Source organism: Pecten maximus, chromosome 11, assembly GCF_902652985.1.
Source record: "Pecten maximus chromosome 11, xPecMax1.1, whole genome shotgun sequence".
Classification (NCBI taxonomy): Eukaryota; Metazoa; Mollusca; class Bivalvia; order Pectinida; family Pectinidae; genus Pecten; species Pecten maximus.
The window spans coordinates 8,988,643-9,060,731 of NC_047025.1; the positions used below are offsets into that span (position 1 = coordinate 8,988,643).

At 38.1% G+C, this 72,089-nt stretch overlaps 2 protein-coding genes across 2 annotated transcripts; one reads left to right on the forward strand and one right to left on the reverse strand.

Moving 5' to 3' along the window:
• The first annotated feature begins 22,726 nt into the window (after window positions 1-22,726).
• On the forward strand, window positions 22,727-26,615 carry LOC117337847 (zinc finger BED domain-containing protein 1-like). Its single transcript, XM_033898972.1, has 4 exons — window positions 22,727-23,323; window positions 23,543-23,705; window positions 23,898-23,998; window positions 26,565-26,615. Exons 1-4 carry the CDS (start codon window positions 22,727-22,729, stop codon window positions 26,613-26,615), a joined length of 912 nt encoding a protein of 303 aa, XP_033754863.1.
• A 9,440-nt stretch (window positions 26,616-36,055) lies between these two features.
• LOC117337848 (uncharacterized PPE family protein PPE62-like) lies at window positions 36,056-36,928 on the reverse strand. Its single transcript, XM_033898974.1, has one exon. It carries the CDS (start codon window positions 36,926-36,928, stop codon window positions 36,056-36,058), a length of 873 nt encoding a protein of 290 aa, XP_033754865.1.
• Window positions 36,929-72,089: the final 35,161 nt, after the last annotated feature.

Genomic DNA, 72,089 nt, shown 5'->3' on the forward strand with positions numbered 1-72,089 from the left:
TGGGCCCCGCCCCTCAGGCCCCTTGGGGGTCAGAGTCACCATTTATGCAAAATCTGTTCCCCTTTACCAAAGAATGTTTCTAATTAAATTGGGTTGAAATCCATTCATAACTTTATGACTAGTAGCGATTTGAAGGAATTACCTCTATTTCTCCATTAGGCCCCGTCCCTTTGGCCCCTTGGGGGTCAGAGTCACCATTTATGCAAAATCTGTTCCCCTTTCCCCAAGAATGTTTCTGACCAAATTGGGTTCAAATCCATTCATAACTTTAAGACAAGTAGCGATTTGAAGAAATTACCTCTATTTCCCCATTAGGCCCCGCCCCTTTGGCCCCTTGGGGGTCAGAGTCACCATTTATGCAAAATCTGTTCCCCTTCCCCCAACAATGTTTCTGACCAAATTGGGTTCAAATCCATTCATAACTTTATGACTAGTAGCGATTTGAAGGAATTACCTCTATTTCCCCATTAGGCCCGCCCCTTTGGCCCCTTGGGGGTCAGAGTAACCATTTATCTAAAATCTGTTCCCCTTCCCTGGAGGATGTTTCTGACTAAATTGGGTTCAAATCCATTCATAACTTTATGACAAGTAGCGATTTTAAGGAATTGCCTCAATTTCCCCTATTGGGCCCCGCCCCTCAGGCCCCTTGGGGGTCAGAGTCACCATTTATGCAAAATCTGTTCCCCATCCCCCAAGAATGTTTCTGACCAAATTGGGTTCAAATCCATTCATAACTTTATGACTAGTAGCGATTTAAAGGAATTACTTCTATTTCCCCTATTGGGACCCGCCCCTTTGGCTCCTCGGGGGTCAGAGCCACCATTTATGCAAAATCTGTTCCCCTTCACATCAGAATGTTTCTGACCAATTTGGGTTTAAATCCATTCATAACTTTATGACTAGTAGTGATTTGAAGGAATTGCCTCAATTTCCCCTATTGGGCCCCGCCCCTCAGGCCCCTTGGGGGTCAGAGTCACCATTTATGCAAAATCTGTTCCCCATCCCCCAAGAATGTTTCTGACCAAATTGGGTTGAAATCCATTCATAACTTTATGACAAGTAGCGATTTAAAGATATTACCTCTGTTTCCCCATTAGGCCCCGCCCCTTCGGTCCTTTGGGAGTCAGAGTCATCATTTATGCAAAATCTGTGCCCCTTCACATAATGTTTCTGACCAATTTGGGTTTAAATCCATTCATAACTTTATTACTAGTAGCGATTTGAAGGAATTACCTCTTATTTCCCCATTAGGCCCCGCCCCGCCCCTTTGGCCCCTTGGGGATCAGAGTCACCATTTATGCAAAATCTGTTCCCCTTTCCCAAAGAATATTTCTTAATAAATTGTGTTAAAAACCATTCATAACTGTATGACTAGTAGCGATTTAAAGGAAATACCTCTGTTTCCCCATTAGGCCCCGCCCCTTTGGTCCTTTGGGAGTCGGAGTCATCATTTATGCAAAATCTGTTCCCCTTCCCCCAAGAATGTTTCTGACCAAATTGGGTTGAAATCCATTCATAACTTTATGACTAGTAGCGATTTGAAGGAATTACCCCTATTTCCCCATTAGGCCCGCCCCTTTGGCCCCTTGGGGGTCAGAGTAACCATTTATCCAAAATCTGTTCCCCTTCCCTGGAGGATGTTTCTGACTAAATTGGGTTCAAATCCATTCATAACTTTATGACAAGTAGCGATTTTAAGGAATTGTCTCAATTTCCCTTATTGGGCCCCGCCCCTCAGGCCCCTTGGGGGTCAGAGTCACCATTTATGCAAAATCTGTTCCCCATCCCCCAAGAATGTTTCTGACCAAATTGGGTTCAAATCCATTCATAACTTTATGACTAGTAGCGATTTAAAGGAATTACTTCTATTTCCCCTATTGGGACCCGCCCCTTTGGCTCCTCGGGGGTCAGAGCCACCATTTATGCAAAATCTGTTCCCCTTCACATAAGAATGTTTCTGACCAATTTGGGTTTAAATCCATTCATAACTTTATGACTAGTAGTGATTTGAAGGAATTATCTCTATTTCCCCATTAGGCCCCGCCCCTTTGGCCCCTTGGGGGTCAGAGTAACCATTTATGCAAAATCTGTTCCCCTTCACTGAAGGATGTTTCTGACCAAATTGGGTTCAAATCCATTCATAACTTTATGACAAGTAGCGATTTTAAGGAATTGCCTCAATTTCCCCTATTGGGCCCCGCCCCTCAGGCCCCTTGGGGGTCAGAGTCACCATTTATGCAAAATCTGTTCCCCTTTCCCAAAGAATGTATCTGATTAAATTGGGTTGAAATCCATTCATAACTTTATGACTAGTAGCGATTTGAAGGAATTACCTCTATTTCCCCATTAGGCCCCGCACCTTTGGCCCCTTGGGGGTCAGAGTCACCATTTATGCAAAATCTGTTCCCCTTTCCCCAAGAATGTTTCTGACCAAATTGGGTTCAAATCCATTCATAACTTTAAGACAAGTAGCGATTTGAAGAAATTACCTCTATTTCCCCATTAGGCCTCACCCCTTTGGCCCCTTGGGGGTCAGAGTCACCATTTATGCAAAATCTGTTCCCCTTCCCCCAAAAATGTTTCTGACCAAATTGGGTTCAAATCCATTCATAACTTTATGACTAGTAGCGATTTGAAGGAATTACCTCTATTTCTCCATTAGGCCCGCCCCTTTGGCCCCTTGGGGGTCAGAGTAACCATTTATCCAAAATCTGTTCCCCTTCCCTGGAGGATGTTTCTGACTAAATTGGGTTCAAATCCATTCATAACTTTATGACAAGTAGCGATTTTAAGGAATTGCCTCAATTTCCCCTATTGGGCCCCGCCCCTCAGGCCCCTTGGGGTTCAGAGTCACCATTTATGCAAAATCTGTTCCCAATCCCCCAAGAATGTTTCTGACCAAATTGGGTTCAAATCCATTCATAACTTTATGACTAGTAGCGATTTAAAGGAATTACTTCTATTTCCCCTATTGGGACCCGCCCCTTTGGCTCCTCGGGGGTCAGAGCCGCCATTTATGCAAAATCTGTTCCCCTTCACATAAGAATGTTTCTGACCAATTTGGGTTTAAATCCATTCATAACTTTATGACTAGTAGCGATTTGAAGAAATTACCTCTATTTCCCCATTAGGCCCCGCCCCTTTGGCCCCTTGGGGGTCAGAGTCACCATTTATGCAAAATCTGTTCCCCTTCCCCCAAGAATGTTTCTGACCAAATTGGGTTCAAATCCATTCATAACTTTATGACTAGTAGCGATTTAAAGGAATTGCCTCAATTTCCCCTATTGGGCCCCGCCCCCAGGCCCCTTGGGGGTCAGAGTCACCATTTATGCAAAATCTGATCCCCTTCTGCCAAGGATGTTTCTGACTAAATTTGGTCAAAATCCAATAAGAACTTTTTGACTAGTAGCGATTTGAAGCAAATGTTGACGGACGACGGACGACGGATGACAGACAACGGACGACAGACGACGGACGCCGCGCCATGTCATAAGCTCACCGGACCTTCGGTCCAGGTGAGCTAATAACAATGATGCCCAGGGACTTGATATTGGGCCTGTACCATGCTGGGGTGAAGGGCTACCACGTTTTTTCAAATAAATGACCTTGACCTTCTTTTCTGCAGGTAGGGCGTAAGAATTGTACCTGCTGCCCCCATTGCATGATCGTAAGAGGCGACTAAATTTGGGATCTTATCTTTTCTATTCTTTCTGAACAACTTTCTTCTTCCTAATGTCTCCCTTGACAATGCCTCACTTTTGGCCTTTAGTTGAGCGTTCCCCCCTGTGAGGAAGGCTTTGGGTTCTGTCCCCTTGCCGAGACATACCAGAGTCGGTAGTTGCTACTCCTGCTTAGCGCTCAGCATATTGGGAGTGGGACGACTGGTTGGCCCGTTGTCAGTATAATGTGACCGGGTGGGGTGTTCTGCTGGGTGTCTTCGGCAGTATGCTTCAGTGAGGTAGCACTATAAATCGGCAAAAGTTCCGGCCTATCACAAGGAGACTTAACACGAACATACCGCAGCCTCCCAAAACACACATACGCACTCACCACAAACATGCATATCGCACGCACGGGAGGCCGTCCTTAAATGACCTTAGCTGTTAATAGGACGTTAAACAAAATAAACCAAACCAAACCAAACCGTCCTTAAATGACCTTAGCTGTTAATAGGACGTTAAACAAAATAAACCAAACCAAATTCATTCAAGGTCACATGGATCAAATAGGCTATAATCTTCAACCGACTTCTCAATAACTAAGAGGCCCAGGGACTTGATATGGGGTATTATGCTGGGGTGAAGGGCTACCAAGTTTTTTCAAATAAATGACTTCTGATATTTGAATAAAGACGTTAAAAGTATAGTATCTGTAGAAATGACCTCAATCAACTTCAAAGTTGCTGTAGAGCCAGGTGAGCGATACAGGCCCATTGGGCATCTTGTTTGATAAAATATTATCCTGATGAGAGTTGTCTCCCTTGAAAAATGTAGACCGGTATAAATTGTCTAATGCGAGCATTTTCACATTGTTTTTTTTTATTTCAGTTTCACTCCGAGAAAGGTTAGTGTAACTCCAGAGGGACTCTTTTACAAATATCTGTACCCTATTACAATCATAAAGTGATCTGTTAATAGCTTTCAACATTTGCACAAAAATTTTAAAAAATCGGGTGTTTTCCCCTAAAACAATATTTCAGTTTAACTCTGGCAAGGGATAGTTTCACTCCCACAAGAAACTGAATACCATGTATTAATATGTCTTTCAACACTCGCAACATACACGAAGTCCAAAAAATCTGGGTTTTCCCAAAACAATCAAAAAAAAAAAAAGTTTAACTTCTGCAGGGGTAGTTTAACCCCTACAGGGATAATATTACCATAAATTACTATGCCTTTCATTACTTGCACCAAAAACTTAACATTTGAAAAACCAACGCCGACACAGACGCCAGAGTGACAACATAAGCTCTCACACTTCATCGAAGAGACGAGCTAAAAAGTTAATGTTTGGTTTGGTTTGGTTTATTTTGTTTAACGTCCTATTAACAGCCAAGGTCATTTAAGGATGGCCTCCCGTGCGTGCGACATGCATGCGTGTGGCGAGTGCATGTGTTTTGGAAGGCTGCGGTATGTTCGTGTTGAGTCTCCTTGTGATAGGCCGGAATTTTTGCCGATTTATAGTGCTACCTCACTGAAGCATACTGCCGAAGACACCCAGCAGGACACCCCACCCGGTCACATTATACTGACAACGGGCGAACCAGTCGTCCAACACCTTGTATACTAAGCAGAAGCAGCAACTACCACTATTTAACCCGCTCTAAAACTGCTCATCCATCATTCGATTGGCTGGCTTGTATATTAAATTAGTTTATTTGTTCAATTGCCATTTTTGTTTTTTATTTTATTTTGTAGTGTTCGATCTGTTAAAATCACATGTTGATGACTACGTCGTTAGGCGTTGTCCCTAGCATTTACGAAGTAATCAACAGTGCCTAACACGCAATGACCACGTCACGAACAGATGCATTTATCATGATTGGTTTATTATCCGATATTGTGTATTGGTTCGTTTTAACATTTGTCTTAAGAGTAAAGTGGGAAAGTGTACCGTCTTTGTCGATACATAACCTTGAAGTGTTGGTGCGATTTAAAGCATTAATCAAAACCGATGGCATACAATAAATCAATTACATCCCCAGTAGAAATCGTTAGAATACTGAATATTGGCAAGGCTCATTTTGCAGCTTTATTTTCGATTTGTATACAAAAAGAAGAGATCTTCATCCAGTGTTTGACGCATTCCCCGAGTAACCTAGTAAGTCTAATAATATTCACATTTGTTTATACAGTTTAGTTGTAAGCTCTCCAAAGTTTGGTTTGGTTTATTTTGTTTAACGTCCTATTAACAGCTAAGGTCATTTAAGGACGGCCTCCCGTGCGTGCGATATGCATGTTTGTGGTGAGTGCGTATGTGTGTTTTGGGAGGCTGCGGTATGTTCATGTTAAGTGTCCCTGTGATAGGCCGGAACTTTTGCCGATTTATAGTGCTACCTCACTGAAGCATACTGCCGAAGAAGACACCCAGCAGCACACCCCACCCGGTCACGTTATACTGACAACGGGCGAACCAGTCGTCCCACTCCTTGTATGCTGAGCGCTAAGCAGGAGCAGCAACTGCCATTTTTAAAGACTCTGGTATGTCTCGGCCAGGGGACAGAACCCAAAGCCTTCCTCACAGGGGCGAACGCTCAACTAAAGACCAAAAGTGAGGCAGTGTCAAGGGAGACATTTGGAAGAAGAAAGTTGTTCATATATATAGACATCAGTTTATATGTCACTTTGGCCTAAATATAGACAGATTTTTTTATGTCACTTTCGCCTATATATAGACATCAGCTTATTTGTCACTTTGGCGAAGCGAACGATAAACTCGTTTTTCATGAAAGGTTCACAAAACTGCAGTTCAAATTGTATAATTACAAGTAATGATTAACACATTATACATATTTACACCAGTTTTGTGTCGGCGTTTTTTTTTTTTTTTTTAAATTAGAAGTCAAGGGGACGAGTGATTCTAGTTCAGGGACGAATGGTTCTCATTTGTTTTTCTCATCCTATGTGTATTATTTTTCTAGCGTCTTAATCTGAATCTGATGCTTAAACTTTATAATAGGTGACTTTTGATTGAAATTTTTAAAAAATATCAAAAATCCCATGTCAGATTTAATAGTATTTGATCTGTATAATCATTCGAGTTTGAAATCGATAGTTTGTAACATGATATTTTAATACCCGCTGGTATAGCCCTAATCTGGTTTCGCATAGAGAAACACATAAAACAGAACCGTGAGAAATTGATTAACTCTGATATAATCACGACAAAATGACGTTATTTGAATAAGAGTCAATATGAAGTACATTATAGTGTAAATTGTATTAACACCGAACTACTCATTGATGTATGGCGTGTTATCGTTTGTAGTGGTCTCAATTTGTTGCATTCAATGTTTCTACACTGTTTGCTGTAGCAGCGTGAACCAACCATTAATAAATGAACTTTAAAAAATCAATTTCTGTGTTTTTAAAGATGTAATTGTTTTAACGTTTTCCACTACCTAACTTAATGTAATTTGATAATTTGATACCGAACCTTTCGTTTATTGTTAACATTACTCTCGACAGCAAGCCCTTCGGTAAGTATGGCTAAAAGGAAGTTCAGAAGAGATATGTTCTCTTGGTATAGCTAACAAAATCAAATCTCGAATTGTACAAGTTGTGTACTGACAATCGTTTATGATTTACTTGGTCATAGAGGGTATATTGTCTCACTCTCGACCTCCAGAATTGATTCAAGTGTCTATCAAACTTTGTTATTTCGATCTTTGATGACACAAAAACCCTGCGTAGCCTAAAGTAAGAATTCAGTTCCGACATTTCTCGAAGTCCTTTCGTGACGCCACACTGACGTCGATATAACGAGCGATGTTCGATTGCATTTAACGCCTTTGTTGGTTCGGTATATTTCATATTTTATTTGGTGTGCTCTGTAGATTATTGTCATACTCATTTGAATGAAGTTGCCTGCAGAATTCAGAATCAGTGAATTGTTAACTCGCCGGGATGAAGTTCAGTGGAGCCATCGCTATGCCTCAAGCGTCGACAGCTAGATTTTGTAACGTTCCTTTAAGACAGTGTTGTGTCAATACTAATGAGGCTACAGATTAGGTTTTTGACATGTATTGTGACAAGGCCTGTCCATTGGTATTACTTCCGACCTGCTTACCTTGACCATGACCTTTGGCCAACGTTTGAAGAAAAAAATTGCTAAAGCATGCTAACCGTACGAGATAGGGCTTTCATATTTTACATGTTTGTTTATTGTGACGAGACCTTTCCATTTGTTCTACATTTTGCGGACAACTTGTTGATCTCCACCTATTTTAAAACTGAATTTTAACAGGCTCACCTTGATTTTCAGACAACTCTTGTTCTGTCTTATGTTAAGTGAATATTGCAAATGCCAAAATTGATCTACTACCCCTATAAGAATCCTTTCAGCGTTTTCTTTCCATCTGTTGGTACAAGTTCTCATATCACCTTGGATATTGCGAAGGTGTGAAAACCCATACAAACAAACATGATGTGGATTTCCTTTTTGTCATTAGTTCATTTATTCTGTGAAATCGATTTGTTTTCCTTATGAATCATCAAAGAATAATATAATATTTCTTACATTTGTTTTACATGTACTATAATGTATAATTAGGGGTTTCGTATCGACAAATTAAAAACCTACTGATAAGTTTATTGATCGAGTTACATAATATTTCGTCCAAATGATAAATTTACAAAACTTTGTATCGAAGTCAACAAAAAAAACAACAACACGAGGCCCATCGGCCTTAACGGCCATCTGAGACACACAATTACAGCAGCGACATCCCTTCAACCAGCATAATTACCATAAATTGTCTATACGCGGCCAGTTATGTTCGAGTTCAAATTTGTTTTTTTTTATCCATTTTGGCTTAAAGGAGGAGGAGAAGCATCTTAAAGCAAAATTTCAGTCAAGTTCCCATTTTTGGGCCATGCCCCTCCTTCCCCAATGATGTATCATACTAAATATGGTTTTAATCAATTACGGCATTAAGGAGGAGTTAGTGTTTAAAAGCAATATTTAACCCAAGTGCTCCTTTTGGGGACCCCATCCTTCTTTCCTCAGGGGACGGACCTGTCTCATTTATATAAATAATTATGATTGTCATCCCCCTAGGATGTTTCAAACCATATATGGTTGTAATCCATTAAGGCATTAAGGAGTAGTATTTTAAAGCAAAATTTGGCTGTAGGCAAAGTTAGATTTCCGCTGTAAATATGAAACCTGTATATACTGCTTCATAATGAATATTCGAATTATAGTATACATTTATTTATTTATTCATTTTTAAGCATTTCATAATACAGGGGTAACTTGCTTAAAAACACACCTATTGCCAGGCAGCCCTACTGTAGTGTGCTACCATAACATCCAATTTATGAATCGGAATGGACGCCAAAAAGGACAAAGTAAGGAGGAACTTCTATGATTGACAAAACGTTATCCTGGTACTATTATTTTGAAGGGGTATAGAAACATACCATCACAAAAAGGAGCACGTTTTATTAGCGATAAATGTGCATGTGTGTTGTACTAAAGAGATTTAATGTTCTTGCAACAGCAAGTGTTATACGAGTATGGGTGTCTGTTGGTTGCATCAATAAGCCGAGATTTGTTACTTTAAAAGTAATATCGATAAATATGGTTTCTTATTGTTTAACGTCCAATCAACTGCTTTTGTCATTAAAGGACGCAGCCTCCCGTACATGCGATATTCATGCGTGTTGTGACTGCGTATGTGTTTTGGAGGCTGCAGTAAGTTTGTATTAAGTCTTCTAGTGATAGTCCGGAACGTTTGCCAATTTATAGCGCTGCCTTACTGAAACATACTGCCGATAACGCCCAGCAGGACATCCCCTTCCGGTCACATACTGACAACGGGCAAAGCAGGGTCCCACTCACAAAATGCTGGGCGCTGAACAGGAGTAGCAAATACCTTTATACTAAAGACTCCCAGGGGATATAACACAAAAGCTTTCCTCACAGGGAATTATGTTCAGAAATAACTCTATGGAATTGGGCTCCATTGTCCTTTATCCATGTATTTAGCTGGTTCAAGAACCTCAAAACCCGGAAGTAAATATGATACATTTTCTTTTGTACAAATAGATTGGAAGTCGACCGCTGTAAAGAATGACACATTACTGCTTGGTGTATTGACGTTTCTGGTAAAAATAAAGTGGGATATTAGAAACAAATTGCAATCTTTCTTCGGATTGATTGTTATAGCGATAACCATTCGATTTAAAGTTCTGCTTAACACAAACTTGTTGGGAGTGGCACGGCTATCAAGCCGTCATTAATTCTGCTTTATGACAAGGAGACTTGTACTAAACTATACAGCAGCCTTCAAAAACGCAAATACCCACAGCCCGTCCTTATCATAGCTGCTGATAGCAGGTTTAACAAGGTTAAACCAAACCTTTATCTCATTTCCTACCAGGACTGTGTCTACAGGAGGCAACTAAACATTAGTATTACAAAAATGGTTCAACAAGCAGAACCAGTTGACTTTCTGCATTAGTTTTTTGAGACCTAAAGAGAATCAGCTGACACGCTGAATTAGTTGTGGGAGTCCAATATGGAAACAGCTGACTCGCTAATTTAGTTGCGGGAAACCAATCTAATTAATATCTAGATGGTCATTCACACTACGTTACATGAACATCTAACAATATCCCATGAGGAGTCACGTTCTGATGACCTTTGAGATGTGTGTATTTCATTTTCAGGGCAAACGATTTCGCCACAGCATGCATCTGAAGCAAACTATTTCGGCACATGTATATAGCTATATGCTATGTAGGACGAAATGGCTTGAAAGGAAATTGACAGATAATTTAATATATGCACTCTAGTCATGCTAATTCGCACATATAAAATTCACCTCCAAGATTCTGGAAGTAGTCATTTGATTGGCTAATCCAAAAGGTCACCTCGGCGTGACCCCTCATGGGATGTTGTTGGATGTTAATGTAACGTAGGGTGAATGACCATCTAGATTTTTATTAGATTGCTGCACGTAGGGCGTACGAATTGTACCTGCTGCCCCCATTGCATGATCATGAGACGACTAAATTTGGGATCTTATCTTTTCTCTTCTTTCTGAATAACTTTCTTCTTCCTAATGTCTCCCCCCTGACAATGCCTCACTTTTGGTCTTCAGTTGAGCGTTCGCCCCTGTGAGGAAGGCTTTGGGTTCTGTCCCCTGGCCGAGACATACCAGAGTCTTTAAAAATGGTAGTTGCTGCTCCTGCTAAGCGCTCAGAATACAAGGAGTGAGACGACTGGTTCGCCCGTTGTCAGTATAATGTGACCGGGTGGGGTGTGCTGCTGGGTGTCTTCGGCAGTATGCTTCAGTGAGTAGCACTATAAATCGGCAAAAGTTCCGGCCTATCACAAGGAGAATTAACAAAAACATACTGCACCCTCCCAAAACAAGGTTATCACAGAGGTTATCACAAAGGTAATCACAGAGGTTATTATCACAGAGGTTATTAGAGGTAATAACAGAAGTTTTCACAAGGGTTATCACAGGTTATTACAGAAGTGATCACAGAGGTTATCACAGAGGCTATCACAAAGGTAATCACAGAGGTTATCACAGAGGTATAACAAAGGTAATCACAGACGTTATCAAAGAGGTTATCACTGAAGTTACCACAGAGGTCATCACAGAGGTTATTACAGAGGCTATCACAGAAGTTATCACAGAGGTTATTACAGAAGTTATCAGAGGTTATCACAGGTTATCACAGAAGTTATCACAGGTTATCACAAATGTAATCACAGACGTTTTCAAAGAGGTTATCACCGAAGTTATCACATAGGTTATTACAGAGGCTATCACAGAGGTTATCACAAAGGTAATCACAGAGGTTATTACAGAGGTATAACAAAGGTAATCACAGACGTTATCAAAGAGGTTATCACAGAAGTTACCACAGAAATCATCACAGAGGTTATTACAGAGGCTATCACAGAAGTTATCACAGAGGTTATTACAGAAGATATCAGAGGTTATCACAGAAGTTATCACAGGTTATCACAGAAGTTATCACAGGTTATCACAGAGGCTATCACAAATTTAATCACAGACGTTATCAAAGAGGTTATCGAAGTTATCACATAGGTTATTACAGAGGCTATCACAGAAGTTATCACAGAGGCTATCACAGGCTATCACAAAGGTAATCACAGGTTTTAACAGAGGCATAACAAAGGTAATCACAGACGTTATCAAAGAGGTTATCACAGAAGTTATCACAGAGGTTATTACAGAAGTTATCACAGAGGCTATCACAGAGGTTATCACAGAGGTTATTACAGAAGTTATCACAGAGGCTATCACAGAGGTTATTACAGCGACTATCATAGAAGCTATCACAGAGGTTATTACAGCGACTATCATAGAGGCTATCACAGAGGCTATCACATAATTTATCACATAAGTTATCACAGAAGTTATCACAGAGGTTATCACAGATAGAGGTTACTACAGAGATTATCACATAAGTTATCACAGTAGTTAACATAAAGGTTTTTTACAGAGATAATCACATAAGTTATCACAGAGGTTATCACATATGTTAACACAGAAAATACCAAAGAAGTAACCACACATGTTGCCACAAAGGTTATCGCAGAAGTTATCGCATGTTTTTACCAGCAATCTCAAGGAATTTTACAAAGGACACACTGGTAGATAGTGACTTTAAATATAAATTAAACAAATTAAGATTTGGTGAATAATGCTTATGAAACTGCACTATATGTTTTGGTTCGAAATTGATGTTTGTCAGAAACAATAAGGTCATTTTGGAACTGTCCTTGAATGTCGGGGCTCCTTATGGACGTTTTTATAGTGCTATCACACTGAAGTGTCATACCTGTCACGAATTGGTACCTTGTAACAACTAAGCTAAAGATCAGGAAACTAGTTTTACATGTTTCGGGTTGTATCGGCAAAGCCACAGGCCCCATAATGTTTCTTTGTTGTCTGACAGTGCCAAGGAAGAAGAAAAAGGGATAAAATTCAAAAATAATTTTCCTCTTACAAATCATAACATGTGGGCTGCAGGTACAAATCGAACGCCATGCCCTACGAGGAATCGTCAGTTACGCCAAGGACTACACAGTTTTCAACATATATGGTCGCAGGAAGTAAAACCTAACCTATTTAATTGCGTTTTTTTCCAGCAGTATAGGTGATATGTGTACAAAGGACGTATGGAATTTCATTCATTTGATTTTTTTTTTTAATTTCAACCGTGCATTTTGTTCCGCTTAAATCACAGTTCCTATTAAATTATCGCCGCAATCCATATTTAAATCAAAGCGATTGTGTAAAATCATAATACCTGATCATATTACCTCAGGGAAAGATTTACGTATAACTTTTGTAATTAGATAGAGTTTCCCCTTTTCAAATTAGTGATTTATGCTCTACGACTGGTTGTCTTTGCTGAATTTTAATTTATTGATGTGCCTGTATTGAGATCACCAATAAGTTACTGTGTTAACGATAATAGATAACTCCCAAGGTATCTATTAAAGTGTATTTAGGTTCAGATATTACCTAATTAGGTCTCCTGGATTACTTTAAATTCACATAATCACTACATCAGTCCCCCGGCAGTCTGAACTGCCCGTGTAAATAAAATATGGACTTTTAGCTGCAATAAAATCTTCCAATTGAACGTTGTTTCAACAAAAAAATAAGATAACGAAATTAGGTTGATATGTTTATATATCTTATTATTTTTAATACTAAAATGGATGTGCAGTTTGTTTCTAACTAATCACGGTAACGAAACAAATCCTTTTCCTGACAGTATCTGGTTGATCATGAATATTTTGTTTTCAGGGCATATTATTTCTATATAACGCTTTCTTTTTATATTTCAATCTTACCTATTTGCATTCTCGTTCAGTTACTTCACAATATGGCGGGCGCGTGTATTAACCACATTTTTTTACGCAAATTGAAATTGTAGTAAGAAAAGCGAAAGCAATCGAAAACTCCTATTTTGATTTATTTAACGTCCTATTAACAGCTTTGGTCATTTAAGGAAGGCCTCCCGTAGCGTGCGATATGCATGCGTGTGGTATGTGTGTTTTTGGAGGCTGTGGTATGTTTGTGTTAAGTCTCCTTGTGATAGGCCGGAACCTTTGCCGATTTATAGTGCTACCTCACTGAAGCATACTGCCGAAGACATCCAGCAGCACACCCCAACCGGTCACATTATACTGACAACGGGTGAACTAGTCGTCCCACTCCAAACATGGTGAGCGCTAAACAGGGGCAGCAACTACCATTTTTAGGTCACCTGAGACAAAGTCTCAAGTGACCTATTCTAATCCCCTTTTGTCCGTCGTCGTGCGTCGTGCGTCGTGCGTCGTCCGTCCGTAAACAATTTACATTTTCGACTTCTTCTCCAAAACCCCTAAACCAAATTCCATGATATTTGGCAGGAAGCTTCTATGGCTAAAGGTCAACCAAAATTGTAAATTATATGGTCCCCCACCCCCCAGGGGCCTGAGGGGCGGGGCTAAAAAGGGTCAAATTGACTAAAACTTCAAAAATCTTCTTCTCTACTCTCAGATATGGTGGAATCAAACACTCTTCATAGATGGAAGGGTCTTAAGGTGCTTTACCAAAATTGTAAATTTCATGACCCAGGGGTCTCACGTTTGCCCCTGGGGAGGGGGTAAACTTTACTATAGTTTATATAGGGAAATCACATTTTTGACTTTTATTTGTTTGATTTGTATTGGAATTCATTCTAATTTGGTAAACATTGTCAGCATGGGATGACAGTTTGATGGCATGCACATGTTGGCCCTGACTGACCCCCAGGGGCTAATGGGCAGGGCTAAAAAGGGCCAAATTGACTGAAATTTCAAAAATCTTCTTCTCAAGACCAAAATTAGGTGGAATCAAATACTCTTTATAGTTGGAAGGGTCTTAAGGTGCTTTACTAAAAGTGTGAATTTCATGACCCTGGGGTCTCAAGCTTGCCCCTGGGGAGGGGGGAAACTTTACTTAAGTTTATATAGGGAAATCACATTTTTTATTATAATTTGTTTGAATTCTATAGAATTCATTCTAACTTGGTTAACATTATCACCTTGTGAAGGCAGTTTGATGGTATACACATGTTTGCCCAGACTGACCCCCAGGGGCTAGTGGGCGGGGCTAAATAGGGCCAAATTGACTGAAATTTCAAAAATCTTCTTCTCAAGACGGAAATAAGTTGGAATCAAATACTCTTTGTAGTTAGAAGCATCTTAAAGTGCTTTACTAAAATTTTGAATTTCATGACCCTGGGGTCTCAAGTTTGCCCCTGGGGAGGGGGTAAACGTTACTATATTTTATATAGGGAAATCACATTTTTGACTATAATATGTTTGATTTCTATTGGAATTCATTCTAATTTGGTTAACATTATCAGCTTGGGATGGCAGTTTGAGGGTATGCACATGTTGGCCCTGACTGACCCCTAGGGGCTAATGGGTGGGGCTAAAAAGGGTCAAATTGACTGAAATTTCAAAAATCTTCTTTTCAGACCGAAATAAGATAGAATCAACTACTGTTTATAGATGGAAGGGTCTTAAGACGCTTTACTAAAATTGTGAATTTCATGGCCCTGGGGTCACACATTTACCCCTTGGGAGGGGGTAAATTTTACTATAGTTTATATAGGGAAATCATGTTTTTGAATGATTTGTTTGATTTCTATTGCAATTCATTCTAACTTGGTAAACATTTTCAGCATGGGATGAAAGTTTGATAATATGCAAATGTTGGCCCTGACTGACCCCTAGGGGCTTATGGGCGGGGCCAAAAATGGTCAATTTAATTAACTGAAATATTTCAAATCTCAGGTGACCGTTAAGGCCCATGGGCCTCTTGTTAAAAGTATGTATCGGCCAGGGGACAGAACCAAAAGCCTTCCTCACGGAATTGTACCTGCTGCCCCCATTGCATGATCGTAAGAGGCGACTAAACTTGGGATCTTATCTTTTCTCTTCTTTCTTAACAACTTTCTTCTTCCTAATGTCTCCCTTGACAATGCCTCACTGTTGGCCTTTAGTTGAGCGTTCGCCCCTGTGTGGAAGGCTTTGGGTTCTGTCCCCTGGCCGAGACATACCAGAGTCTTTAAAAATGGTAGTTGCTGCTCCTGCTTAGCGCTCAGCAAATTAGGAGTGGGACGACTGGTTCGCTCGTTGTCAGTATAATGTGACCGGGTGGGGTGTGCTGCTGGGTGTCTTCGGCAGTATGCTTCAGTGAGGTAGCACTCTAAATCGGCAAAAGTTCCGGCCTATCACAAGGAGACTTAACACAAACATACCGCAGCCTCCCAAAACACACATACGCACTCATCACACGCATGCATGTCGCACGCACGGGAGGCCGTCCTTAAATGACCTTAGCTGTTAATAGGACGTTAAACAAAATAAACCAAACCAAACCAATGAGGCATTATCAAGGGAGACATTAGGAAGACGAAAAGGGTCAGAAAGAAGAGAAAAAGATAAGACCCCAAATTTAGTCGCCTCTTACGGTCATGCAGTGGGGGCAGCAGTTACAATTCTTACGCCCTTACCTGCGAGGTAGCAGATGGGAATGAGATTATGGAGTTAGCCGGGAATACTTTCTTGGACAACATTTTCATTTGCTGTTGTTTATCGCCAATTAAGGACCGAGTCCATGAATGATGAGGACACCAACACGCGTTTACATAGAACCTCGTACCAAGCTCGATACCACACAATATTATATTATACTGACAACGTGATAAATGGTACTTATCGCCTAGTTTAAAATCAGGTAGAGACCAACAAGCACCAATTATATAAACATTGGTCTGACGTCCTCACAGCAGCTAGGGACAAATTAGTGTGGATGTCAGAAACCACCAAGAGGGGAAGCAGATCAGTGTCATACTAGAAGGGGGGGCTTTACGTTTTCGGCTTATATATATTAACATCTTGAGAAAGCACCTGACGGCACATCTATTAGTGAAGATTATTTAAATATGGTTGTCATGATGTGAAAAAGTCATACTGGTTAGTGGTTATTCCCCTCGACCCCTGGGTTGGAGTAATTTCTAAGTGAAAATAACCAAAAAGTACCTGAAAGTTTTATCTTTATATATAAAAACAAATATTGTCATCTCCTCCCATGCGGCGTTACCCCATCCCTTGGAACTCTGGGGAGTTATGACCAACATATCGGGTCATGGGTTTTTAAAAAGGAAAATATAAACTGTTTCCAGACGCATGACGTACAAGAGTGGTCATAATCAATCACTTTAGACTCAATATACGTTGACCTCGTGTTGATACGGCAAACAAATTGTTATGAATTAAAACCTTTTGTTGACGTCAGTGTTCCTCTCCCCCTTCTCTGTGTAGACTTCAAATAGCGGATCAAGATAAATCTTTCGAAAGATTTCACATACCTTAGCCATTTTGTTAAGTTAACTTACACATGTGGAAATAAGTTGATGTGCCGCCTTGCGCTGAAAGGTCGTTAAGAATGTAATTATCATAGCATCACTGGTGTAAAACAAAACATATGTGTTATACTAGTATTTATAATCCGGTAAATTTTTGGATATAATTTTTTTCAGAATATTTTATTGCTACAATCTTAGGATTAGGATTGGGACAGTGGAAAGCAACATCCCCCACCCCAAACACACACACACACACACACACACACACACACACACACACACATACAATTCGTTGATCATCAATCACTAATAATACCTATAAATGATATAATAGTTGCAAAATATAATGTGTATATCAGTTAATTTCTCAATCTATGTGGAGAGCACCGAAAAATATTCATACGCTGTTCTGTGCTGTCGTCATATGAGTTTAAGACAGAAAGACTCATTGTTGTTATTTCTATACATTAATGTAAATATACTGTCCTAGTTAGATACAGTTAAACAGAAACGTCTAGAGTACAATATATATAAAATACCTCTCGGAGGATAGAAATATTGATGTCGGTATTAAGTAGTATCATTCAGGGCAGAGACGGAATTCATCTGAAGTAATCTTGGTTAATGTAGCGAGGGAAATGGAAGCAGAACTGATCGCAATCTTCCGACAGGAGAACCCCACGACCAAGCAGACAGGACTATCCATCCCTTAGCTAGGAAACTGAGTTTAAAATATCTCCGTAATTTCTTACTTGACATAGGTTAATACTTATCTTTCTGTATTCAAATATATTTAAACAAATATTTTCAAAAAACGACTCGGGGATTAAATACTATCATCTACTGCTCAGATATATGTCGTTACCGTTATTTTTTAATGAATTGAGTCTTAATCATGAGAGGTGTTTTTATCAACAATTTTAAACAAAGTATGATATTGATGCAGTTATCTAATTTTACTAAGAGTTTAAGTAACAGTTTATTCGGATAAAACAGCATGACACGTTTTGATATATGAGCAGCTTCTATCTTCATCGACTTTAAGACGACGTTGCAATATATCCGTGTGAAGATGGCTCAAATTATGTTCGTATATACTAGTGTTGGTAGGATACATTATCTCGAGGGATTTTTTGTCAATTTTATGTATTTAAACATCCTAAGAATAGCAATTCTTTGTCAGGAAAAACTTTTTGCATAGATATGATTGATATGTTTACACCGACTTACACGACTGTTCAAAAGCAACCCCATATGCATGTGAATGGTAACATAGATAATTAAAAGTATTAAGTAAATCATTAAAGTTATAGATACATAGGTATAGATTCAATATGAAATACAGATGTATCTCTCGTATAAGTTATAACATTATACAAATATAATCATGGGCGTCTGCAAAAGTCCAGAATATTTGACATGAGGTAATCGACCGATGTTTTAATGCGCGAGGCGGCCGAGTGCAATAGAACATCGGTCGATTCCCAGTAGAAAGGGTGAAATATTCTGGACTATCGAACAGACACCTATGATATACCTGTTTTATTACATGATCGCTTAAACACTTAGAATCACTGAAATCTACTTTCATGTAGGCCTAGAAGTCGCCATGACTGTCGTCTGGCAATATTGACATCAGAGTGAGTAAGACGCTTGAAAGCGTAGGACTAAATTCGAAAAGTTCACGGGTGTTCAAAAGTTTGCACGTGACCGTGCAATAGTTCAAAATATAGCTTTATACGTATAGTTAAGGAAAATCAAATGCATTATGGAATTCCAAAGAAATACAAAGAGTTCCTTCGAAACGTGGACAGGAAAGCGTTTCATAAACAAAGTGTATCTTGCACCTTAGTGTATCAAGTTACGAGTACGTAAGTCCCCGTTCGTAGCTTATGTATGTACCGATTCACAAAACTGGGTGTTAATATGTTCGTACGCTACGTGTAAGTAACAGGAGTACCTGAATATTATGCATGTAAGCGTCTCCTTTCCTACCAAGGTACAGGCCTGGCGGCAGAAGGTAAGGCACATGTTGGCACATATCGATACAGCGCTCACCGACAGTCAACAAGTCAAATGTTTATAATGAATAGGGCTGTAACGATATATCGATACTACGATAAATGTCATCGTACATAACCGCGATACGATACACGCTACGTAAATTTAGTATCGCGATACCTTAATTACCTGAGTTAACGAGTTGTCGCCCTTTGCGCGCTCTCATTTCAGCCCATTTGCTCGTTTTGTAATAAAAAAGAAAAATCATTCATTCTACAAACTCTTTCATACAGTATAATTATTTATATGCGTTTATATACATACTTTTTCAACAAAGCAATATGGGAGCTACATTTGCACACATTCATGCTAAGAGCTACATTGATTGATATATTATTTTAAAATTCAACGATAAGTATAATTTCCAAAAACTCTCCAAAATAACGTATAACCATGTATGTGTGCAAATGATGTATCACCAATAGGAAACCTTAATAGAAATAGACGACATATTTACTTTACAAAGAAGAAATAATGAAAAAGAACAAACATTGAAAAGGGAAATTTGAGTATCTATACTTATCTAATACTCAAATATCGCAATATATATAAAGTATCCCCCATATTTAGCACACAAACTGTGTCAAAGCACCAAATAATTGTTTTTTGTTCACAGAATAAAGGAACATAGTTAACTAAGGTGAATACAGCATATACACTGTCAAACCTACATTAAAAAAAAAAAAAAAAAAAAAAAACAAATCACACATCACAAAGAGAAAAGAAAAGGAAAAGACAAAAAGAAAAAGGAAAAAAAAACAAAAACAAATTAAACAAAAATATAAACAAACAGACGTGTGGCATATGTGTAATTTGAACAAGGTACATTTATGCATAAACTCTGTCAATACATGTACACCTTTTTTTACAAATGCATTCAATCAACCTAACACATTCATTCACACGTGCACTCTTATACATACTTGCATGCATTAATATTCGTATATGATACATAAAATGTACAGCACAGAAACAAACATGACCCAAAAAAAGTCCACTGTGTTACCACAAGGGTCAGTTGGGACTGGCATCATTTTATATAAATATATTTGACTTAATTTTGAATTGCACAATCTTACACCCAAAACATATACCCACCCACTGATACACACACACACACACACACATATAAATGCACAATGATTTATCCTCATAAACAAAAATTATATATATATTACCTTCTGATAGATAAAGGTGTTTATATATCATGAAATTCCAAATCTCACCTATGCCACATGCACTGGGTTACAAATATAACATTAAAAACACCTGTTATCAAGGAAGGAACAATGAAATGGTAGACCTTGAAAAAAAATAACCTAACAAAAACAGCAAAAAAGAAAAGAAAAATCAATTGTTAAGGGGGAACCATTTCTGGTTAAAATTATCTATAGTATTGTTTTCTGAAGCCAAGATTCTCTCTACTTGCTTTATTTTTAGAAATTGTTTCTTACTACCATCACAAGTTGGTAGGGTCTTTCTGAATCGACAGTTATAAATATAATATTTAATTATCAGTATTAGATAGTTTGTTATTGGCGGTCCATTGTCACAAATAAATAGTATGTCTTTGATCCCCATCTGAGCTGTTATTCTAGAATTATTTAGGTTTATATTATTCAACCAATTTCTCAATTCAATCCATATTCTATCTACTTTCCTACAATAAAAAAATAAGTGTTCAATAGTTTCAGGGGAATCCCTACAGAAGGTACATAAACTATCATCAATTGCATTAATTTGATATAGAAAAGTATTTGTACTTAAGATCCTATGGAGAATTTTAAAATGTAAATTTTGAAACTTTGTTTCCATAGTAACCTTAAAGCTTATGGTATAGATTTTATTCCAATCAAGTTCCTCATTTCGATTTATATTAATTTTTCTAATCCATTTCTCTTGCTTTTCTATAGGGTATTGTTTATAACTTTTCATAAGAGATTGATAGACATATTTTAGATCTTTCATTTCAATAACTTTTTAAACAAATCTGTACTTCTTCCTGTAACATTTTCTCTTCTCACATGATTTAATTGTTCTTTTTGTATCTTTTTTACTACTGAAAAATATTGTAAAAAATTGAGATTATCACATTTTATTTTTACCATATTGAAAGGTAGAAATTCCAGGTTATTATCTAAAAAAATCTTTAACTGTTTTAATTCCATTTTCTTCATGCAAAAGAAACTGTCTAAAGAGAGTAAGTGGTACATAATTTAAGATATCCTCCTCGAGGACAGATGATAGGTCGTCGTCTTAATACTCTGCCCATGCTAAAATAACATCTTTCCAAAAAGGATTAGTTAAGGTGTTTGCTATTTCTTTTAGTTTTAATTTACCCACGCTCCACATCCTTTCCCCTCCAAATTTAATAAAGTTTGTCTTTACTAAGGATTGCCAGTCACCGGCTTCATTATATAGTCTTTTAATCCATTTAATTTTTAAATATTTCATAAAACTGTCAATATGTATCATCTTTAATCCACCCTCTTCATAATCAAGAATCATAGTATTTCGTTTAATTTTATCCGGTTTATATCCCCATATGAACCTGTAGAAAATTGAGTTTATTTCATTAATCCATTTTTTATCAGGGTTTGGAAGAGAATAAAGTAAATGTGTTATAAGAGGCAGTGCAAGTGTTTTAATGACAGTAATTTTCAACCTACTAGAAAAAGCAACATGGCCGAGAGGAGGAAGCTTGCCTCGCCACCTGCAACATTGAAGTCGGCCGTTTGGCGACAATTTGGATTTCCATACGAAACGGTTGACGGGAAAGAAACAGTAAACAAACACGTTGTAGTTTGTAGGCTCTGTGATTACATGACAAAGTACACGGGAGCCACAACAAACACGAATACCCATCTGAAACGGCATCATCCTGATGTAATCTTGCCGGAGACCGGCAGTTCAGCTAAACGAAAAACTGACGACGCATCGGGTTTAACACGGGAATCGAAACAACTTAAGATAAGTGATGTTTGATCAAAGCCATTACGATTCAATATTGACAGAGCAGCAGCAATTACGAAGTCAATCGGGAAATTCATTGCCGTTGATATGAGGCCATATTCGATTGTAGAAAATGTAGGTTTCCAAGCGATGGTTAACACTCTGGAACCAAAGTATAAGATTCCGTCCAGACCATATTTCAGTGAAAAACTCATTCCTCAGTTGTATGAGGAAACAAAACTGGATGTACTGAATGAACTTGCAAATACTAGTTACGTAGCTATAACAACTGATGGGTGGACGTCATGGGCAGTGGAGAGTTACATAACAATAACGGCTCATTACCTAAATAAAAATTGAATGCTCTGTAGTCGTGTTCTACAAACTACAGCTGTCAATGTAGGCGCAGTTCTCTCTGGTGCTATTGTTGAGTGGGGTTTGACAAGATTAAATGGACAGGTACCTGTTGTTACTGACAATGCAAGCAACATGGATGGAGCTGTTAAAGCTGCTGGACTAGGCCCCAACATCAAATGTTTTGCCCACACAGTTAACCTTGCTACAAAAGGGGCTTGGGTGTAGCATACATGAAGACTCTTTTAAGTAGGGTGAAAAGGATTGTAGCATTCTTTCATCGAAGTTCAGTGGCTAACAGTTTGCTAAAAACCAAACAAGATCTCTTGAAACTTCCACATCACAAACTTATTATTGATGTTGCTACGCGCTGGAACAGTAGCTATGACATGATGGTTAGATATCTGGAACGACAGCCTGCTATAACTGCTACTTTAATGAGTGGGGATGTAAGGAAAAATATCAAGGATCTTGACACACTAAGAGAAGAGGACATTACAAATCTTGAGGATGCTGTTTCTATTCTGAAAGACATGAAAGACATTACAACAGTGCTATGTGATGAAAAACAGCCAACAGTCTCCCTGATTTATCCCATGAAGTACAAGATTTTTAAATCCATGGAATTGGTTGGCACAGAGTCTTCTCTTATCCGACAGCTGAAAGTGGCTATACAACAAGACATGATGTCCAGGTATAAGGATCCTGAAATTGAACAGTTTCTGCTCATTAGTTCAGCAGTCGACCCTAGGTTCAAATCACTCCCTCAGCTGGATGGCATTCACAGACAGGAACTACATGATGTGATCATTCAGAAGGTGTTAACTCAAGTTGGTATTCAATTAAATATTAATTATTTAAATTCAAATCAACCTTCTTCGACATTTGGTCAGAATACAAAACAATTTAATTTTTGCACAAGTTTTGACAAAGATGATTTTATTGAATTTACATTAATGACACATGAACACACAATATAATGAATATATACAGTGATACACATGTATATAAACTTTTCATTACACAATTTATCTAACTTCTACTTTTAGGGTCATGTCCAGCAACATATTAAAACTGAGCCAGTTGATGATGACCCAGAGCCTGGTCCAAGTCTTGAGACACAGCCCCAACTGCCAACTCTAGATCAGCTGCCACCTACAGCTGAGACTACAAGTACTTCACAGTCATCTTCATCCAAGGAGTCTGGAACAGGTTCAACATCAAAAACTTGTTTGGTGATGTTTTTATTACTGGAACTGAGCCAGCAAATGAAACCCTTTAGATATTGCCAATGCTGAAGTGCGGGGTTATTTCAGTGAACCCATTCCTCCACTTGACTGCAATCCCTTGAAATGGTGGTGTCAAAATGGTTATAGATACCCTATGCTGTCCAATATTATTCAGTATTATCTGACAGTCACTGGAATAATGTTCCAAGTGAACGTGTGTTCTCCACAGCTGAAGACATAGTGACCAGTCAACGCAGCTGCCTTGCTCCCGAAGATGTAGACAAATTGAATAAAAAAAAATATGCATGTTTAAAGATCTAAACAAATTAAAACATTAAAATCTGGAAAGCAAAAAGTGTCTTATTGTTTTGTAATTTTGTGAAATCATTTGATGTATCGAGATACATATCGTATCGTGGGTCCTGTATCGAAATGCGTATCGTATCGCGAGGGAAAGTATCGTTACAGCCCTATAATTAAGCTACTACACAAGATATCCCAGAGGGATCTTGGCGCCCACCATTGAATGATCTTTATAGGTTCCATGTCAGATTGATCTTTTCTCTACTTTTCCCTTCCTCTAAGTCTTACTAATCTGTGTAAATTCAGAAACAGCCCTCTAGTACTTTTCAAACAAGGGGAACCTATATACAAAATGTATAAAAATTAAGATTTAGCGATTATGGCTGTCTGTCGGCCATGTTGTTTTCGAATTGGTCCCAACATGCAACACCAGGGACCACGGGGAACCTACATATGAAATTTGAGAAAGATCCCTTCAGTATACCTTCTGTAAAATAGTGATAACAAACTTCAATCGTCAAAATACAAGATGGCTGCCTGTCGGCCAGGTTGTTTTCTGACTGGTCTCAAAATTCAATATGCATAACTAGGCACAGAGGGCAACCTACAATGAAATTTCAGAAGGATCCATTCAGCAATTTCTGATAAATAGCGATAACAAACTTCAATTTTCAAAATCCAAGATGGCTGCCTGTCGGCCATGTTGTTTTCTTATTGGTCCCAAGATGCAATATGCAGAACTACAGACCAAGGGGAACTTACAAAAAAGTTTGAGAAAGATCCCTTCAGTACTTTCTGAAAAATAGCGATAACAAACTTCAATTGTCAAAATACAAGATGGTTGCCTGTCGGCCATGTTATTTTCCGATTGGTCTCAAAATGCAATATGCATAACTAGGCACCAAGAGGAACCTACATATGAAATTTGAGAAAGATCCCTTCAGTGCTTTCTGAGAAACAGCGATAACAAACTTCAATTGTCAAAATCCATGATGGCTGCCTGTCGGCCATGTTGTTTTCCGATTGGTCTCAAAATGCAATATCCATAACTAGGAACCAAGGGGAACCTATATATGAAATTTGAGAAAGATCCCTTCAGTGCTTTCTGAGAAATAGCGATAACAAACTTCAATTGTCAAAATCCAAGATGGCTGCCTGTCGGCCATGTTGTTTTCCGATTGGTCTCAAAATGCAATATGCATAACTAGGAACCAAGGGGAACCTATATATGAAATTTGAGAAAGATCCCTTCAGTGCTTTCTGAGAAATAGCGATAACAAACTTCAATGGTCAAAATCGAAGATGGCTGCCTGTCGGCCATGTTGTTTTCCGATTGGTCTCAAAATGCAATATGTATAACTAGGCACCAAGAGGAACCTACATATGAAATTTGAGAAAGATCCCTTCAGTACTTTTTCAGAAATAGCGATAACAAACTTCAATTCTCAAAATCCAAGATGGCTGCCTGTCGGCCATGTTGTTTTCCGATTGGTCTCAAAATGCAATATGCATAACTAGGCACCAAGGGAAACCTACATATGAAATTTGAGAAAGATCCCTTCAGTACTTTCTGAGAAATAGCGATAACAAGAATTGTTTACGGACGGAGGGATGGACGGACGGACGGACCACGGACCACGGACGCAGGGCGATTTGAATAGCCCACCATCTGATGATGGTGAGCTAATAAAATGGAAAGCTAAAGAATAATCAATAAATAAAAGTTCGAGAGCTAGTTATGACAATGTTTTTTTCGTTGCAAGCTCTAACAATGAGGTGCCTGGAGACCGAGTGTTATGATTTGAGTGTAGATACTAGTGATCGATTTCTGCATCTGCAAATTGGGAAGACATGATTGTCATCATATGCATTATACTGATTTTAGATACGACATCGCATGTCAAGAACGATAGACGGTAGACAGTGAAGAAAAGGAGTCCCACACAAAAATAAAGGTTATATGTTTACACGTATATATGTATATAATTCAAACACTGATGTCGGTATTTTGTCAATATTGGGAGATATCACTTATTTTATTACAGTACAGATATATTTGGTGATATTATTGTAATAAAACCTCAAAAAGTGTTTTGAATCTTGTGTTTGTATTTCTTTACAAACAATCAAGAAAGAAAGATTTTCTCATCTTTTGCCTATGAACAGGTCATAAACACGGACGATTATTTCTATATCTCTGTTAAGTTTCCATTGCGAATTTTAGAATACTGTCAAGGTAAACTACTCTGACATGTCAGTTCTGGATATTGGGGAAGTTGTGACGTAGCCGAGCTATGAATTTTGATAGTTTTCATGCGTGAGGACTTGTTTTGTTTACCTGCATCTTTCAACGACATCTTGGATATTTGATGCACGGAATCCATTCATGCAGACATACATATGCTAGTCAGCGGAAGGGACACTGATTTGATCAAAAGTGATATCGATGACACCGACAACATGCAGGATACGAGCAATGGAATAGAACGTCTATTTTAAAATATATCACATCAAGTTTAAAACTTGTGTTCTTTTTCAGGTGATGGGCGATTCCATCAGTCACATGCTTTGTGATGTGAGGGACAGATGATCCTAAGTAGGTTTGGTTTGGTTTGGTTTATTTTGTTTAACGTCCTATTACGAGCCAGGGTCATTTAAGAACGTCCCAGGTTTTGGAGGTGGAGGAAAGCCGGAGTGCCCGGAGAAAAACCACCGACCGACTTTCAGTACCTGGCAACTGCCCCACGTAGGTTTCGAAACGCAACCAGAGGTAGTCTAGAGGCTAATGATAAAGTGTCGAGATACCTTAACCACTCGTCCACCGCGGCCCCCTATGTAGATCCGCGGTTTCTGAAAAGAATCCACCTTACGCATAATACTAAGGGTCAATGGTGTGGGAACGGTTAGTGATGATGAGTAAATCCTCTTTAATAATAACAAATATGTTCAATCGCGCTTCGTTGCACACGGTAGCGCTCAATCATATTCTTATCGTTCGTAGCTAGATAAGTCTTTCTCTCTATATATACTCTCTCCTCATTTTCTCTTTTATCAATACCATTTCATTCACCGTTTGGGATTCGCACAATCTAATTAAAATCTAGATGGTCATTCACACTACGTTACATGAACATCTAACAACATCCCATGTGGGGTCATGTTCTGATGACGTTGTCAGTATAATGTGACCGGGTGGGGGGGTGTCCTGCTGGGTGTCTTCGGCAATATGCTTCAGTGAGATAGCACTATAAATCGGCAAAAGTTCCGACCTATCACAAGGAGACTTTTTAACACGAACATACCGCGGCCTCCCAAAACACACATGCGCACTCACCACACGATGCATGTCTTACGCACGGGAGACCGTCCTTAAATGACCTTAGCTGTTAATAGGACGTTAAACAAAATAAACCAAACCAAACCAAACCTTTGAGATGTGTGAATTTCACTTTCAGGGCAACTTGTCAATTTGTCGATGTCTTGGAAGCAAACGATTTCGCCACAGCATGCATCTGAAGCAAACCATTTCGGGACATGTATATAGCTATATGCTATGTAGGACGAAATGACTTGAAACAAAGTGACATATAATTTAATATATGCACTCTAGTCATGCTAATTCGGACATATAAAATTCACTTCCAAGATTCTGGAAGTAGTCATTTGATTAGCTAATCCAAAAGGTCACCTCGACGTAACCCCTATGGGATGTTGTTAGATGTTCATGTAACGTAGTGTGAATGGATTGGTATACGCAATGATGGGTGCAATGATACATACAGCTCGACACTACCTCTAAGGGTCGTTAAGTTTCACCTTGCTTGTGGGATAACCGTCAAACCACTCGTAAGTTACACATTGGTTTGGTTTGATTTGTTTAACGTCCTACTAACAGCTAAGGTCATTTAAGGACAGCCTTTCGTGCGTGCGATATGCATGCGTGAAGTGAGTGCGTATGTGTGTGTAACATACTTTGTGAAACGGATCGTAACTTTTAAGTACGGCTAACATACAGATATAACCCTTGAAATTTTTAATCTTTCATTTTTTCCTCACCGCTCTATCTTTCTGTTCCTTGTTGTTTCCTTTATATGGCTATCTCTTTGACAGCCGTCCTCATATGAGCGGCCGCGGTGGTTAAGGTGTCCCGACACTTTGTCACTAGCCCTCAACCTCTGGGTTGCGAGTTCGAGACCTTCGAGGGGCAGTTGCCAGGTACTGACCGTAGGCCGGTGGGTTTTCTCCGGGTACTCCGTCTTTCCTCCACCTCCAAAACCTGTCGGCACATCCTTAAATGACCCTGGTGGGTGTCTTCGGCAGTATGCTGCAGTGAGGTAGCACTATAAATCGGCAAAAGTTCCGGCCTATCACAAGGAGACTTAACACGAACATATCGCAGCCTCCCAAAACACACATACGCACTCACCACACGCATGCATGTCGCACGCACGGGAGACCGTCCTTAAATGACCTTAGCTGTTAATAGGACGTTAAATAAACCAAACCAAAACCGTCCTTATATGAGCATAGCTGTTGCGAGAACGTTAAATCAATAAAAAAACACAAATAATCTCTGGATATACCAAACACGACGAAATGGTTCCCTGAACATTTAACATGGCCACATATAGGAGCATGTCGAAAACGTCTAATGATATGTCAACAGATACAAGAATAATTATGGCAGCCTGTTATACTCTCGAAGGCATCAGCACATGAGAACGATCGAAGTCTTCATAAGCGTATGTAGACAAAACACAATGAAACCAAAATGTCTTTGTGTAATGTATTTTTCACAGTCGTTCAAGAAAGGCGATTAGTTAAGAATTGGCGAAAAAATATTAAGGTTAATTCCGTATTGGCCCAGAATAATCTCCGATAGTAAAAGAGATTATTATCCAGTGGAGTATAGTCTTTAACAGGATTGTTGAAGAAATATCAATATAACTTAAGCTCAATTCTTCCGGTTAAAAACACCCACAAAAGTTTTACGTTAGATTATAGACCAAAACACAAATTAAATGTGGTTCTCTTGTGATTACAATACCATGTAGTAGTTATCGCCTGGTTAGGTTGAACATTTATCGACAATTCAGGACTTAATGAAGACGGATCACTTGATGTCATTCCTAAATTTGGATTGCGTAATTGTATTATGGAATCATTATTAATTTGTATGAGATCTGTGCTACAGATCGACTTCCAAATTTGACCTCGTGTTTAAAGGTGCGTTTCGGCATAACTTGGGAATGGAAGTGCCAAAAGAAAGCATTCTTTCTATTGTAACCTTTGATCGTGAAATCAATTATGTTAAACATCATCGTGAAATCAATTATGTTGTTAAACAAGAGGACTAGCACAGGCTAACTATATATTTCAGTGTTCATGGCGGAATACTCATTTCAGTTATCAGTGAGTAAATGTTTGTTTATCCACTTGGTTTAATCAAGGTGCTGTAGAACATACTTGATCATAATCACCTTATTCATACTGTAGGAGGACTATCAAATAATCCTATTTGTCATATGTGATACTTCCCTCCCGCTCTTGGAGAGTTGCTGCTCCTTGCTTAGCGCTCAGCATATTAGAAGTGGGACGACTGGTTCGCCCGTTGTCAGTATAATGTGACCGGGTGGGGTGTGCTGCTGGGTGTCTTCGGCAGTATGCTTCAGTGAGGTAGCACTTTAAATCGGCAAAAGTTCCGGCCTATCACAAGGAGACTTTACACGAACTTACCGCAGCCTCCCAAAACACACATACGCAATCACCACACACATGCATGTCGCACGCACGGGAGGCCGTCCTTAAATGACCTTAGATGTTAATAGGACGTTAAACAAAATAAACCAAACCAAACCAAACCCTTCGATCGTATAGCGGCTTGACCAAATACAACCATCAAGTCTTACAGAAACATGAATCTAACTGATTTATCTCTAATTCCATTTCTGGCCCCGAATTCTACACCTTCGTTTATAGAACTTTGAATGATGCAGACTAAATCTAATTTAAACCCAAACAACAATTCACAACACGTAGCGACTAGGATAAAATGATGACGAATGCGCTGTCATGGCATAAGCTCACCGGCCTAATAACTTGACCTGCTGTCCCCATTGCCTGATTCGTAAATACTTTTCGGTGTCTACCTAAATGAAGCCAACTTAAAGGTTACTTTATAGTATAGTGAGATTCCGTGCGACGCCATGTCGCTTGCACCTTGTAGGACAAATTTCCTGTTCCATTTTTCAAATAATCCTACAATGGACCAGCTATATATTACCCTGTTAGTGTCTATTCAGTGATGAATGCGTGGAGTGTAAGTTCCATTCTTAATTGTGTAACATTATGTCTGAAACAGAAAACAAATGTACAAGTGCAAATGCTGAAATGACCGCCAAAGTGAGATATAAGCATGATAGAACAATAACCACATATTAGTCGCCTCCTATGAATATTGTGATTGGGGCAGCTCAACCTTGAACACTGAAGGTGCCTTTGAAAATGTATGACATGGACATTAGGCTTTGAAAAGTCCCTTACCTAAAACATTAAGGATGTTTGACAAATCCAATAAATCGTAAATGAAGTATATTAACGCAGAATGTAATTACAAAGTAGAAAAATGGATATTTGATCGATTTTTATGCAAGAGTCGCCGCATAACCATTCCATCTATTTCATTCCATTAGCTAATGCATACAAGGTACACGAAAGGTACCAAGATGGTGCTGATTGTGGCAATTGCGATTCCAGCTATAAATAATGAGATATCATTTGATCAGAATCTAAAAACACAGCAAACATGAACGCCAACATAATAATGATATTATGAGATAGAACGAATCTCTATATTTGGTCAAGCTTCCTTACTTAGTGGTTTGTGTATTGATTGTACAATCCACTTGTCTGGGAATCATACACTTACTTATTACCTCTGGTCATATCGTGGAGTATTTGTTACAACATTGGTGTCAGAAGTAAACTGATATTTATAGATAATGGAGACATAAAATAGCGAGTGTGTTCATTGAGAAGTATCTATTGATAGCGCACGTTGGTGTGATAGCTTCCGGTCGATACTAGATTAACAGTGTTACTAACGTAATGCTATCTTAAAAATATTAGCTGTGTTCATATCGGATTTAAATATGGAGGCCGATGTAGTTAATGGGCTTTTAGGACTTAACGTTTTAGCTCAAGCAGGGTTGATGAATTAATTTCGAAGCTTGGCCGTGCTAATAAAGAGGCATGTGTTAGATTGGTAGACATGTTTTCATGAAGATGTTTGGCATCCTATCTAAACAGTTACAAAAATAGAAAAAAAATACTTAAATAATGTTTCGGGTTCTGTCCCCTAGCCGAGACATACCAGAGTCTTTAAAGATGATAGTTGCTACTCCTTCTTAGCATATAGCACGCACGGAGGGCCGTCCTTAAAAAACCTTAGCTGTTGAAAGGACGTTAAACACATTAAACCAAACTAAACTATCTATACCAAGTTTGCTTATAGTTCGTACCAAATACACTATCAGTCTAAAACTAGTGCACTACTAGTATGTACGTAGTACACTACTAGTCTATACGTAGTACACTACTAGTCTATACCTAGTACACTACTAGTCTATACATAGTACACTACTAGTCTATACCTATAGTACACTACTAGTCTATACCTAGTACACTACTGGTCTATACCTAGTACACTAATAGTCTATACCTAGTACACTACTAGTCTATACCTAGTACACTACTGGTTTATACCTAGTACACCACTAGTCTATACCTATAGTACACTACTAGTCTATACCTAGTACACTACTAGTCTATACCTAGTACACTACTAGTCTATACCTAGTACACTAATAGTCTATACCTAGTACACTACTAGTCTATACCTATAGTACACTACTAGTCTATACCTAGTACACTACTGGTCTATACCTAGTACACTAATAGTCTATACCTAGTACACTACTAGTCTATACCTATAGTACACTACTAGTCTATACCTAGTACACTACTAGTCTATACCTAGTACACTAATAGTCTATACCTAGTACACTACTAGTCTATACCTAGTACACTATCAGTCTAAAACTAGTGCACTACTAGTATGTACGTAGTACTCTACTAGTCTATACGCAGTACACTACTAGTCTATACCTAGTACACTACTAGTCTATACCTAGTACACTACTAGTCTATACCTATAGTACACTACTAGTCTATACCTAGTACACTACTGGTCTATACCTAGTACACTACTAGTCTATACGCAGTACACTACTAGTCTATACCTAGTACACTACTAGTCTATACCTAGTACACCACTAGTCTATACCTATAGTACACTACTAGTCTATACCTAGTACACTACTAGTCTATACCTAGTGCACTAAATGTCTTTACCTATAGTTTGGTTTGGTTTGGTTTATCTTGTTTAACGTCCTATTAACAGCTAAGGTCATTTAAGGACGGCCTCCCGTGCGTGCGACATGTATGCGTGTGATGAGTGCGTGTGTGTGTTTTGGGAGGCTGCGGTATGTTTGTGTTAAGTCTCCTTGTGATAGGCCGGATCTTTTGCCGATTTAGAGTGCTACCTCACTGAAGCATACTGCCGAAGACACCCAGCAGCACACCACACCCGGTCACATTATACTGACAACGGGCGAACCAGTCGTCCCACTCCAAATATGCTGAGCGCTAAGCAGGAGTAGCAACTACCATTTTTAAAGACTCTGGTATGTCTCGGCTAGGGGACAGAACCCAAAGCCTTCCTCACAGGGGCGAACGCTCAACTAAAGGCCAAAAGTGAGGCATTGTCAAGGGAGACATTAGGAAGAAGAAAGTTGTTCAGAAAGAAGAGAAAAGATAAGATCCCACATTTAGTCGCCTCTTACGATCATGCAATGGGGGGCAGCAGGTACAATTCTTACGCCCTACCTGCAGGGCAGATACCTATAGTACACTACTAGTCTATACATATTACTCTACTAGTCTAACCCTAGTACACTACTAGTGTTACCTAGTAACTACTAGTCTATACCTAGTGCATTACTAGTCTATATACCTATTACACCACTAGTCTATACCTACCACACTACTAGTCTATACCTAGTACACTAATAGTCTATACCTAGTGCACTAATAGTATATACCTAGTACACTAATAGTCTTTACCTAGTATACTACCAGTCTATACCTAGTACACTACTAGTCTATACCTAGTACACTACTAGTCTATACCTAGTACACTAATAGTCTATACCTAGTACACTAATAGTCTATACCTAGAGCGTAAGAATTGTACCTGCTGCCCCCATTGCATGATCGTAAGAGGCGACTACATTTGGGATCTTATCTTTTCTCTTCGTTCTTAACAACTTTCTTCTTCCTAACGTCTCCCTTGACACTGCCTCACTTTTGGCCTTTAGTTGAGCGTTCGCCCCTGTGAGGAAGGCTTTGGGTTCTGTCCCCTGGCCGAGTCTTAAAACATGGTAGTTGCTGCTTCTGCTTAGCGCTCAGCATACAAGGAGTGGGACGACTGGTTCGCCCGTTGTCAGTATAATGTGACCGGGTGGGGTGTGCTGCTGGGTGTCTTCGGCAGTATGCTGACACGAACATACCGCAGCCTCCCAAAACACACATACGCACTCACCACACGCATGCATGTCGCACGCACGGGAGGCCGTCCTTAAATGACCTTAGATGTTAATAGAACGTTAAACAAAATAAACCAAACCAAACCAATTGTAAACACGTTGCCGGTGCCGATACATTTGTGTATGAATTATTTGCCGCAGGTTTCGTATATTGGTTTTTTATGATGTTTTACAATAATATAATTTATGCACCACGATATAAATGATTTAAATATATATTAAAGTGCTGAGATTGTGTGGTAATCTTCTCGTCTTTCAGTCGCTTAGAAATGTCGGACACGACTCCCAACCACAGGTATACACGCTTACTGGATTTCAACACTGTACGACAGGATTGCATGATATATCATTTTTTTATTAGAAATATCGTTTTAAGTATAAATAAGAAATACGATTTTGTTATGATTATTATTTTAAATCAAATAGTCGTGTTTCTGTTAAGGATTTTTTTTAAAAGATATATATATATATATATCTTCTAATACTTCTACTTTGCAACTCGGTTAACTCGAAGACGATCTCGATAACTTCGAGTTAACGAGGTTTGACTGTATATCCGTGCATTCGAAACCAGTTAGCTAGGCCAGATGAAGAATACTTGTCTCCCACATCGCTTCGACTTAAATTATTCAAGTATGCATGCGCGACCAGCTTTTTCAAACATAGACGATCTTTTTTAACTTAAAACGCTTGCGGCACAATTAAGATCATGATTATTATTTTAAAATACACATTTAACGTTATGTTGTAACAATATAAGGATGTAGGAAGATGATACAGACAACAGAACTACAATTGTTTAAAGGTTTTTATGACACGGTGAAAAAAAAAGAACAAAAAACCCTTTAGGGGAGGCAAGTTATTTACACTACATAACCTTCAAAATTGAGTAATTATTACACTACACGTCATAACCTAAGTGTTTTCCACTTCCTTTATTAGTCCTCCTTGTGTAGTACCAATTTTTGCGAGGACGTTGAACTCAATAAAAAATTATATTAACAAAAAGATTGGTTTTAATAGTTTAAGTTGTATGCTATTTAAAACGTTTTGTGACTATGTATGTTTTTACCAAGGAGCTTAAACAAGATTGTCTCTACGTTTATTTCAAGTTGAGTGCAGTTAAAGATATAGAGGGAAGGACTGATATTAGGCATCGGAGAGTCCATCTAAGAGAAATGCCCAGGAATAAATGACATTTAAAGGATAGGCTTGTATTGGGTCCAACAAAATATTTGAGTAGGAAAATGGAAGTTTAATGACGTCATACGTCGGTTTAATGCCCTGCAGGTATAACGTAAGTATTGTATCTGCTGTCCTGCATGATTCGAAAAAGCTCTGTCTCTCCGGGGCAGCGTCCTCATGTTGATCCAATGGCGTCCATGTAGATGTAGTATGCTAAGGTGCTTCTACGATAATACGGAAGCATCTCCATTCGACGCGTTGGAGACGCCTAGAACGCCATTTGACGTACTGGAGTCGCCTAGAACGCCATTCGACGTGTTGGAGTCGCCTAGAACGCTATTTGACGCGTTGGAGTCGCCTTGAACGCCATTTGGCGCGTTGTAGTCGCCTAGAACGCCATTTGACGTGTTGGAGTCGCCTTGAATGCCATTTGACGTGTTGGAGTCGCCTAGAACGCTATTTGGCGTGTTGGAGTCGCCTAGAAAGCCATTTGACGTGTTGGAGTCGCCTAGAACGCCATTTGACGTGCTGCAGTCGCCTAGAACGCCATTTGACGCGTTGGAGTCGCCAAGAACGCCATTTGACGTGTTGGAGACGCCTAGAACGCCATTTGACGCGTTGGAGTCGCCTAGAACGCCATTTGACGCGTTGGCGTCGCCAAGAACGCCATTTGACTCGTTGGAGTCACCTAGAACGCCATTTGGCGCGTAATTCGAGTCGCCAAGAACGCCATTTGACGCGTTGGAGTCGCCTAGAACGCCATTTGACGCGTTGGAATCGCCTAGAACGCCATTTGACGCGTTGGAGTCGCCTAAAACGCCGTTTGACGTGTTGGAGTCGCCTAAAACCCCATGCGACGTGTTGGAGTCGCCTGGAACGCCATTTGACGTGTTGGATTCTCCTAGAATGCCATGCATTATGTTGGAGACGCCAATAACGCCATTTGACGCGTTAGAGTCGCCTACAACGCCATGAAACGTGTTGAAGTCGCCTAGAACGCCATGCGATGCAGCACACTTTAAGCAGGCACAAAGTTCTGCGTTCTGATATGGCAGCAGTAAATTTTCCTGTCCAGAAGTAAAACGTGTCCTGCATGATTCGAAAAAGCTCTGTCTCTCCGGGGCAGCGTCCTCATGTTGATCCAATGGCGTCCATGTAGATGTAGTATGCTAAGGTGCTTCTACGATAATACGGAAGCATCTCCATTTGACGCGTTGGAGACGCCTAGAACGCCATTTGACGTACTGGAGTCGCCTAGAACGCCATTCGACGTGTTGGAGTCGCCTAGAACGCTATTTGACGCGTTGGAGTCGCCTTGAACGCCATTTGGCGCGTTGTAGTCGCCTAGAACGCCATTTGACGTGTTGGAGTCGCCTTGAATGCCATTTGACGTGTTGGAGTCGCCTAGAACGCTATTTGGCGTGTTGGAGTCGCCTAGAAAGCCATTTGACGTGTTGGAGTCGCCTAGAACGCCATTTGACGTGCTGCAGTCGCCTAGAACGCCATTTGACGCGTTGGAGTCGCCAAGAACGCCATTTGACGCGTTGGAGACGCCTAGAACGCCATTTGACGCGTTGGAGTCGCCTAGATCGCCATTTGACGTGTTGGAGTCGCCTAGAACGCCATTTGACGTGTTGGAGTCGCCAAAAACGCCATTTGGCGCGTAATTCGAGTCGCCAAGAACGCCATTTGACGCGTTGGAGTCGCCTAGAACGCCATTTGACGCGTTGGAATCGCCTAGAACGCCATTTGACGCGTTGGAGTCGCCTAAAACGCCATTTGACGCATTGGAGTCGCCTAGATCGCCATTTGACGTGTTGGAGTCGCCTAGAACGCCATTTGACGTGTTGGAGTCGCCAAAAACGCCATTTGACGCGTTTGACTCGCGTAGAACGCCTTGCGTTGTGTTGGAGTCGCCTAGAACGCCATTTGACGTATTGGAGTCGCCTAAAACGCCGTTTGACGTGTTGGAGTCGCCTAAAACCCCATGCGACGTGTTGGAGTCGCCTGGAACGCCATTTGACGTGTTGGATTCTCCTAGAATGCCATGCATTATGTTGGAGACGCCAATAACGCCATTTGACGCGTTAGAGTCGCCTACAACGCCATGAAACGTGTTGAAGTCGCCTAGAACGCCATGCGATGCAGCACACTTTAAGCAGGCACAAAGTTCTGCGTTCTGATATGGCAGCAGTAAATTTTCCTGTCCAGAAGTAAAACGATTTTCTTCGAAATCAATTATGATATGTAAAATTTCAATGTCATATCTTTTTGAATGGAATTATATATTGTTTGATGCCATTGATCGTAATTACGACATAAGTCTCTACTACTTATATTGTTGGCTAAATATATTTATATACAATCTAATTGAAATATACATGGTCATTCTTACTGCGTTCATGTTACTTGGTGAGAATGGCCATCTATATTTTAATTAGATTGATTTAGATTGAGATAAATATATGTGAAATTTCCTGTTCTGGAGCGTTCGTTTATAACGAACGATGTTATTACTTTTCAGATACGCTGATAATTAATGTGGGGATCTGTATGAAACACATATAATAACGTGTCGGAGTGTTTCACGGTGTCTGCCTTACAGTGAATACAATATATGACGTTAACAAAACCGTTTCGGACCTCTAAACAATGGCAACTACAGTTTATCTCCGAGCTTTGCCATTGGCGATGTTATTACGTGTCTATGATTCCAGGAAATGATTGGGAGAAGAAAAAAAAAACAAGAAAAATTACCTGAATTTTGCTGTTAGGTGACATGTATTAATATGTTCTACTGCTTAGAATACTGTACTTTACTTGAAATTAGTGAGATTGAACATACGACAATGATGATGTATGCAATGGCCTAGAGTAAAATTAGGCAACTGCCGTCATGATAATAACGTCACAATGTTAGAATCGATTTACCTGCATCGGGATATAGCTTCGATTATAAGTTTGATTATTGTATATGCTTACATTTAATACTAGCACTCAAGGTTATTTGTATTGAGTAATTTTTAATGTACTTTTTTTAATATCAAAGGACATAACCATCAAGTTATATTAGGAGTGGGACGACTGGTTGGTCCGTTGTCAGTATAATGTGACCGGGTGGGGTGTCCTGCTGGGTGTCTTCGGCAGTATGCTTCAGTGAGGTAGCACTATAAATCGGCAAAAGTTCCGGCCTATCACAAGGAGACTTAACACAAACATACCGCAGCCCCCAAAACACACATACGCAAGCACCACACGCATGCATATCGCACGCACGGGAGGCCGTCCTTAAATGGCCTTAGCTGTTGATAGTACGTTAAACAAATAAAACCAAACCAAACCCATCAAGGTAATGATTAACCTGGCATATTGTTTTGGGTTATCAGTTCATCCCTTACCATCGTAAATATGGCACTCCAAGTGGATTTATTTAACTCTGCAAAAAAAAGAGAGTATCTAATATTCCGATTCAATACAAAGTAAGTTAATTTCACAATTATGTTTATATGCGGATTATTCAAAGACAGGATAATGTAACCGCAGCATGCATTGCTGGCAGTATGTTATCTTCCTGTCTCTTTGAACTAATAATGACGCTGTTTTACAGGTGAAAAAACTTCTATTTAAACTCAGATTCCATCGGAAACAAAACATTACAAAAGCAGAAATCTGTTCAAATTCATAGTCCATACTTCTCGGAATGAAAAATCGAATTTCTGATAACGCGGTCATAGAAAAACAACTTCTTTCGCATCCGAAGGTTTTTAATGACATGCCATTTAATTTTGTTTGGATTCCGCGTCATGTTGGAATTATCAGAAATTGGAAAGTCGATAAGGCTTCTCACTCTGGCAAACCTTACCTCACAAGAAAGTCATGTGAGCCATCTGACTCGAAAACCTTTATAGCAAGACCAGCATCGCCAGTCTTTAACAGGGAATAAACTAATTGCGAAATCTAACAAGAATGTCACGAAGTACTAATTGGGAAAAAGTCGTCAGAAGAAAATTTACTTTTCAAATATTCGCGTTGAGCATGCATGTATCATTCATAGCTATAAACATGTAATAAGGAACGAACAACAACCTTTTACATTCATGAAATTTATAATTGTATGCTCCCCTTATTTCACACAAGCGGCGATATTTTTTAACGTTATCACATTGGAAATGTTATTTAATGTACAATGTATCACATATTTTCAAATGTACAATGTATGTTAAACCTTCACCATAGTAAATACTAAATTAAAATCAACGACGGTGCTAATGATAGACGATAGTGTAGTGAAATAGTATGAAAAGCTATACCAAGACCCGTAGTGGGACACTCAATCTGATCAAATCATATTGAAAACCTGCGAAGTTATCGTCATCTTAATGGTTTGGCATAATGCAGAGACCAGCAAGAATAACTCCGGCGTTATACACTGAGTTGTGTCTTCAGTAGGACACCGTTAAAGGTTTAAGACTTTTCTCATAAGACCTTTCTCATAGGAACGAACGCTCGCGATCGGTTAAAGACCAATACATGAGACAGCGGCTACCAGTGCATTATGAATATAGTTCGGTTTTTGATACCACGATAATGTTTTGTAATTGTTACCTTAAGCTTATGTGTGGCCTTTCACCATAATCAAAATAAAGTTATATTCTCTTAATGATGCCTTTGATTTCACAGCTAAAGCAGTGGTAAATTTGTTTTTCGCTTATACTGAAAGCATCATTTCTTTGAGGAAATAACCTGATCAGACACATTACCAGCATCTTAACTTAAAACAAATTGTAATCGCCAACAAAACAAAAACAAAGAAAGCACGCCGGTTAAAACAATTTGGAGCATTTTCTATTTTAGTGATATTTCACTTAACTTTCAATTGGATTCCTAATTACATCTGTTGTATGTTGAAATTATTGCAAACGGTAAAGTCGATAAGGCTGCTAGGGCAATGCTTTCCAACAGCAAAACCTTTTGAAATTGTCCTACATTGATCAGAAATCATTAATAGCAACTATATAATAGTAACTACTGGTCTCAAACAATAAGCAAATTATGTGATATCTAACCTAATGCTGTGTGTACATATGCTTCAGGTAAATTCAATAAGGGAGAGGAAGTCGTTTGTTGCTGCGTTTGTGCTTTTGCCTTCACACACAATAGTTATTTCATAAAAGGGTGACCAACCCTTCACACCCAGACATTAAAAACTGAATGATATTTTGCTTTTATTTCATTGGTTACCAGGTCTAAAACAGACAAAATCAGTTTACTTGTCTTTCAGAGCTGTATTAAAATTACAAATGTTGTATAGATTACAAATATATATATTTTTTCATAGGCAATTTGTAGGAATGTTTACATTTTTATGTAGTACAGTTGGGAGCAAACTAAACTTGGTACCAAGTGCACTTCGTAGTGCACACGTAGTGAACAACGTAGTGCACTAGACTAAACATTGTAGTGCACTTGAGTTCACTACGATGTTAACTCCAGTGCACTACAATGTTAACTCCAGTGCACTACGATGTTAACTCCAGTGCACTACAATGTTAACCCAAGTGCACTATAATGTGCACTTCAGTTCTTGGGTAAATGTTGTTATGAGCTATATGATTTGATGTGTTGTATATTATGTGTGCAAGTCAAGTTTTGAAGGTATAGCTACCCATGTTTGTGAATGTAGCACAATTAAACCTTCTGACTCAGTACTAATTTAGACTTGCTGATAGAGAGATTTCTTATTTAGACTTAAATAGAATATATTCTGTCAAAATGTCAGTCTTAACATATAAAGACCAGAGGAATTCAATCCATGCCAGATGCAGGAAATGTGTATTTTTAATACTATGCTAAAACAATATGAAATATTAAATTCCATCTTCATGCAGATATTCTAGTGGTTTGATTTTATATTTATTTCATGTTTGTAAATGATGTATTAATGAAACCTGACTACAGGTACATTCATCTTGTCAATTAGTAACTTAAATATTATGAGAGGATACATATAGTTAGATAAGGTATCAATTCAATTTTTTCAAAAAAAGAATTGAATTGAATAGATAAGGTATCGGTATAATGCCTGCTATAAATGGAACCCCTTGGAGTTAATTGGGGAAACCGGCCTGATCAAGTGTGACCCACACCACACAGGGTAATTAATATGTAACAGGTATGAATGGCAGTGGTCTAGGGGCCCCAAGGGCACTGGACTGGTATCAGTCTTGCAGTTAAGATTTTATTATGATTTAGTGGCACTATGTAATTCATTGCGTGTAAAAGTATGTAGCTTCCCCTCAACTTATGTTAATTATTTGTTTTATATTGAATAGGCAAAAAAAATTATATATTTTCCTGAAAGCTTCACATACAATGTTATAATTAAAGTTATATTCATGATATATAAATGATTAATTGATTAGGGAGTATACCTATAATTATGTATACATATTAAGTAATCTCCATTGGAAGTCATTAATAACTTGTTTGATATTAGATAAACAAACAAATTTATTTATTTTCCTGAAAGCTTCACATACAATGTTATAATTATAGTTATATTCATGAAATATAAATCATTAATTAATTAAGGAGTACCTATTAAATATATATAAGTAATCTCCATTGAAAGCCATGTTTGTTATAAAATGAGAAATCCTTTTAGATTTCACCCATATACTAATTAGCAATACAGCATTTTGATACAATACAATACAATACACAATACATGTATTGTATTGTATTGTATTGTATTGTGAAAAAAGTTCAAACTGAGGAACAAGTTAATCTCCCTGTGGCTTCTCGGTTGTACCTTGTTGTGCTCATCTCCCCCACCAAAAAAGAAAGTCAAAGTGAATAATCCAACTTTAAATGTAAGTATTAATACATTTGCATTCTTATTGATCAATATACGACACCCAGTGTTTACCAGGTAAGTCATTCTGAACTACGATACAGGTAAAGTATTTTCTTGACTACAGGTGTGAGAGTAGAACAATAGGGGATAATTACAGGTAAGGTCTAACCAATGGATCAATTTTCACACCTTGGTCTTGTATGGTCATACCTGAGTGACCACCAGGTAAATTCCATGTAAAAGTTGTCAGTCAAATGCAACATTTTGTAATCAATCATTTCAGCAAAATCATAATGATAAGTATTTAACCTCCTTATAGACATTTGAAAAAAAATTCATTTGTTTATAATCTTATCAATATAATAATGTAATAAGTAATGAAAAAAGTAATCAAATTATAAACATATTTGTTTTACCTATTATTTTTAAGATCTAGTCGATGCAGACATTTGGTCTAGCATGACTGTAACTATAATTTTTGTCACTTGGATTTGACCCATACTCTAATACACACAGCTTGGTGACACTTTTCAAAACGACCGGTAAACTCACAAGTTTTTGTTTGGATTTTAAAAACCTTTATAATATTATCTCGAAAGTCTTATTATAAAATTATATAAACTTGCAAACCAGTATTTTTATTTCTCAATAATAATCAATAATTTTAACGGGGAAACTTATTTATACACTTATTAGATACATACGATAAAAATTAGAATGGGGATGCTTATATATAATTACATGAGTGTTTAGGGGAGGGGCCATGCATGACTAGTACAGTACCTGTACAGGTAAACCCTTAATTAAGCTTAATGCCCTTTGGCCATGCCCAGAACAGCTGGACTCCTTGTGCCAGATTCCTTGGCTGTGTTTTCACACCTTTCAACAAAATAACAATCATAATCCCATTTTGTGTGATTTACCTGGTCTGGAAAGACTATATACCTGACGGTATACAAACTATAACATTTATGTTGCATGTACAATATATGTACAATGTATCAATGAAGGCAGAATCAATATTGCTTGTTGTTGATCGATTTAATTTTAATTTCAAAACTGGTATTTTCCATGCTTCCTTAATCATAATTAATCTTAATTTAGTGTAAATGCATGGATGTAATGGGTGGAATTAATGGGTGGAATTAATGTAACATGATACCTGTATATTGTCAGTTTTTGTGTATATTCTATTTACCAATACGTGACATGTATTGTACTTATATACATGTAATAAACATATCTGAAATAAAAGTAAAATGTACACACCATCATGAACACATACAACATACATGGACTAGTCCCGTATATATATTTTTTATATGTTCAAGAGATTATGCATTGTATATCAAATACTTCGTATGTATTGACTCTAGTGCACTACGATGTTAACTCCAGTGCACTACGATGTTAACTCTAGTGCACTACGATGCTAACTCTAGTGCACTACGATGTGAACTCAAGTGCACTACGATGTTAACTCAGGTGCACTACGATGTTAACTGGAGTTAACTTTTGTAGTGCACTGAAGTGCACTAGACTACCAAGTTTAGTTTGCTCCCAACTGTATATATGCCTTATTTTTCAGAATTGGGCATTTTTATTGTACACTGCTACATTAGTATTCTTGTAAAATTTCAGGGTGATCTGACCTCTCTCTGATATACCATCTATGGGACGAGTTGGTCAGAAGAATAAGATGAAAGCCGAACCCTCCAATCAACGTTTCTCATTTGCTGTGGCACTGGATGAGAAATTTAACCATTTACCAATGAATCAATACCAATGTAACGGAGTAGGTGTTGGAGTTGTGTCCCTTTGTTACAAATCTGTATTTTTGCATATATGGAAGTATAAAGAAATAATTGATGTCCTTTGCGTGTATTTGTGACCAGAATGCAGGATATATGTAGCATGGATCTCTTTATCTAGTTCATATACTGCAATTGTGATTTGATGCTAATATACAATCAACATTGTGAAAGTATGCTGGGGAAGGTAGTTTTATGACAGTGTAGAAGCCATTAGCTGGCACGTTATTTAAAGGCTGTTGAATTATACTTTGTATGTATGTAGTGTCGAAGTTGATTTTACCCTGTGCAGCTATATATGCTGTGGTTGTGTACTGGCATTGAACACAGTAAATCTTGATTAAAATTCAATTCTTTGTTTGGTGATATTCAATTTAAATTAAGTGGTATGACTACGCCACCTATAAGTTTGTCAGCCAGTTGGCTGTTGTCAGGGTAAATCCTGGTTAAGGGGCCGCGGTGGCCGAGTGGTTAAGGTGTCCAGACACTTTAACACTAGCCCTCCACCTCTGGGTTGCGAGTTCGAAACCTACGTGGGGCAGTTGCCAGGTACTGACCGTAGGCCGGTGGTTTTTCTCCGGGTACTCAGGCTTTCCTACACCTCCAAAACCTGGCACGTCCTTAAATGACCCTGGCTGTTAATAGGACGTTAAACAAAAACAAACCAAACCAAAATCCTGGGTAAATGATGTTAAGACCGAGTTATATAGGACTTCTGTAAATACGAGTACTCAAACAATGAATCAGTTTGTGCATAAGGAGCCTTTGCCATTTGATAAGGTTGTAGACATATGTGACTTTCGTGTACATTTTGGTCAAGTGTCTGGAATACTTGGAGTCGTAGAGGGATGGCTATCCAGTTAACAATGTCATTAATAGGAAATACTAGGCACACACTCCATGATGTAGAAACTCATCAGGTAAATTACTTTGACCTTCTTTTTGACATGCTTAAGTAACGGTTTGAACCTGAAGGTCTTGAATGGACATTTTACTAAAGTCTGATTTACAGGCAGTATCTAGTCTGAAAGTTTAGCAGAATATGATATCACTGTAGTCACCTGCAAAGAAGGCATATAAGAGTTATTTTTTCACATACACGATATACTTTAGTTTCATTGGATTAATTTTATTTTCAGAACTGTCCCGTCCACTCGACTTTATAACTACAATCAGTCAGTGGATCATTCCTATCCCACAAAGATGGACGAAGCAGGTCTTGGAGGTGGAGGGATTGTTGTAGATCATGGTTATATTTCCATCCCCATTAATATATAACGATGGCACGTTTCCTATGCTTCCCCAGTGGGTAATTGAAACCAATATTTTAACAATTCAACACATTGTGATAAATTGGATGGAACAGGAGGCATACTTTTTTCTTCTTCTTCTTCTCTGTCGTCTAATGAGGGGACATTGAAGGTACATGCAGATATCTGCTGTTCTCATTACCACTACTTGGATGTCTGTCTGTGTGTTATATGAAATTATTACAGAAATAAAAATATCCGCAATGGTATTTCCGCTAGCCAAGGCTTCTGATTGCGTTATATTTCACGAACCCTTGCCAGATATTGTCTTCGGCTCTTGTCATCTAGCGGAGATTGCCGCCCTTTCAACATGGAATTTTCTACTAATATAAACGTGCGTTACAGACGTACTTCATCGGTGATTTTTACAAACACACTTGGAGAAATGTTCCATTTCGATGAAATGTGTTTTCAATAATATCTATCAATTGATCGAGCAGTCTGATTGTTTTCCCAATTATTCTACGTCCCTGTTTTTAGGTAAAATTTCTTCACTAGAAATATTTGTCATTACGGCAGAAGCCGTTTTTCCTAATAATATTAGTTCTATGCAAAAATATGTAATTGGTCAGGTAGTAATAACGACTGTACCGACAATTAAATTGCCTATTTTTCTAGGCAATCTGCCCCTATATAAAGACACAGGTAAATTACAAACGATCACTTATAGATATAGAACATGTTACACAAGTTTAGTAGATAAATAACGACATCTATAGTTATGTTTGTGTTAATGAACGTTGATTAATTCGCCGAAGGCCTATTGTAATTAATGGGCAAACATTTAAGGTGGTTTACAGCTAGTATAAATCAATAAAAAATATTAGGTTTAAAAATAAAAGGTCAAGCAAACAACACTTATAAAGATAAATGAATTTCCCGGAGCGTTCGTCTATGAAGACCTATATCATCACTCATATGTTGATTAGGAGTGCGGGGATCTCCATGAAGCAGATATAATAACGTGTCGGAGACAACACATCATCTGCTTCCTTACAATGACCACTATGGTTTATCTCTGGGCTTTGCTGGTGGCGTTGTTATTACAGCAAATAACACCAGAATTCTGCTGTTAGGTGACATTGTTGATATGTTCTAGTGATTAGAATACTTAAACTTAAAATTGGTAAGATTAAATGCACGCTAAGAACATACAATTGCCTAGATTAGAATGAGGTAACTGTCCTCATGAACTAATTGTTCAAGCTATAATTTGAGAATATATTCACTTGTATTTCCCCCTGTATGTAGCTTTGATTATTAATTTGATGACTTTGTGCTCTTTATCCTTTTACTTAAGGTCACTTGTGTTTAGTATCAATTGAATAGTTTTTGTTTGTTTTGTTCTGTTCTTTTTAAAGAAGGACATATTTTTCAAGGTAATGAACAACCTACCATATTGTTGTGCTATTGTTTTATGCTTAACATTGTAAGCATGGCACTTGAAATTAATTTTTTCATTTTTGCAAAATAAAGATATAATGAATAACACTTCGTGTCAAATACAAAGTGTTTTTCTAACTTGAATTATGTTTTATACACGGATAATTAAAAGGCTGGGAAATGTGACCACAACATGCGTTACTGACAGTTTTGTCATCCTAGTACATGTATATCTACAGATGATACACTTGCAAATTTATTTTGCTTCAGATACAATCGAAAACAAAAATTACAAAATAAGGAATCTGTTCAAATTCATAGTCTATACTTCTCGCAATCAAAGATTCGAACTTTTGATATTGCGGTCATAGATAAAAGCTTTTTTCCCGCATCCATAGGTTATTAATGACTTGCCATTTAATCTTGTTTGGATTCCTGGTCATGGTGGAATTATCAGAAATTGGAAAGTCGATAAGGCTTCTCACTCTGGCGAATCTTACCTCACAAGAAAGTCATATGAATCATCCGACTCGAAAACCTTTATAGCAAGACCAGCATCGTCAGTCTTTAACAGGGAATAAACTACTTGCGAAATCTAACAAGGATGTCACGTAGTACTACCGTACTTGAGGATATTTTGGATGTGGTTATATTTTGGTTTATTTGGCGCCTGGGATGAATCAGCAAAAATTAAACACACCAAAATTTCACGAAATAAATTGTCGGAACAATATTCGGATGATAACAACCGTCTTTCCGTTCATTTACTACATATCCATTAGTAGCTTCCGCGATATGTGATTTTGATAAAAACGCATCAATAAAGGTATGTTTTCATCTAAATGTGTCAAATTTCATGTGTTCAAGGACAAATCGCGTCTCGGTCGATAGATTATTTTTGTGTAACTTACAAAGCGAAGATTGTTTTCCGGTGCAACCAGGCGAGACGAAATACAAAAGGCTTATACTGATGTGTTCTCAGAAAATATATATTCAAGCAAAGGCTATATCTCAGGTAGGTGATCGAATCCTGTCACTTAGCCACAGAGCGTTTAATTCTTTTGTACGTGTCAACGCCACATGGCATCTAAATATGTAGACTTTGGTAGCGTAATGAACAAATATATCAATTACATAACCACAGGTAAGTGCCAAAATCTTACACACATGATGGTAAACGCCAAAATTTTACGTATCAATATTTAACCACCCTTTTTTGAGCAAAAAAAAGCCAAAATTTTGGCGACGCCAAAATATCCCAAAGTACGGTAATTGGAAAAATCGCCAGAAGAAAGTTCCCTTATCACATTTACGCACATGTATCGTTCATAGCTATATACATATAATACGGAACGAACATCAATGTTTAACATTGATGGAAGTTATGATTTCATGTTCTTACTTCACACAAGCGGTAATATTTTCTAATGATCTGTCTTTGGGAATTTCAGTTAATGTGTCGCATATATTTTCAAATGTACGTTTAACATTTGCCATATAAAATATTAAAATAAAATAAGTTAAGGTGCTAATAATAGATTCATGAGTAGTAATATCGTATGATATGTATATCTAGACACGGTAGTGTGTCAGTCATCCTGATCACATCATATTGAAAACACGTGAAGTTATTCTCATCTTAAAGGCTTGGTGTAATTCAGAGACCAGCTAGAATAGCGCCGATTTTATAGGCTGCGGTGTGTCTCTGGCAAGGCATTGCATCTTAACTTTCATCACAGGACAAAACGTTCAATTGAAGACAAAGAATGGGACTCGGTCTATATGTGCACTAGGAATATGGATGATGCTTTCTTTGATACCACGATAACATTTTGCTGTTGTTACTGTTGCCTAAAGTTTGGTGTGCCCTTCCGTCAAAATCAAAATCAAGTTTTGATTTGTTTTGATCCTAACAAATTAGGGATTCTCCTCTGTATCTTTTATATAAGGGACCTTGGATAGACCAAAATCGATTTTCTCCCTCCTTTGAGACACTTGTGTTTTTAAATCTTGTCTTTCTGTCCTCACTGCTCAACAATTTTGGAGTGAGACGACTTGTTTGCCCGTTGTCAGTAAAATGAGAACATGTGGGGGTCCTGCTGCTGGGTGTCTGCGGCAGTATGCTTCAGTGAGGTAGCACTATAAATCGGCAAAAGTTCCGGACAATCAGAAGGAGACTTAACACAAACATACCACAGCCTCCCAAAACACGCATTCGCATTCACCACACGCATGCATAACGCACGCACGGGAGGCCGTCCTTAAATGACCTTAGCTGTTAATAGGACTTTAAAGAAATACAACCAAACCAAACCAAACCAAACCTCACTGTCCTGTCTTTCTGTGCTTTGTTTTCTTCTATAGATGTCTCTTGACATCCGTTCTTATGACCTTGGCTGTTTTGTTGGTTTTTTGTTTTTTTGAGCGACGTTTAACACTGTTATTAATCTATCCTAAGTGACTATGAATTTCTAGAGGCAGTAAAAACTACATGCAATGTTAAAACGCCCAATCTTAAAAAGTATCCATTTTTTTGTGATTGTTTTTTTCGTTCAAAAATATTTTAGAGCGGACATGATTAACTTTTGCATCTGATTCAAGATTCATTTAAAAAGTAATCAGAATATAAAGTTGTTTTCTGGTAAGCAAATAACTTTAACCTTTAAAAATTCTCGAGTCGTGGAGGTTTTTTTTTTTTTGTCGTCATTTTTTTTCTTTCAAACCACAAATGTTAGTTATGCTCTTTTTAATGTCCTTTAACCCATTTAACATTGTTGAAACTATATGGCTCGCAAAGGAGACATAGTACAGTAGAATGACTTAAACAAATTTTGTCTGTAAAGGGTCAAAACTAGATCACGTTATACACCGCAGTTGATTCAAAGCCTTAAAAATGTTTGTCAGCCTCAGCAAATCATCAGAATGGCTCCACGTTTGATGATACCATATTTAAGAAATTGAAAGATGTGCTATACTTTTTATTTTGATTCCAGGCTATAGAAATGTTTCATCGATAACAACCTTTTTTTCAAATATATCTGTATCAAACTGATTTGGTGATGCCCTTTCTACAAGTACTAAAGTAGTTGTTCTTCGTCTTATATATTTCCCTTGCCATAAGAAAGGCGCTCACAATAATTTTGGAAGTGTTAGCTAATTAAAAAATCTGATAGATTTATCCGAGGACCTCTATCTTGTAAGACAAAAGAGAAGGACTGGACACAGTATTTGATAGTGTTATGATCAGCCCAGAAAGTTATTCTTTTTGAAAGGGGTACTCTTGGATCAACCTGTGTTACGGGGCTGCTAAACGTACATTGGCGACAGAGTGATACCTTCTATAAAACCTTACACCTTTTGTATTTGCCAATTTCCTATTGTGTTTTCCCCCTTTTCAGTATACATTTAAACACAATCAATTGATGTCGCCAGATTCGGTAACAAATCCCAATGCTTTGAAGAGCAGCAAATAGTTGACCATTAACAAACTAACGATCAGTATTTTGAAGTCCGCGATCTATATGGTTAGTTTTAGTGGACTATTGCTGTTCCTTCTCCATATTTGTAAATGGCAATTTATTTCGTATTTCACTTTTTTTTCGCTTAAAAGTAAAATGGCCATTAGTGTTGATGAGACAAATAGAAAAACCAAACATTATTATATTACAAAAGACAATATATACCGGGGTAGGGTCATCTTTGCCCACCTTTTCTTGCATATCAAAACGGTGGCGTATGTATTTAGTGATTTTTTTCTGGATAAAGCTATCGAGGGAGGTCCTTTCCGTATTTCCGTCCCTGTAGCTGGTCTGTTGAATTGAGTGGATAATGTTTATGTTTCGTAACAATCAAGTGATATATAAGCTTTACCGAAACAATGGGATTTTATATTGACCTGGGGTATTTCCATTAATGTGAATTTTTAACCATAGGAACGATAAATTTGATTTTATTTGGTCTTAATATTCTTTTAATACTTGCAAAATGTAGACTATCCGTTAGCTGTCGTTCGTTTAATGAAATTATTCATAGCATCGTATATAACGCGAATCAATTTTATCATGAGCTGGGGACCAACATAAAGTAGAATACCGCAATTTTCACTTCGGGCGAAAATATCAAACCAATTTCTCATTGTGGGAATAATTAAAAGGTAACGACTGGTATTTTAGCATTACATCTCTCCTAGTCTTAAATCCTCACACCGCATTGGGCGGGTAAAGTTTTTTCTCTTCTTTTTTTTTTATTATAATTTTCTTATTTTAGCGCCGAACAGGAAAACATCATAAATACCGATTGACGTCACGCCCTAAAAACAGAACTCAATTGATGTAATTCATCATTTGGGCATATTGCTAACGTCAATTACCGAATGAACATTACATGTAAACCCAAATACTTTAATTGTCAATTGCAATCTAATACCCAGCGAAATTTATATAGTTTTCACCTATGAAACATAGCCATACAGCTTCGACATTTTGAAGCACAAAATATGGCATTAATTCCCTGTGCTTTTATTAGGTCATCTGACCAAAAGGATCAGGATGACCTATAGCCATCGTGCTTCGTCCGTCGTCGTGCGCTGTGCGCCGTGCGTCGTGCGCCGTGCGTCGTGCGCCGTCCGTAAACTTTTCTTTCAAAACGCTACTCCTCCTTAACGCTTGGGTGGATTACTTCCAAATTTGGTTTGAAGCATCATCGGGGGAGGGCAATCATGTTTTATATAAATGAGGCTGGTCTAACCCCTGGGGCCAGAGGGGTGGGGCCCCAAAAAGGGAACTTAGGTGAATATTTGCTATAAAATCCTACTCCTCCTTTACCCTTGGGTGGATTACAACTAAATTTGGTGTGAAATATCATTGGGGGAGGGCGGTCATATTTTATATAAATGAGGTTGGTGTGACCCCTGGGTCCTGAGGGGCTGGGCCCATAAAGGGGAACTTTGATGAAATTTTGCTATAAAATCCTACTCCTTCTTAACCCTTTGGAGGATTTCAACCAGATATTGTGTGAAACATCATTTGGGGAGGGTGATCATATTTTATATAAATGAGGCTGGTGTGACCCCTAGGGCCTGAGGGGCGGGGCCCCAAATGGGGAATTTTGATGAAATTTTGCTATAAAATCCTACTCCTCCTTAACCCTTTAGTGGATTTCAACCAGATATGTTGTGAAACATCATTGGGGGAGAGCAGTCATATTTTATATAAATGAGGCTAGTGTGACCACTGGGGCCAGAGGTGCGGGGCCCCAAAAGGGAACTTTGATGAAATTTTGCTTTAAAATACTACTCCTCCAAAACCCAAAAGTAGATTATTACAAAATTTGGTGTGGAACATCGTTGGAGGAGGACAATCATATTTTAAATAAACGAGGCTGGTCTGACCCCTGGGGCCAGAGGGGCCGGGCCCCAAATAGGGAACTTTGGTGGATATTTGCTATAAAATCCTACTCCTCCTTTACCCTTGGGTGGATTACGATTAAATTTGGTGTGAAACATCATTGGGGGAGGGTGGTCATATTTTATATAAATGAGGCTGGTGTGAGCCCTGGGGCCAGAGGGGCGGGGCCCCAAAAAGGGAACTTTGATGAAATTTTGCTATAAAATCCTACTCGTCCTTAACCCTTTGGAGGATTTCAACCAGATATTGTGTGAAACATCATTTGGGGAGGGTGATCATATTTTATATAAATGAGGCTGGTGCGACCCCTAGGGCCTGAGGGGCGGGGCCCCAAAAGGGGAACTTTGATGAAATTTTGCTTTAAAATACTTCTCCTCCAAAACCCAAAAGTAGATTATCACAAAATTTGGTGTGGAACATCGTTGGAGGAGGACAATCATATTTTAAATAAACGAGGCTGGTCTGACCCCTGGGGCCAGAGGGGCCGGGCCCCAAATAGGGAACTTTGGTGGATATTTGCTATAAAATCCTACTCCTCCTTTACCCTTGGGTGGATTACGATTAAATTTGGTGTGAGACATCATTGGGGGAGGGTGGTCATATTTTATATAAATGAGGCTGGTGTGAGCCCTGGGGCCAGAGGGGCGGGGCCCCAAAAAGGGAACTTTGATGAAATTTTGCTTTAAAATCCTACTCGTCCTTAACCCTTTGGAGGATTTCAACCAGATAGTGTGCGAAACATCATTTGGGGAGGGTGATCATATTTTATATAAATGTGGCTGGTGTGACCCCTAGGGCCTGAGGGGCGGGGCCCCAAAAGGGGAACTTTGATGAAATTTTGCTTTAAAATACTACTCCTCCAAAACCCAAAAGTAGATTATTACAAAATTTGGTGTGGAACATCGTTAGAGGAGGACAATCATATTTTAAATAAACGAGGCTGGTCTGACCCCTGGGGCCAGAGGGGCCGGGTCCCAAATAGGGAACTTTGGTGGATATTTGCTATAAAATCCTACTCTTCCTTTACCCTTTGGTGGATTACAGCTAAATTTGGTGTGAAACATCATTGGGGGAGGGTGGTCATATTTTATATAAATGAGGCTGGTGTGAGCCCTGGGGCCAGAGGGGCGGGGCCCCAAAAAGGGAACTTTGATGAAATTTTGCTATAAAATCCTACTCCTCCTTAACCCTTTGGTGGATTTCAACCAGATATTGTGTGAAACATCATTTGGGGAGGGTGATCATATTTTATATAAATGAGGCTGGTGTGACCCCTAGAGCCTGAGGGGCGGGGCCCCAAAAAGGGAACTTTGATGAAATTTTGCTTTAAAATACTACTCCTCCAAAACCCAAAAGTAGATTATTACAAAATTTGGTGTGGAACATCGTTAGAGGAGGACAATCATATTTTAAATAAACGAGGCTGGTCTGACCCCTGGGGCCAGGTCCCAAATAGGGAACTTTGGTGGATATTTGCTATAAAATCCTACTCTTCCTTTACCCTTTGGTGGATTACAGCTAAATTTGGTGTGAAACATCATTGGGGGAGGGTGGTCATATTTTATATAAATGAGGCTGGTGTGAGCCCTGGGGCCAGAGGGGCGGGGCCCCAAAAAGGGAACTTTGATGAAATTTTGCTATAAAATCCTACTCCTCCTTAACCCTTTGGTGGATTTCAACCAGATATTGTGTGAAACATCATTTGGGGAGGGTGATCATATTTTATATAAATGAGGCTGGTGTGACCCCTAGGGCCTGAGGGGCGGGGCCCCAAAAAGGGAACTTTGATGAAATTTTGCTATAAAATCCTACTCGTCTTTAACCCTTTGGTGGATTTCAACCAGATATGGTGTGAAACATCATTGGGGAGGGTGGTCATATTTTATATAAATTAGGCTGGTGTGGCCCCTGGGGCCAGAAGGGCGGGGCCCCAAAAGGGGAACTTTGATGAAATTTTGCTTTAAAATACTACTCCTCCTAACCCCCATTGTGAATTATTACCAAATTTGGTGTGAAACATCATTGGAGGAGGACAATCATATTTTATATAAATGAGGCTGGTGTGGCCCCTGGGGCCAGAGGGGCGGGGCCCCAAAAGGGGAACTTTGATGAAATTTTGCTATAAAATCCTACTCCTTCTTACCCTTTGGTGGATTTCAACCAGATATGGTGTGAAACATCATTGGGGGAGGGTTGTCATATTTTATATAAATTAAGCTTGTGTGACCCCTGGGGTCAGAAGGGCGGGGCCCCAACAGGGGAACTTTGATGAAATTTTGCTTTAAAATCCTACTCCTCCTTAACCCTTTGGTGGATTCATTCGGCGAGGGCGATCATATTTTATATAAATGAGGCTAGTGTGGCCCCTGGGGCCAGAGGGGCGGGGCCCCAAAAGGGGAACTTTGATGAAATTTTGCTTTAAAATACTACTCCTCCTAACCCTCATTGTGAATTATTACCAAATTTGGTGTGAAACATCATTGGAGGAGGACAATCATATTTTATATAAATGAGGCTGGTGTGGCCCCTGGGGCCAGAGGGCCGGGGCCCCAAAAGGGGAACTTTGATGAAATTTTGCTATAAAATCCTACTCCTACTTAACACTTTGGTGGATTTCAACCAGATATGGTGTGAAACATCATTGGGGAAGGGTTGTCATATTTTATATAAATTAAGCTGGTGTGACCCCTGGGGCCAGAAGGGCGGGGCCCCAAAAGGGGAACTTTGATGAAATTTTGCTTTAAATACTACTCCTCCTAACCCCCATTGTGAATTATTACCAAATTTGGTGTGAAACATCATTGGAGGAGGACAATTATATTTTAGTTAAATGAGGCTAGTCTGACCCCTAAAGCCAGAGGGGCGGGGCCCCAACAGGGGAACTTTGGTGAATTTTTGCTATAAATCCTACTTCTCTCTAACCCTTGGGTGGATTAATACGAAATATGGTGTGAAACATCCTTTAAGAAGGGTGGTCATATTTTATATAAATGAGGCTGGTGTGACCCCTGGGGCCTGAGGGGCAGGGCCCCAAAAGGGGAGCTTTGGTGAATATTAGCTGTTAAATCCTAATCCTCCCGTAACCTTTTGGTGGATTACAACCAAATTTGATGTGAAACATAAGGTGACGGCAATCATATTTTTTAATGAGACAGGTCTGACCCCTGGGGAAAAAAAGATGGGGCTAAAGGAGCGCTTAGGTTAAACATTTCTTAAAAATGCAATTCCTCCTTAATGCCTTAATTGATTACAACCATATTTAGTATGAAACATCATTGGGGAAAGACAATCCTAATTAATATAAATGAGTCTTGTCTGACCCATTGGGACAGAGGGGCATGCCCCAAAAATGGGAACTTGGCTAAAATTTTGCTTTAAGATGCTGCTCTTCCTGGACAAGCTTAATGGATAAAAACCAAATTTGATCTAAAACATAACTGGCTGCGATAAATAATTTATGGTAATAATGCTGGATTGAGGGGTGTGTCCCTGCTGTAAGTGTTTGTCAGATGACCGTTAAGGCCCATGGGCCTCTTGTTATGAACATCGAGGATTCTTCCATTCACATCGGCTTTTGTATATTTCCAAGAAATTTGTCAATAGCCCATCCCAAATTGTAACAACAAACACTAATAGGCTTTTCATAACGCACCGGCCTGAACATCCGACCAGTGCGATGCCTTCAATTGACAGTTTGGTTTGGTTTGGTTTACTTTGTTTAACGTCCTATTAACAGCTAAGGTCATTTAAGGACGGCATCCCGTGCGTGCGACATGCATGCGTGTGGTGAGTGGATATGTGTGTTTTTGGAGGCTGCGGTATGTTCGTGTTAAGTCTCCTTGTGATAGGCCGGAACTTTTGCCGATTTATAGTGCTACCTCACTGAAGCATACTGCCGAAGACAGCTCATGAGCCGCACGTGCATGTCATGCAACTACAGGTGTGCCACCTAATGGGCGAACCATTAGAGACATTAATTGCGCGCTAATTCCTTGTAGTCAACTATGCAAAATATCACTTCTTTTTTATATTAAAAAAAACGTTTGTTTTCCTTAAGCAGCATTTTATTAGACTTTATATTTTCCTCATTCCTGGATTTTAATTTGACTGATTATTTATGCGTAGCCGTGTTTGATGTATGGCATATGAAAAAAAAACAAGTTCGGCATTCCTTTGGAAACCTTAAAAATATTGCTGCCATCAGCCTCGCACCTCCTAACGATATTTCTTTTGGTATATATCTACGACCCTAATCTTAATAACTGTTTTATCTCTCCGATGTCACTTTATCTTCACTAAAACATGTAGATAACGGTACCACCATGTACACTTTATTCCAAGGTTTCGTTCTGTTTACTCCTAACTTTAATTTAGTATCAAATACTCATTTCTCCCATTGGGAGCAATAATCTTTTCTGATCTTCCATAAGAGCAGTGAAAAAGGAATTTCAAAGAAACACGAGATGGTATCAATCTGGATCGGAGCTAAAAATGTTTGCTTTGCAATTTCCTGAAGGAGCAAGGAATGGCAACATAACTATCACCGAGGGGAAATTATGATGTGTTTGTTTCAGACTATATCCATGGCAACCTAAAGTAAATAAGAACAACATACATAGAACAAACTAATAAAGCAACATTTAAAAAAAGTCCAGTGCCGGCATACAAATAAAACCGCAATATAACTCAAAGTGGCAATCTACTTGGAAAAAGCAGGAGAAAATATAAATTGGTAATATAAGTATGAAAAGGTAATATCATTAGTGCCACGCTTGCATCAAAAGCATTATATTCTTGCCTACTCAATATGTTTTCTTCCTTTCAGATTCCTAAACGTCACAAGAATTGTCTCATTGTTGACTCGACCCGTTGCTCAAATAAGTTATGTTCCCCTTCGTTCCTCATACGTACATAAATTATTTAATTCCTAAACATTTTAATTGAAATAAGAATACAAGACTGATTGATTGATTATTGGTTATTGAATAAAAATTGCATAAAAATCATATTAACTTTCCATTTCTAAATTCATCGACTGGATTCAATTATATCCGTTATGGGTTACGCGTCATTAAGACGATCAGATTGTATAATATATATGTAAGAGACAGGTCAAACGAGCAAAAATGCAGTTAATAAATATACGATGACGGCAACGATGACGACGACAACGACGACGATGATGATATATTACGTTCATATAGACATGAATATTGTTTTAAACTATGAAATTAACTAGTCAATTGTTAACATTAGTTTGAAGTTCAAACGACCATAATACATCATTCTACTGTAGTATTTAGAATACATTCATCACGATCCAAAATTGTTGGTGCTGAATTGTCCACGTGAATATCTACAGTCACAACCTTATCGAACGACAATGGAACTGTACCCTAGTGGCGAGATTTATTCGTTAGTATCTAGTGATAACTGTGCTCTTGTTACTGTCCCAGATAGGTACTAGATTTCTTATATAGATTCAGCACTTGATGACATGGTGTCACATACCTGTGTTTTGTTTCTGACAGATATAATCATCTTCCTTTGTGAACTAACTGCACGTTCTGGCAACCAAACAATATATTTTTTGTACAATGACGTAAGATGTGTTCATCAAACCGTAGATAGTGTACATGTCTGAGTAGGTCATTGCGGCTAATGTTACCGTTGGCAACGACCAATGTTCTCTAAATAACTATATTCTTAATTAGACCGACAACTATTGATATTCTTAAATATTACTCCTGGTATTTGACACGTGACCGGAGGAAGAACAAACTAGCGCAATGGTAATTATAACGTTCTTCCTACAAGATATCTAGGTGATTTTGTTTTTTGGATAAAGTTCATAGTCTTAACGAAAATATGATGAAAGCTAGTGCGTGATACAAGCAAAAAGAAATAACCTTTTACGAGATGTGAGTTTGATATCATTTATTAGACGACTGTTATTTATTTGTTAATCTGATTGTGGCTACATTAGGTTGGATTAAACAGAAAACAGAATATACATAGTCAGACGAAGTGCCGACTATATCGGTCCCATTTCAAGGCAATCTAAATAAAATATAGATGCTCATTCTCACTATGTTTTATTTGCATCTGAAGCTAACTATTTCTAGTACAGCACGTATATGGCTATATACAAAATTCACTTCAAATATAGAATTTAACTAGATTCACCTCAAGGTTCTTCAAGATAGAAGAACGGTTAGAAATTGTATCAGCAAAATATCGCAACGCTGACAAAGTTACACAGAATGACATGTCACTTTTTAGCCCACCATAATCAGATGGTGGGCTATTCAAATCGCCCTGCGTCCGTGGTCCGTGGTCCGTCCGTCCGTCCGTTCCTCCATCCGTAAACAATTCTTGTTATCGCTATTTCTCAGAAAGTACTGAAGAGATCTTTCCTTTCTCAAATTTCATATTTAGGTTCCCCTTGGTGCCTTGTTATGCATATTGCATTTTGAGACCAATCTGAAAACAATATGGCCGACAGGCAGCCATCTTGGATTTTGACAATTGAAGTTTGTTATCGCCATTTCTCAGAAACTAATGAGGGGATCTTTCTGAAATTTCAAATGTAGGTTCCCCTTGGTGCCTAGTTATGCATATTGCATTTTGAGACCAATCGGAAAAAAACATGGCCGACAGGCAGCCATCTTGGATTTTGACAATTGAAGTTTGTTATCGCTATTTCTCAGAAACTAATAAGGGGATCTTTCTGAAATTTCATATGTAGGTCCCCCTCAGTGCTTAGTGGTGCATATTGAATTTTGGGACTAATCGGAAAACAACATGACCGACGGGCAGCCATCTTGGATTTTGACAATTGAAGTTTGTTATCACTATTTCTCAGAAACTTATGAAAGGGTCTTTCTGAAATTTCATATAAAGGTTCCTCTTGGTGCCTAGTTATGCATATTGCATTTTGAGACCAATCTGAAAACAACATGGCCGACATGCAGCCATCTTGGATTTTGACAATTGAAGTTTGTTATCGCTATTTCTCAAAAACTTATGAAGGGATCTTTCTGAAATTTCATATGTAGGTTTCCCTCGGTGCCTAGTTATGCATATTGCATTTTGAGACTAATCTGAAAACAACATGGCCGACAGGCAGCCATCTTGGATTTTGAAAATTGAAGTTTGTTATCGCTATTTCTCAGAAAATACTGAAGGGATCTTTCTGAAATTTCATATGTAGGTTCCCCTCTGTGCCTAGTTATGCATATTGCATTTTGAGACTATTCGTCAAACAACATGGCCGACAGGCAGTCATATTAGATTTTGACAATTGAAGTTTGTTATCGCTATTTCTCAGAAAGTACTGAAGGGATCTTTCTGAAATTTCATATGTAGGTTCCCCTCTGTGCCTAGTTATGCATATTGCATTTTGAGACTAATCTGAAAACAACATGGCCGACAGGCAGCCATCTTGGATTTTGACAATTGAAGTTTCTTATCGCTAATTCTCAGAAAATACTGAAGGGATCTTTCTGAAATTTCATATGTAGGTTTCCCTCAGTGCGTAGATATGCATATGGCATTTTGAGACCAATCGAAAAACAACATGGCCGACAGGCAGCCATATTAGATTTTGACAATTGAAGTTTGTTATCGCTATTTCTCAGAAAGTACTGAAGGGATCTTCCTGAAATTTCATATGTAGGTTTCCCTCAGTGCGTAGATATGCATATTGCATTTTGAGACCAATCGGAAAAAAAACATGGCCGACAGGCAGCCATCTTGGATTTTGACAATTGAAGATTGTTATCGCTATTGATCAGAAATTGCTGAAAGGATCTTTCTGAATTTCATTTGTAGGTTGCCCTCTGTGTCTAGTTATGCATATTGGATTTTGAGACCAGTCAGAAAACAACCTGGCTGACAGGCAGCCATCTTGTATTTTGAAAATTGTTTGTTATCGCTATTGTACAGAAGGTACTGAAGGAATTTTTTCTCAAATTTCATATGTAGGTTCCCCTTGGTCCCTGATATTGCATTTTGGGACCAATCGGAAAACAACATGGCCGACAGACAGCTATTATCGCTAAATCTTAATTTTATATATAGGTTCCCCTTGTTTGAAAAGTACTAGAGGGCTGTTTCTGAATTTACACAGATTAGTAAGACTTAGAGAAAGGGAAAAGTAGCGAAAAGATCAATCTGACATGGAACCTATAAAGATCATTCAATGGTGGGCGCCAAGATCCCTCTGGGATCTCTTGTCTATACTGTTTAGCAATTTTGACAAAATGTCTAAAAACTGCATGTTTCAAGAGAACATAATTAGCTCGCGTGTACGCACATACAGGGGGCCGCGGTGGCCGAGTGGTTAAAGGTGTCCCGACACTTTATTACTAGCCCTCCACCTCTGGGTTGCGAGTTCGAAACCTGCGTGGGGCAGTTGCCAGGTACTGACCGTAGGCCGGTGGTTTTTCTCCGGGTACTTCGGCTTTCCTCCACCGCCAAAACCTGTCACGTCCTTAAATGACCCTAGCTGTTAATAGGACGTTAAACAAAAACAAACAAACAAACGCACATACATGGAACAAAACAACAATGTCACTTCGTATGCTTGTGCCTGTATGATGCAGAAAGATTATTTTACCTTCTGTCTCTATTAAAGCGTACAGACTTACTTTGTTTGGAATTTCAAATGTAAATGACGATTGTGAATAATCACACACAAATATAGCCGATACAAAATAATTAGGATTATAATTGTAGTTTCCGCCCTATTACGATACACTGCAATACACCGAATACATGTTTTACAGTGTAATCATACGTATAATTGTTATTAGCTATATAGCTTTATAACAGATAAAGCGGTATTTTAATTGCGATGTAAGCATCCTTAATTAAGTGAGAGGCATGAACTATACATAATTTCATATTTAATGTGACACGCGCAGCGATACTAAAGGCCTTCCAATGGCGTTTATTGGTTTATGGCCGAGATAGCATTACAGACGACGTACGTACAAGCCGGTTAATGACCAATCGATATACATATGATTTTATTTCCAATGACATCATGGAAGTATGGACGTAAAACATATCAACTTGACCCATTTTGCTGTTAATGATTTGTATGTTAGTCATGCAAGGACTTTCCAAATACGACCAAATGTCTTTGAAAGTCCCCCCCCCCCCCCCCCCCCCCCCCCCTTGGGGATCCTCCATACCCCATGGAATATACACGTTCACACCCATTCTTAAACATCAATAAACAGCTACGCCCCTGTCTAGTGGCACGTTTAAAACAGCGAAATATTTTCTGCGTTTCCATTAAATTGTTTACGCATATTTCTTACACATGTATATTTTTTTTATTCATTAAACAGTTTTTAACGTTTGAAGGCGAAACATACACGAAGCGTTCGTTTAAGTTATTATCAATTAATGTAACATTCCATATTTGATGATAATCATGTCTACTCCTCCTTTAAATGTCACTAGGCGTCACTTTAGTTATAAATCATTTCGGTCAATTCAGCGATATTTTATTTAATAAAAGAAAATTCAAAGAGCGTGCTTACAGAGATTATAATGATACACGCAATTCTGTCATTTAAAACGCAATAAAATATTTATATATATATATTTATGTAAATGAAACATATTAACAGACATAAACTTAAAAAATACCTTAAACATTCCGACGAAGATTTGATAGTATGACTAAAAAAATATCACACAAATAAATGACGATTTAATTTCTGCTACAATCTCAAACCACTTTTAAATAACAGTTATTTTTTAAATGCATGTTACCACGATAAACATAAGTCAGAACGCTTTTTCATCTTTCTGTCGCTCTAGATTTTGATTGAAACGTATGTTTTGTACATAACTGAAACATTGTACACAAGTTATTCCGGTTCAATAAATCATCTCCTTAAACGGTACATCAAACTACATGTGGACCAGCTTCAGTGTATAGCTTGTGGCGAACCATTTACAGTTAACAGTTTATTTCCTTCAACTCCAGTCAACACTTAAATCTTTCACATTAAGCCATGCTTTGTTCCGACTTCATAAAGGCCCCTGAATTGTATTTTACGTTCCCCTATGAAATGCTATGTTATAGTTCCATTACCGCTGATGTTTGATCATTTTCTTGTAAAAGACTTTTTACCACGAAATTTGCTATGTTAGGAACCAGCTCGTTTCCAATGATTGATCTTTATGTTTTTATTTGATGTGGTATGGCAGTATGAATGATTAATTATAGCCACACAGAATAGTGTCCGTTTGTTTAAAACATTCGTGGCACACTCAAAATGGATACAAATCACGATTAAAACATCCGGTAAAATGAGGATAGCAAATAATAAACAAACAAACAAAACACGCCCTATCGGTTGTTTATTTCGTAGGGCCTGCAAACAATATATCTTGGCCACAAAGTATCGGTATAGATAAGTAACTAAGTAAATAAGTGTTATGACGTTTAGGTAGCGGGGTTAAGTATACCTATATTACGGGTACAAAATGTACGCGTTTCACCTTGAGGAAGTTTGATCAGATATACACACCTAAATATCTATATTTAGACCGTCATTTTGGACACACCGACAATGTTTTTTTAAATCAACTGTAAAACGTATAGAGTTATATCATGTTGTATAATCGTACTATTGACTTTACGGGACAGCTGATCAAGGAACGTCACGATTTGCATTTAATCTTAAAGGGTTTACATGAACGAGTAGTTCCGATTGAGTAGGTTCATTCAGAAGACATTTAAATTGAGGGTCATTTCTGACGCAAATACGCCTCTATACGTATCATTGGCCAGACTATTGTTCAACTAGCTATAAATACTGGATAGTTGAACACCGATATCATTCATACACATACTTTTACAGAAGATACATATTCAAGGCACAGAAGAACCAAGCGTGGTTATCGAAAGTTCCGGTGGATATACTAGCAATATTTTAATAGTATGGGTATGCCGAGCATTGTAATCACACCGAGTAAGAAAGAGTCTGCTTCAGTCTCCAAGGCAGAAAGGCCGACATCAGCTGGCGGGAAGACATCAAACTCGCTGAAGCCAAAAGGCAACCGAGGTCACACCAGATCGTCATCGGCCGACATAAGATGGTCGGTAGTGAAACCAAATATCGTAGACAGCCATCGCAGCGTGTCACTTCCGTCTGTGTCTTCGCCATCAATTTCCAAATCAGAAACGTGTAAGTGCAAGGAGACAGGCGACGGTATCACCGGCAACAAACTTCAGGCCTTCTACCAGGTCTGGTCAATAAAAGATGCCGGGAAAAAGACAGTTCATCGACAGTTGGAGCCACCGGCCGCATGGAAAAGGAATGAAACCTTCCGAACATGTGGATGCGCCACGCGCACCCATCTCAGCACCATGGAAACTAAAACTGGACAATCCTGTTCATCGTGTAAAAAACTTTGAAAGTAACAAAAAAAACTTAGAATCAATGAAACATATTGTGACGTCATGACAACTCGGGAATCGTGCACATATCATGAACATTTAAAAGCTGTGAGTGATTTTTATTGAATGAATGACAAGAAGGACTTAAGATGAAAGGATATATAGTAAAATAGGAGCTATTTAATGAAACATTGATACAGATGCAAATGGTTCTATGTGTAAATGAAGTAAACTCGTCTGCAATCTTAAAAGCGGTAATGGAATGTTTTCATAAATGTATGCAGGTGTTATGCACATTAGAGAAATCTGAGTTCAATTCACTACAACTTATATTTTTTGAATCGTTGTATATCTCTCTCAAGCAGACAGATTCAATATCATTAAATGTTAGCGTGTATTTTACTTTTGTATATATATTCTAGTCAGTATTGTTTTATAGCGTGCCATGTGATAGAGACATAACTCTTACATTTACTAAATATACATACACCTGCTGGCAGGAGAACTTTCAATTATTCACATGTAATAAAATATGTATTTGTTATAAAACTGTATTGTTTTATCTCATTATGAGTTTTATGAGTCTGAACAGGTTATTATCTGAAGTTGGCGCGCCAGTCTAATGCAAAACGAAAGCAGCGATTCTATTAAAACACTTTTTACAAGTATATTTCCTAAAATAAACCGGAATTTTTATTATTTGAGAGGTAGTGAATTTATTCACATGTCTACCAACAGAATCTTGACATGCGTGTTTCTCAAATATGATTTCGAAGAGTGAAAAAACAAAATCAATTATGACCGCTTATAAATCAGTAAGATAGTGAATATCGATTTTAGGAAGTAGTAGAGTTACTGACGACATTAATACTGTATAGATGGTAATATACGCGAGGGATTTTACTTCTTTATATTCGCGATCATTGAATACAAAATGGAAGTAAATATCAAGCAATACTGCAGAATGTTTACAAGTCGTTGTTGGGCAAACTTGTATGCCTGCAGACTAGTTCCGACATGGACGACCGCGAAATTCAACAACTATGCAGTAGGTAAAGATACATTTTAGTCTTTATTTGAACTTACATGGTTGACCGCCAAATTACGTATGTATATTCGCAATATAAACATGGTATGTATATATATATTAGATATCATTTGGGACCGATAGGCTTCTATGCAATTGGGATCTGTTCGATCAAGCGATTGTATCAGAAGGTTAGCCTTCTGGACATCCGGGGTCAATATTATGTTCACTGTCAGTAAAATGATTGAGCGCACGATCTTAGCAAACGACCAATATTCAGGAACATCCACATTAACACGAAGCCACGATTCCCCGCACGAAAATTACAAACTATACAGTAAACAACGGGAAAATGCGAACTGAAAATATAGTGTTAAATCCTTTAAATAGTACCAGTACTAGTGAATGAACCGTTTGATAGTTTTTAAATCTATCAACGGCCAAACGTGTTAATTAGTTTAGCCGGGAGTGAAGCGAAATATCGTAAATCAGGTTATTTTTGCGATTTTACTTTTTCACGCGGGATAGTGTCCGACAAAATGCTCATGCCGACATATTTATAAAAGTGTAATTTTAACTCAAGATCAATAAAAACGAGTACAAGATATCAGAGAAACATACATTTACTTGGGGATTCCAGAAACGAAAATGAGAATATGACCAGTGTTTCCGGAAGTGTAAGCGTCTTCTGTTTCACCCGTCATGTAAATCGTGGTCAAATAAAACAAATAAAATAAAAAATATAATACGAATAAAACACAACCCATCTTTATTAAAATGAATTTGATTTGGTTTGGTTTGATTTGTTTAACGTCCTATCAACAGCTAAGGTCATTTAAGGACGGCCTCCCGTGTTTGCGATATGCATGCGTGTGGTGAGTGCGTATGTGTGTTTTGGGAGGCTGCGGTATGTACGTGTTAAGTCTCCTTGTGATAGGCCGGAACTTTTGCCGATTTATAGTGCTGCCTCACTGAAGCATACTGCCGAAGACACACAGCAGGACACCCCACCCGGTCACATTATACTGACAACGAGCAATTCATACCATACATATGTACTACTTGAAGAGAATCTAATGACACGGCGGTAGGAATACACTTGTACCATAAACGCCAGTTGTATAAGATTTATAAGATGTCTCTCAATCATTTGTTGAGTTATGGCGATAAATAATTTATATTAAATTGAAAGGAGTGGATTGAAAAATAACTGCTATTTCAAAATAAGATGAATACTTACGAGATCCTCTCACCCATTCGCAAACGAGAAATGTTAATTGAACTAGCTCATTTATCATTAGGTTTCATACGAAACAAAAAGTAAGAAGATAATTCATTGATCTCCAGTTTCAGATCTGTGGAAAATGACAGAATTATGATCGTTTCAAACGACGGTAATGAATGTGTAAATAAGATATCACGCACAATTTTCCCATCAGATAATGAATATTTGTAAAATAACACCTTCAAGATTTCAAAAGTATTAACCCTATTTCTGTCCATCATCCTTATGCAGAATGAATCTTTTTATGGCTGTCTGATGACAAACACAGGGAAAAGAGTGGACATAATCATATTTGGCATAGTAATACGTGTAAATTTAATGTGATACTAACGTCTTTATCTGTTTTGTTAAATCCTTACCACAAGTAAACCTATTAATAATAAAAAAAAGGTTTTCAGTGGAATTCAATGATAAACATTACAGTTTTTAGTGGTATTAAAAGAATTACGTGTAATTATATGGCTCGCCTGTCTCAATTTGTCAGCATGGTAGGTTTTAAGCAGACTTCAAAATTCATTAGATCGTATGTATTTCCCTCCTTTATACTTAATATATATTTATAAAGTGCAAAAGAAATATAAATTTTCGCAAAATCCCTAAGTAGCAAATTTTACCTAAATACAATAATAAAAAATATCAACAATGATAGAATACAATTAAGCTTACTTCATGTTCCTTTTTTTAGTTTCAGTTTAAACCTCAGCAACAAGAATAGAATACCCCTGACGGAGCCTCAGAATTTAATAGCGACATGCAGCGAGATACAACGATAAAATTTCTTCTGCTTGCATGCGTTACATGTATAACTGTACGCTTTTTTTAAAAAGAAGAAAAATGCTGCCACTGGAAGAGAATGGCTTCTGTAAACACACCGTCCACTGCTATAACTACATCATCTACTTCACTGGTTATTCACAAGAAACTGAGATTTTTTCCCCAAACAATATGATTAGTCATATAATGATTTTCTTGGAACTAAAACATTATTTTCTTGCCTAAAAATATCTCATATTTTAACCTTTCGATGAAATACAAATTTACGTTGCACTATATAGATAATTGTATTACAAAAAATATGCCTTATCCTAAATAAATACACAACCAAGGGCATGACGAAATAAACCTAACACAAATATCATTTACATGCAACATGACTACAACTTCAAAATGGCAATGCCAATTACCCATTTACGATAGCCGTAGACTGTCGCAAATAGCCAATCTCGTTATTGATGTGACTACAGATACTTTTAATCTGAGCGACTTATAAGACATTAAAGTCAAACGTTGCTACGACATGTGAGCTAGTATCAATGCCATAGTCGAGAGGCAGTATTCCTTTCGCGTGATTTGTTTTCTGTTTTGGTGTAAACTATTTGTTAAGAAATTATCTTTAAGAAACAATTAAAATGTCAACTTCCTGCAAATGATCATACATCTACCATTTTATTATTGGTGTTTCCAGTACCAATCCTGCGTCAGTGTTGATAATAAAAGGCGACTTAAGAAGCGGACATTTTCTACTGTCCCCATCATCAGGACCGTTAAGTTGTACTATTCTTGCTGCCAAAGTATTCTTTAACGGTGGGGTTTCTAGCAATGTTAATTTCCCATGGGTGTCGGCCATGAATGTTTTACCCTTAGAGACCACTCACCAATATATTGCCTTGTGCCATCAAAGTTGATTCCCTTGGCTATTGGCTATGCATGTACATTTACCAAAACAAGTCAGTGATCCCCTTGACTTATTACGTAACTAAACTACAAAGCTGAGTACACAAATGTAACAAAACAGACGAGAAATTATTACTTATCTTAACGAAATAGGGAAGTTTGAACTATAAGTAAACATTGCCGTCGATAATAATCAGCATTTTGTGAAAAGTAAAATGGTCATTATCAAATTACATTGCAAATGTCTTCCATATTCAGGATATTAAAAATTATTTAGCATTTAGAAAGCTTTTTAACTTACCTTTGTGTAAAGCGTTGAGTTTTCGCTTTGATGCGTGTCACCCTAATGACGTGTTGAAAGATACTCGACATAACAGACCATCCCGTTACACTCCAAACCTTAGTGTACTTATGTGATTTCCCTAATACTACAACTCGTAGCACGCATACAAGTAGTACCGACATGTGTAAGTGGCTGAGTTTGCAAATTATAATTAGGACGTTAAATACGATTTATTGCATTTTGCCAGTGAAATATAAAATTTTGCAGTGAAAATATAAGTTTTGCCGTTTTTGACCAGTCAGAGCGGACCTTTGTATTCACCTCGTTGAAACTTGCCAATTTTTCCAATCGAAGCGGAGATAGACAAATTGGTTATTTTGCTGTATTTCTGAAATATTCTGACTATTTTTTTTACTTGACGTTAGCTATTCATGCACAGATTATCCGATAACAGCAGAGAAAACGCTTGAATTGCGCTGATCAGTCCTTTCAAAATGGCGCCGTGAAGTTGACGTGGAGTAATGTCACAAAGAGATGACGTCATTACTGATTCCCGCACTTTTTTACTATTAATTTTTCGATGTTTTTAATTTTGTTTTTAAGTTTATGAAATGCAATAAGAAGAAAATATCGATATTTTCACGAGTGCGAACCACGAGTGAAAAATATCAAAATATTCTGTCATTCTCGTGAAATATATGTTATATTAAACGGGAAACCATTCAATATCCCCTATATATTACATTACATTACCGACCGTGACTAAACAAATCTTGCATTAATACATCCAATATACCCTAACCTCATTGTTCTTTGGCATTACTTTACGCATTTTCTTCTTTAGGATTACATGCTACCCTGGTAGATTTCAATTGGTGTTGAATTGAGTTGCACTTGAGGCAAATTTAATGAACAGCAGTTTATGTTGAATTTGTCTCAAGAGCAACTCAATTTATCACCCCATGCATCACTGTTAATGTTGTCCTCCATTATATAAGCACCTTAACTTCGACACTAACGTTTCCTTGTCTTTATTTCCCTATTGACAATGCTGTACGTGCTTAATAAGCATTTCAAATGAAAGTACACATTGTCCTCTGTATAACGACGACCCTCTCAGGTCACTCGCCTATTCACGTGACTGGTAAATGCGGTAGCATTAACACCGTTTTAGATTTTTTGCAAAGTGCAACCTCTAAATCACTTTTTTTCCAATGAGGTATCTTGAATCAATGGAAAGGGTATATCAATATGCATTTGAAAAGTCCTATGCATCCGATTGCTTTTAACGATTCTCTTCAAAAAACGTTGATTTATTGTTGGGGAAAGGCACGACTACGGCGTTTTTGGCTTTATAATCGAACTTTCCCGCTATTTATCACGAAAATCATTCAGGTGCAGAGCAAAATCTACATCAATAAGTTAATTTTCTATCCAAAAAATCTTCATATTTTTTAATGTTTGATACAAGTTTGCACTTTTGGAAAAACTCTTCTGTGTTTTAGTGTAGAAAGACGGCATATAAATGAACACACAAAACTACATGAACGCAACGAATGATAATTAATTAAATGTATTATTTGGAGATAATTTTCAAAGACATACATATATTATATGGAACGTTTGTATATACGCACAAGTTTGTAGGTTTAATATTTTGCTAAAACCACGGTCTTCATCGTTGCCATGACAGTCGATCCTGGCTTCGATCAGGAATGCGGCGACAAAGTGAAAGTAGAACTCTAACGCTTAACTGACCGTTTCTCGTTAAACTACATATATCCATAGCTAATATTATTTGAAGATGTTCTACTATATCTCATCAATTAAAATATCGAAAACTGGCAAAAACACTGCAAAATGCAAAATGTAGCCTTCGTGTCAGGCAGTGCAGACACAACGTGGAACCTGTAAACAATGTGACGTCATCAGAGGAATGTAGAAGTTGCAACAAAGTACAACAATGTATATTTTACATGAATACACTAATGAGCATCAGAATGGGGCGCAACATTAACAGTGATGCGCATGAAATCGACCACAGCAACATTCAATCCTGATATTTCAATTAACACGCATTTGTCCTAATTAATTTAGGAGGTTCTAGTCTCAATTTACTAGAACTTGTGAAAGTCTAATGGTTTGTGCTAAACGAAATATTCCATCATTAGATGATGACAAAACAGTACTGTTAAGACAAAATTCAATTATACAAGACATTTACCATTCAACAATATAAAAAAGCATGATTTAACTGAAATATTCAGTTTGTCGTTGAATTTAAAATTCATTATACAAACGCTCTGCCAGCTGCGCGGAAGAATTATGACAAGACTGTGTTCTCCGGTTGTCTTCCGCTTCGATACTAAATGAACTGCCATCTTTACAAAATATTTTACGGAGATTGTTGTCACCTTGATACATGCTCAGCAACTAATTAAAAAGGTGATGCTTCGTTTTTTGAATGTTTGCTGGTAGTTCTTTTTGATCGATTGACCTTCCGTGTTTACATTGATGTAAATGGAGGCATTATTTCCACCGTCTGTGGTGTCCTGCTGGGTGTCTTCATTGAGGCAGCACTATAACTCGGCAAGAGTTCCGGCCTATCACAAAGAGACTTAACACGTACAAGTGTACATACCGCAGCCTCCCAAAACACACATACGCACTCACCACACGCATGCATATCGCACAAGAGAGGCCGTCCTTAAATTGCCTTAGCTGTTGATAGAACGTTAAACAAAATAAACCGAACCAAACCAAACCAAACCAATCACAGCTGACCACGAGGTCATGCTTATCTCTTTATCTGTCACACAGGGATGAATTTATTTGTATATAAATACATATTTAAAGCATTATGAGCTAATTATGAATATATACGAAATCAGGCATCTCTCTTTGGCGGGAATTAGGGATTTTTACCCGTGTTTTTGTTGGAAATCTCATTGCTATTTTCGGAATCTTACAATGTAAGCCTCCATCTGGCCTATTATGTAGATCTGTAGAAAAGTCCCATTCATTTCCCCCAATTCCATAAAACTAAAAATCTCAATGTATGTTAATTCCGACTCTATTCCTGCAAATTATGCCTATTGAGATTTCCCTCACATATGTCTTATATACGTACAGAAGCGGGGGGCTTGCGGCTTGCCCACCATAATATTTCATATACGTAGAATGATATTCATGGTTATATTTATTGAAAATAAAAACGGACTAAATTTGGTAATTGCATTGATTCCAACTTCAGTGAAAATTGGAATATATGCAAATAGCTTTTATGTTAATGACTTCAAACATTATACGAAGGCGTTTCCATCATTTTTCTAAAATCACGTCTGATGAACACCGAATACAGTGCTGTTTTCACATTAAGAGATAGGTGTGTAGGTGCGGGTTGTAAAGTTTTCTTTGGTAGAGATATCAAAACCAAAAATCCGTCATAAAAATAAGACATTCCCAGAACTATTGGTTGCTTGATGTTTCAAAATCAGAGGGCAATAACTGACGGACGGACGGACAGAATGGACAAACACAGGTTCTAGAAATTCTATCACATTGTCCGTCCTCCAGTTACAGTGGTCTCTACATGCAAAATCACGAGGATGCACTACGGTTGTTCTGGGTAAAAGTGAAGACTGACATAGTAGAAACGTTGTTCAACACTGTTTACAGTATGTCGAACACATTTTATTCCGTCGTAAAAACATGAGACACAAATAGTGTTCCTTGGACGTGAACATCTTAAAAGAGAAAACATTAGGGAGCACAACATAGAGTTTTCCGGAGCCTTTTTTACGAGTTGGCTGGCTACTGTCATCCTTAACATTAAATGTAATTTATTATTCGCTCCAACTTAACAAGCTCAAACACAAAACTGCAATAAGCTATTGTGGCCCGCCTGTGGAAAGGCCAAATGGCCGAACAATAAACATAAAATACATCTGTGTATCAATAAAAGACTAATGCGATTCCAAATAATCCTTCTGTTGTAAAATCTCTATATGATGATGCGCCGATTTTAAATCGAACAAAAATGAATAAAAGACAAGGATAAACGTGTCTATTGTCTAAAACATGTTTTATTTAAGAATCCAACAGCCTGATTAGTTTCTGACTATATCTTAAAATGTCTATACCTTTGACTACTTTATCAGCTGCAGTTGAAGTATAATTTTTCACGAGACTCGTTTGGGCTTCATGAAGTTTGGAATTGACTTTCGTGTTTATCCTAAACTGCTGTTCATTCCCTTTGTGTTTTAAACGGTAAGAATTAGCGTTCATTTCTACTATTATTGACATTTGGCTTTCCGAGAGTTTCCTCTGTGACTCTCCAATATCCCTTCTGAAATTATCGAGCTTAGTGGTAACCAAAGTCTCCTGACTATCCTGATATGTCCATCTTCGCTAGCCAAGGCTTTTGATTACGTTACACTCAATGCACCCTTGGCAGATATAGTCATCATTTCTGGCCCTCTAGCGGAGATTCGAAATTACTACCATTTATGCATGACATTTTCGAACAATCAAAACAAAACTTATGTATTTAAAAAAGTTTACAAACAAACATGGAGGCTTGTGTCATTTTGATGAGCTATGTGACCAATAACTTCTATCAATTTAGCAAACACTGTGAATGTTTCCCCAAAGATTGGACTTAATTATGTAAAAAAACAAAACATAACATAGTCGATAAGGCAACTCTGTACTAGGCGCGCAATTTTCGTTTACTTCGAAACCAAGCCTGAATAT

What these genes read in the sequence shown, in the direction of transcription:
- LOC117337847 (XM_033898972.1), top strand. Translation starts at nt 22,727, where the DNA reads ATGAAGACTCTTTTAAGTAGGGTGAAAAGGATTGTAGCATTCTTTCAT. An exon ending in TTCAGAAGGTGTTAACTCAA is followed by an intron (nt 23,324 to 23,542) that starts GTTGGTATTCAA and finishes TTCTACTTTTAG; the next exon opens with GGTCATGTCCAGCAACATAT. An exon ending in ATCCAAGGAGTCTGGAACAG is followed by an intron (nt 23,706 to 23,897) that starts GTTCAACATCAA and finishes AATATTATTCAG; the next exon opens with TATTATCTGACAGTCACTGG.
- LOC117337848 (XM_033898974.1), bottom strand. Translation starts at nt 36,928, where the DNA reads ATGCATGGCATTCTAGGAGAATCCAACACGTCAAATGGCGTTCCAGGC.